This window comes from Mus caroli, unplaced genomic scaffold (genome assembly GCF_978045245.1).
Source record: "Mus caroli unplaced genomic scaffold, Mus_caroli_1 scaffold_7, whole genome shotgun sequence".
Taxonomy (NCBI): Eukaryota; Metazoa; Chordata; class Mammalia; order Rodentia; family Muridae; genus Mus; species Mus caroli.
In genome coordinates this window covers 31931932-32002778 of record NW_028227262.1, presented here as the reverse complement: position 1 = coordinate 32002778, position 70847 = coordinate 31931932, and the positions used below count along the sequence as shown (strand labels likewise).

Sequence of the window (70847 nt, the reverse complement as noted above, 5' to 3'; positions counted from 1 at the left end):
CTTTTGTGCCTGGATTACTTCTCTTAGAATGATATTTTCTAGTTCCATCCATTTGCCTGTGAATTTCATGAAGGCATTGTTTTTAATCACTGAGTAGTACCCATTGTGCACAAGTACTACATTTTCTGTATCCATCCCTCTGTTGAGGGACATCTGAGTTGTTTCCAGCTTCTGGCTATTATAAATATGGCTGCTGTAAACATAGTGGAGATGTGTCCTTCTTATATGTTGGAACATTTTTTTGCTTACATGCCCAGTATTGGTTCAGCTGGGTCTTCAGGTAGAACTATTTCCAGTTTTCTCAGGAACCACCAGATTGATTTCCAAAGTGGTTTTACCAGCCTGCAGTCCCACCAGCAATGGAGGAGTGTTCCTCTTTCTCCACATCCTCACCAACATGTGCTGTCACTGCCATTTTTTATCTTAGCCATTCTGATTGGTGTAAAGACACACCTATGGTCATTTGATCTTTGACAAAGGAGCTAAAACCATCCAGTGGGGAAATGACAGCATTTTCAAAAAAAAAAAATGGTGCTGGCTCAACTGGTGGTCGTCATATAGAAAAATGCAAATTGATCCATTCTTATCTCCTTGTATAAAACTCAAGTCCAAGTGGATCAAGGACCTCCACATAAAACCTGATATACTGAATCTAATAGAAGAGAAAGTGGGGAAGAGTCTCAAATACTTGGGCACAGGGGAAATTTTACTGATCAGAAAGCCAAAGGCTTATGCTTTAAGATCAACAATTGACAAATGGGACCTCATAAAATTGAAAAGCTTCTGTAAAGCAAAGGACACTGTCAATAGGACAAAACGGCAACTAACTGATTGGGAAAAGATCTTTACCAATCCTATATCCAAAATATACAAAGAACTTAAGAAGTTAGACTCCAAAGAACCAAATAACCCAAATAAAAAGTGAAGAACAGAGCTAAACAGAGAGTTCTCAACCGAGGAATCTCAAATGGCCGAGAAGCACTAAAAGAAATGTTCAACATTCTTAGTCATCAGGGAAATGCAAATCAAAACAACCCTGAGATTCCACCTCACACCAATCAGTGTGCAGACTATTTTATGTCTCAGCCAGTCTCAGAGCTGTTCTCTAGTAGCAAGATCAGCATGTATATTACGTGTCTTATTAATCTTTACAACCTCCCTCTTTTTGTCTGTAGCCAAGACCTTCAAGGGGACTTCCCTGATCAAATCTTATTTTCAATAATTTGGATTGAAGATATCTTCTTTCTTCCCCTTTGAAATTAGGACTTCTATCTGTTGATCTAATTCAGCAGTCCTTTCTAAAATCCTGCGTGTCTTAGCAGTTGTGCTATTTGCCTCATTGAATTTTAAAATTTTAAAGTCAGCAAGCACATTTTACGAGGGATATGGTCTTTGGGATAATTCAGAAAGCAGGCAGAAATGTTATCAGAAGCAGACATTGTAAACATCTGTAGTGAAACAATATGTACTAGACATAACAAAGCTATGTATCACACACAGAAACAAACAGCAGGTGTGATTTCATGCTCAAGACTTACACAAGGTTAAACCAGCATAGATGTGAGGGACCCTACCCGAGACACTATTAGCAATTAATGGCTTTGAGGGAAGGAAAGTCTGTTTGCTTCAGTGATGTGGACTGAGTGGTTACTTATGTTCTAGTAGATGATTCTATATCAATGCACACACTGGCAGAACTGAGTGGACTCATGGTTTTTAAAACCTAAGAGGAAAACTGATGGAGAGATAGGAAATGAACTGGCAGAGATAGACTCGGGACATACATTTAATTAGGAGGCATTATATGCATGTAAGAAATTCTCAATCAAAAAAGAAACAAAAACATCTCCAAGATAAAGCTGAGTAAAATAAGTCAGACATATAACATTGTGGACACCCGACTCACCAGCAAGGAAGACACCACAACAGGATTCTTCTGCACACGTTTATTGGGAGAGCTTGATAGCGAAGGCGAAAGACCCCGAGCCCCAGAAATGGCACTGCTTATATAGGCCTAGGAGTGGCGTGTCTATACCTGATTGGTTGTGCTTTCAGTACCTCATTTACATTCCCTGGTATGGGCTGTGACTTGGCACGAAACCCTTATGCACATGCGCACATTGGTTGTTTACCCGAACTTACGAGTGGTGGCCAGCAGTAGCCAGCACCATCTTGTAATGGCATATGTGGCTTCCCACATAACATCATCCATATCTTTGAAATTATACAAATTTCAAAAGTGCTAAAAGCATTCTATGATGCTAGAAATTAGGATAGTATTCAGCGTTGAATGTGTAGTTACTACGTTTGATGGAAAGTAGAATATTGATGTGATCCCTAGAAACAGCGACCACACACACTGACATAGACATGCATGGTCAGCATACACTATTGCAAACTACAAGGAGTGGAGTCTGAAAAAGAGGAAGACTATATGGTTTGATCTGCTTCATAGCTGCTAGCTGGCATAATTATTGCTATCATCTGCCTTCTCTCAAAAGTCTCAGTTAAATAATAAATTACCTAGTTATTCTACTACATACCAAATGATTCAGCAAAGACATGATAGTGGTTGTCAATATGATTGATAAAATAACCTGGATATTGCCAACAAATGAGGAAGTGAATTGAGGTTAGTTCAGATCTCCGTTTGGGCTCATGATCCATGAGGAATACTCTTGATCAATCGGTCCATCTAAAATTATTTTTAAGTGAAAAGTTTTTTGTTTGTTTGTTTTGATAAAGGCATTTATTGGGTGAAAGCTAATTTTAGTTGAACTAATGATTGAGGTCACAAAATAACCTTCATTATATGACCTCTGATATTATATGACCGCTTATATTATAGTGATTATGAAGTTAAATTTACACTTAAATGTTAAATTTTCTTTGGATGAATTGCTTTGTAAGTAGTATGGCAAATGAAACACAGACGCGCACACACAGATACATATGCATATACATAAACACACACATATTTCTGGAAGGATAAATAAATGGAATAAGAATAAAAAAATAAAGGAAGGGACTAGAAAGTTGGCTCAGCAGTTAAGAGCACTGTTTGTTCTTCTAGAGGACCCAGGTTCAGTTCCCAACACCCACATGGTAGCTCAAGACTCTCTGCAGTCAAATCACTAATGTACATAAAACAAAAATCAATTAAGAAAGAATAAAAAAAGAAGGGGATTCATTATGACAATTATGATAATGCTGCACCTGAAGCAAGAATTTAAATTTAAGATCCAAATAAATGAAAGACATTCCATATTCCTGGATTGACATATTGGTTTAGCATTGCTCCTCCATGGTTATTTATGAATGAATGCCATTTATTGTGATTTTACTGTGAAATGTTTCCACTGGACTCAAATGGACAGGATGAAAGCAATTCGCATAGAAAGCTCATATCACTAAGTGCCTACATCAAAAACTCAGAGAGGTTTCAAATTATCAGTTTAATGACACAGTTGAAGGCTTTAGAAAAAAAACTAGAAGAAGAAGGAAATACCCAAAAAGAGTCAATGAGAAAAAATAATCAAACGGAAGCTGTAATTAATAAACTAGGAAAAATCACAAATAAAAAACAATACAATACCGAAATGAATAGTTAGTTCTTAAAAAAAATAAGATTTACAAACTGATACCCAATTTACCCAAAAATTCTCAATAAAATACTTGTAAACTGAATATAAGAACACATCAAAATATTGGCCACTATCATCAAGTTAGCTTCATCCCAGAAATACATGGGTGGTTCAACACATGTGAATTAATAAACATAATCTGCAGCATAAACAGACCAAAACACCAAAACCATTACATACACATTAGATTATCACATTAGATACTGCAAAGGCCTTTGACAAACATCCGACATTCCCTCATCCAATATCCCTAGAGACACTGTCCTACCCAGCTAAGCTTTTTGTTTGTGCTTACAAAGGCAGGCAGATCTCTGAAATTATTTGTTATGTTAAAAAATGTACTTGCGGGCTGGTGAGATGGCTCAGTGGGTAAGAGCACCCGACTGCTCTTCCGAAGGTCCGGAGTTCAAATCCCAGCAACCACATGGTGGCTCACAACCATCCGTAACGAGATCTGACTCCCTCTTCTGGAGTGTCTGAAGACAGCTACAGTGTACTTACATATAATCAATAAATAAATCTTTAAAAAAATAAAATAAAATAAAATAAAATGTACTTGCTGTCTTTTTCTAATAATCAAGGGACTGAGGTCATAAAATACTCTTTTGTGGGATACTCAAAAAGGAACCTGGGTAAATGATTGAATTGATATGTTAATAAAAGACTGAGCTTTGGTTTGCAAGAGCTACCTAGATAGAACTGCATGGAGAGCTAACATAGCTCTTTTAGAATTGTTCTGAGGGGTTTTCAGACTTTGATCAGAAAACCCATGAGCTATCCAGAGAGCTTTTAGAACTTTTTTTAGCAAAGAGCTATCTACAGATCTATCTCAAGCAGAGAGCTATCTTGAGCAGAGAGCAGACTTGACAGCTACAAAGCTGTCAGCTTGCACCCCATTATTGACTTTAAATAATTTCTTTTGCTGTTCTCGAACATCCCTTCCTCAGGACCCCCTCTCCAAGCTCAGGCTGGTCCTTAGCAACCTTCAAAATCATGTTTCGATTACTCTAACCAAGCAAGTGAAAGACTTGTATAATAAAAGACTTATACAATAAAAATTTCAAGTCATCAAAGGAAGAAATTAAAGAGGACATCAAAAGCCGGAAAGACTTCCCATGTTCATGGATCAGGAAGATTACTATTGTGAAAATGGCCACCTTAGACACAAGCTTGTAAGGAGCCGCCCTCACATTGGCCATTACAAGATGGCGCTGATGGCACTGGCACCTGTGTAAACAAACCATCTGCACATGCGCTGGGGTAGTTTCCCACCCCATGTGCTCTGCCTTCCCCGTGACGACAACTCCGGCCGATGGGCTGCAGCCAATCAGGGAGCGACACGTCCGAGGCGGAGGACAGTCCTCCATAAAAGGGACGGGTTTTCGCCATTCAGAGGATCTCTCTATCAATCTCTCTCTCTCTCTCTGGCCATCTCTCTCTCTCTGGCTCCCTCTCTGGCTCTCTTCGCCACTGGCTCCTGATGGGGTAAGCAATAAAGCTTGTGCTGCAGAAGATTCCGGTTGCCCTGAGTGTGATCTTACCAGGGGGAACAAAAGCGCGGGCAATACAAGCTGTCTACAGATTCAGTGCAATCTCAATGAAAATCCCAACACGATTCACCGAAATTGGAATTTTTTTAACTTCATATGGAAACACAAAAATCCAAATTAGCTAAAAGCATCCCTGAATAGTAGAAGAAGGGCTGTAGAAATCACCACACCAGATGTCATACGGAGTGATAGCAATAAAAATAGCATGTTATTACAATGAAAGAATATTGATCAATGGATTAGAATGGAAGACCAGAATATAACTCAACATACCTATGGACACTTGATTCCTGACCAAAAAAAAAAAAAAAAAGACTATAATATATCCTGGAGAAAAGAAAGCATCTTTAAGAAATGGTACTGGTTAGACTGGGTAGCTATAAGTAGAAGAATGAAAATAGACCCATATCTAACATTCTACATAGAAGTCACCCTGAAATGGATCAAGAAGCTCAATGTGAGGCATGAAACCCTGAATCTGCTAGTTGAGAAAGTAGTGACTATGCTTGGCACAGGAACTCATTGGCACAGGACAGAACTTTCTGGACAATGCCTGCTACATCAGTTACTCTTCTCATTCTGTGATAAAACATCATAACTGGGGCAACTTATAAAAGGAAGGGTTTCTTTGGGACTCATGGTTCCATAGGAATAGGAGCCTGTGACCCTCACAGCAGGAAGTCATGGAGTTGGAAGAGCAGCTGAGAGCTCACATCCAGAGCCACAAACAGGAAGCAGAGAGTGCACTGGGAATGGCAGGAGTCAACTAAAGCCTCAAGCCAGTTCCCTACATCTCCTCCAACAAGGCCACACCCCCAGATCCTTCCCAATGTATAACAACTCCAACTGGGGCCAAGTACTAAAATCTATGAGTCTACTGGAGCTCTTCACACTCAAACCATCACACTGGGCAGTATTAACATTATGACCAAGAGTTAATAAGTGGTAGGTTCACCCAGCTCTAGTGGAAGGCCATGAATCTATACCATAGGGATAGCACAAATTGTACTTGGTGTGGTTTTAAAGACAAAATTGGAGTGTAGAGAAGAGAGAAGGATGAGAGAGGAAGTGGTATAGGGGATAAATATGATCAACATACATGCCTAAAATTTTCTGAGGACTAATGAGAAGGGGGGGCTGTACATAACAGGATGAAATAATATATGTTTTTACAAAAAGATGCATTTGCAAAGTGCTTTAACACTACTTAAAGAGAAAAGTGAAGTTTTAATAGGAAGATATTATTTGTGCAACAGTCAAAATGCTGTCTGCAGATAGCATATTCACGCTGCTAGAGCCAGTAGGTCGAGAGAGAAATGGAGGATTTCATCACCTTCCACCCAGCACACCCAGCACATCTGTTTTGCTTATCTACTCTATCTGCAACTTGGTGCAGTGACGAGTTGTTTTCCAAACAGAAAGGAAAATAGTAATTTAATAGGTACTAACAACACATACTTCTTGTTCATTATACCACTCCTAGACAATTAGTAACTTCCTAATTTTAGGGCCTCTAAATTTTGGGCATCAATATTACCTATAGGGTTTGTGAAGTTGCAGGTTGCTTGGCTAAAGCCCAAGAATTTATTTGTCTCTACATGGGCCCCAAGAAAGCCCATTTAAAACCATTTCCTAAGTGAGAAATAGCTACTGGCCATAGAGTGCCCAACTTTGTATTCCCTTGGCACTCATTTCAATTCTCAAGTATAAGTCAACTTTTCAAGAAAATTAGCCCCGAGGGAAATGAGGTTGAAGGGTTGATAAAACTCTTATGTTGGGGGACAAGGCATAAACAAATCAGCAGCACAAGTCATATGCATAAGTGAATGCTTATTTAAGTTGGGGTGCTTACAGGAAGTGTGGATTTGAAAGCATGGAGACAGAGGAGAGGAAGAAGCCAAGTTATTTTTGTTGTCTTGTGCCAACTGTTTCTGAAAACCATGAACAGTTAACAGTGATTGCTATAGAACCTTTTAGGGAGGCAATGTCCTTCCCTGGGGCTTCCCAAAAAATCCCATTACACAATGTTTCATCTCCGAGTCAGTATGGTATGATAACTTAGGAGATAATTAACCCCACAGGAGCAAATTACTTACTTTGCTTGACTTGAAAATGTTTTTGGTGGAACTCACACACTTTTGGGAAATCATACAATTTTGCCTTCATCACCTTGCCTATACCCTGAGTAATTAGAGAAGAGAGATAGTTATTAAGGTATTCCCTAAACTATCTTAATGAATCTGCCTTTTGACCTCAGGATAAGGCTACCCAATACAGGTGTAACACATAAGTATTTGACAGTACACTGTCAGTAACACCAAGCATAATATATACATGCTATTGTAGTTCTACATATGATGAATAGTTCATGATATAGTGCACATTGAATATTGCACCTTCACTGAGGAGGAAGAGAAAAGGAACATGAGAAGGTGTACAAAATGTAAGTTCCGATATTGGGTGCAGGCAAGGGGTTTAAATAAAGAATAAATGAGTATTTGCAGGAGCTGGTATCAGGAAATGTGAAAAAATTCATTCTCCCCTATTTCTGGATACAACTATAAAATGGTAAATATGGAGTGGCTACTAAAGCTTCGAAACAACAGTAATAGGGGTGGGGACAGAATACCAGAATCAGAGACTATCACCTCACTGGTAGATAGACTACAGCTTCATCCTGCCCAAGGACTAGATGCAAGCACAAACAGGAGCAGGAAGAAAGAAGAACTGAGCCCTGCTTCCTCTGCTGCAGGACAGTGAAGGCAGAACACCCAAAAGTTTATTTGCTGAGAACCAGTGGTTGGGTGGGACAAAGCCTCTCATCAAAGATCCTATTAAAAATTATAAATAGTGCAATCACAAATGATTGAATATAGTGGCCAAAGCCAATGAGAATACTGGAAATAAAACACAACCAGTACTGTTTCCCTCAGCTGGGTTTTCTTCTAACTGGAGAGCCACCTCTGTATCTCAGCTGTTTGAAATTGGGCCTAAAGAGTTTACTACAATTAACTTAGAGTTGCCTGACATGTACTCAGTTGACTGACCCTCTCCTCAGCTCCTCCAATGTGAGATCAAATTAGACCAAACGGGATGGATCCTATCCTGGCAGTGTGGGACAATGGACAACGAACCATGTAACATGGTTAATCATCAATGTCTTCAAAGGATATTTTTCAGAGACAAGGGAAGAAGTCATCAGAATTTAAATGAGGTCATGCTGGGCATAGATACTCTTTCCTGTACTTGGGAGGCTGAAGCATGAGGTTATAAGTTTAAGGATTGGGGAGGGACTAGGCTTCATAAGGAGAGCCTGTCTCAAACCAACAAAATGGAGTTGCTTTTGCCAGCTCTTCCAAGAGTAAGCAAAACCCAAGAGGTTATGGAAAATGTTTTTTTAAAAAACTTTTTATTGATCTTCGTGAATTTTACATCATGCATCCAGTCCTGCTCATCCCCTTGTTCCCTCATAATCGTACTTCACCTTTGTGACACCCCCTCCTCAAATAAAAAACACACAAACAGAAAATAACAGAAAAAAACAAAACATCTCATTGTGGGAGCTGTAGTATGTCACAGTGTGTCCCAGAGTATACCCCTCTGTGCACACATCTTCACTTGCAAATATTCATCGCAATGAGTCATTGGTATGGTTAGAAATCTCTGGCCAATATTGGATTCTAACAGAGACTCCTCTGGGTCATCCCACTGCTGCCCTTTGCCATGGAGGTTCTGCAGCTTTGGATCAGCAGGACTGGACTTTTCACGTGTCTCAACCATTAGCAGATGATACAGATTTTGGGGTAGGTCAGCTCAGAGCCCTGAATCTGGGCTTGGGTGACAGCCAAGGTAGTCAGCATGCCAGTTTTCCCTTATCTGCACCACCAGGGTGAGCTCTCCAGCACTACTTCAGCTAGGCCATCTAGTGCCACCCTTGGCAGGAGACAGGGGCAACATTTCTGTTCCCATGCTCTTGAGCCAGCTCACATGCATCCGTGCTTCCAGAGCCAGCTCCACTGTGCTGCCCAGTCAAAGTGCCAGGGGGTGGGGAGGACTCACCCAATTTCTGCAGTCTGCAAGGAGACTGCTCTCATACCCTCAGGACTGGCTCATCCCAGTCTTCACCATCAGGGCCAGCTCCACCTTGTTACCCAGAAGAGGTGCAGGACCCACTCTCCTGAGCGCCACAGCCAATGAGAGGGGGCAGGGCTAGCTCTTCTGCTCTCATGCATTATCCTGGCTCCAGCAGATGAGTGGTAGGGCTAGCTCTCCCAAGCTCTTGCTCTCGGGGCTAGCTCACCTGCACCCCCTCCACAGCCCTACTGTGCTGCCCAGGTGAGGTGCAGAGCCCACTTTTCCTTGTGCTGGAGCCAGTGAGGTACAGGGCCAGATCACCCACTTTCATGACCCTGGGCAGCTCTCCCAACTGCTGCAGGTGATGAGGAACCAGAGGAGGAGCGCATAACCTCCACATCAATGCCATCTCATGGCAAAGACGTGGCAGGGCCAACTCCCCCATGCCCTTACTCTTGGATGGGCTCAGCTGTATCCCTATCACCAGGGTCTGTAGCTGGTCTAGCTACTTTGTGGGTTCTTTTCCCCGCCATTTAACCCCCTGTTTCACCCCCTATTACTAAATAGGAGAGAAAGGAGAGAGAGAAAGAGAGAGAGAGAGAGAGAGAGAGAGAACTTGAATCTAATTGCTTTCTTCTTGTTTCTTCTTAGAACACAGCTACTTAATAAACTGCAATCAATTTCCCTGAAGGATTAACAACCACCCACCTCAACTATGAGGCTTTAGCATTTATATACTCTTTGGAAAGTTCCCAGAACTCTAATATCACACAATCTTGGAAACCATCTGCAGCTGGCAAAACCATGCCTCTGCTAGAGCACGAGGCAAATCATAGTCAGTTGCTGCAAAGCAGCTCCACAACCCCACACCAGGGATTAAAACAGAAACATATTCTTACAGCATTTCTGTGTTTTTTTTTTCTTTTTAAGAAGCCAAGATTCCAGAGCTCTCACTACAAGGATCAGCTCTGCTGTGCTGTTCAGGAGGGGTGCAAGGCCCACTCTTCCAAGTGCTGCAGCTGGGGAGGGGCAGAACTGTGTGTCATGGCTACAAGCAGGTGTCTACAGTCCACCTGTGCCCGTGCACCAGAGTGTTGTAGTAAATCTCCAACCCAAATAAGCCCGTGCAAAGAAAACACAACCCAATTAATATAAATACAAGCTGCGCACCTAGATTGGGCAGATCTACCACTACACTACTATATTCCCCAGCTATGAGATCCCTTAGAACTTGCCGTTTCTCCAGGCCACGTGCTTCTGCTCCATTTTCCTTCCATCTCCTCCTCTTCAGTCTTCCTCCCTCCCTCTCTTTTCCTCGTCCCCCCTCCTCCTTTCTGTCCTTCTCTCCCCAAAACGTTTTAGCTCCACCTCTCTTCCACTACCCAATTACATTTTACAAGTTAAAATGGGGAGAAGGCTCACATGAAGTCAGCTGAGTACCGATCCACTCCTCTCCTTGGCACAGGCAGCCCCTCTTGGGGAAGCAGAATTATCATCAAAATACAAACAGCACCAGGGCAACCCACACCAGAGGGCAGGTCTGTGGGCACCATGGTGGTCTGTTAGTCTCCATCTGTCTTTTCCCACGATGCACTTTGTGGTGGTAAGTAGGGCTCTGTGTTACTGTGGCCCGCCCTTGATGTGGAGTGGAGCATCTTTCCCCACATACACTATGTGGCATGACAGAAAGCAGGTCTCTGTCTCTCTTCTTCCTCCTGAGCTGTGTTGCCTGGATTTGATTTGATTTTCTTGTGTCCTAAGCATAAAACAGCTTGGGCTACCAAGCCAGGCATCAAGCTAGGATTCACAAAGGACTGCCCTCTGCTCTGCCCCTAACTGATGTACAAACATCAGCACCAACAAGGTGTCTCTCTGCCCACTGCTAGGGGTTGGGGGTGGGGGTTATAGTTCTTGTACTCAACTATCTGACACCAACTAGATATTCAAACCTTGGTCCCTCTTTGAATTCTATCTTTTTTTTTTTTTTTTTTTTTTTTTTTTTTGTATTTTCGAGACAGGGTTTCTCTGTGTAGCCCTGGCTGTCCTGGCACTCACTTTGTAGACCAGGCTGGCCTCGAACTCAGAAATCTGCCTGCCTCTGCCTCCCGAGTGCTGGAATTAAAGGCGTGCGCCACCACGCCCGGCGAATTCTATTATGTATATTTCAGACACAGACATGTTCCTTCTCAAGACAGAGGTGTTAAGACATAGAAAAGACTTGTAACTGGTCTGGCAGAAATGACAATAGTCTGAAGAGACACATGTGTTCCCCCGTGAGATTATTAAAACAATGGAGCCCAAGAAGTAGGAATGGCTTGAGAACTCTCATGCTGGGAGAAGGGAAAGGTATCCACTAGAGGTCTCCACTAGAATAGGTGTCTCAGAAAAAGCTTTCACATAGTTCTAATAACTTTTCAGGTCATGAAGCAGGGTGTAGAAAAGGCCTAGAAGATGGTGAGACAGTAGAGGGTGGGGCAGGACTTTGACCAGAACCATATAGATATATAGAGATATAGAGATGATATAGAGATATAGAGATATAGAGATACACACACACACACACACATATATATATGTGTGTGTGTGTGTATGTATATATATATCCCTGCCCTCTATATAAAGGATTTGAATTAGTGCTTCAGAATTACAGATATACATATACTTTGATCAAATGCACATCACATCTTTCCCTTCCAGTTTCTCCCTATACCTCCACCTCTATCCCCTCCTAATTTTATGATTGTGTTTTTCCCCACCGTCCACTTAGATCTGCCAGTGTGTGTATAGGTGCAGGGCCATCTACTGGAGTGTGGGTATCCTTACAGGGAGAAATCCTTTAAGAAAGTTAACTGGGTCTTCCAGCAACCATCATCTGTCAAAGCTCATCAGCAAAGAGTAAGACTTCATGACCCCTCCCTCCTCCACACTGGGGTTATCTTCTGACTTACCACGGTCAGGTCTTATGCCTGCTTTCACAGCCTCTGTGAGTTCTTATGTGCAAGTGCATTGTGGTGTATGTTAAATACTGATGTGTGTGTATGTGTGTGTGTGTGTGTGTGTTTGACCCATGTAAGGAAGGACCAAGAGGGTCCTCTTGCAAAGCAAGAAAACAAGATTCATGAGAAGCCAATGCTGCTGGAACTTTAGACTTTAGCTTCTCTCCTCTATAAGTGTGTGTGTGCGCGCACACACACACACACACACACACAAATAAATTTCTATTGTTTAATACAAAGTGTGACAATTTAGTATCACAAGCTATATGGCCCATATCTAATATATCTAATATACAACTGGGCCATAGCATTCCAAATATTAATTTCACTACTCAACATCTTCTGAACCCTGGGCACTTGGACACACACACACACACACACACACACACACACACACACCAAACATTTTAAAGTATCAGAAACCAGTAAAAATGTGAACAGAATTTCTAATAATTTAACCCTGTTGGGTCTGTCCGAGCCATACCTATATACCACTGTATTATATACGGCACAGGAATTTATGCACTAGTGATGTCTTTTTTCAGTCACTGTTGTTACTTTAACTTTTTAGAATCTATTCTTCTCTCATACGCTACATCCTGACCAAGACTTCTCCTCCCTCCCCTCCTCTCAGTTCGGCCCCACTGCCCCTCTCCCCTAGATCCACTACCCCCAGGCCTCCCCCATCTCCTGGCTTCTTCCAGGAACTATCAGCCAGGGACATCAGCCAAACACAACACAACAGGATACTCACAGGCACAAATACAGCAAGGCCGGGCAAGGCAACCCAGTAGGAGAAAAGTGTTTTCAAAGCAAGCAAAAGAATCAGAGACATCCCAACTCCCACTGCCAGGAATTCCTCCCGAACACCAAGCCAACAACCATAACTTGCATGCAGAGACCCATGCAAGGCAGCATGACTTTGAGCCCCTATGAGAATTACTTTGTTGATTCCACAGGCCATGTTCTCTCTGTCTCTTTGATTCCCTCTGGTTCCCATACATTCCCCTTCCTATGTTCTATAGGGTTCCTAAAGTTCTGAGGGGAGGGACCTGATAGAGACCTTCAACCTGGGCTCTCTCTTTGCCTAATGTTTGCCTGTGAGTCTCTACATTTGCTCCTATCAACTGCTGGAGCCAGCCTCTTTGATGGCAACTAGATTAGGCACTACTCTATGAGTACAGCAGTACATCATTAGAAATCATTTCATTCATTTTTATTCCCAGCCATGTTTGGTTCTATCCTAGGTCTCTGGGCTGTTGTGGCCTTTAGCTCCTCGTCATCCAGGCAGTGTTGAACATAGAGGGGACCTCAAATTAGACCAATCATTGGTTGGCCACTTCCACAAGTTCTGGGACACCATTGCCCCAGCACGTCTTACAGGCAGGACAGATTATATAGGTCAAAGGTTTTGTAGATGGGTTGCTGTCCCAGTCCCATAACTGGAAGCCTTGTCTGGTTACGAAAGATGGATGGTCCAGGCTCCTTGTCCTCTCTATCCTATTGCCAAGAGTCCTTGCTAGGGTCACTCTTGTAAATTCCAGGGGTTTCCCACATCACCCCCCCAAAATGCCCTCCAATCCCAGGCATCTCTGCCTGTACTCTGTCCCACCACCCTTCCCCACAACCTGATCCCTCCTATTTGCATCCCCACCAGCTCCCAGTCCAATCTATTCTACTTCTCTTCCCAGGGAGACCCATTTGTCCCCGCTTAGCTCTCCTTGTTACTTAGCCTCTCTGGGCTACTTCACAGTTAATATCTACTTATAAATGATTACATACCACGTTCATCTTTCTGGGTTGGGTCACATCAGAATGATTATTTTCCTAATTCCAGCATTTTGCCCACAAATTTCATGATGCTATCATCCTTCCTTCCTTCCTTCCTTCCTTCCTTCCTTCCTTCCTTCCTTCCTTCCTTCCTTCCTTCCTTCCTTCCTTCCTTCCTTCCTTTCTTCTTTCTTTCTTTCTTTCTTTCTTTCTTTCTTTCTTTCTTTCTTTCTTTCTTTCTCTTCCTTTCTCTCTTTCTCTCTCTCTCTTCCTTCCTTCTCTTTCTCTCTCTCTCTCTCTCTCTCTCTCTCTCTTTCTTTCGTTTGTTCATTCGTTCTTTCTTTTTTTATTCGTTCTTTTGTTCTTTCGTTCTTTCTTCACTTTACATCCCAGTTGCAGCCCCCAGTCCCCCAATCACATGGCCCCTTCCCCACCCTCTCCTCATTTTCACCTCTGAGAAATGAGAGATCTCTCCCAGGAAACCAACCCAGGCTGGTACCTCAAGTCACTGCAGGACTAGGTACATCCTCTCTCACTGACGCCAGACAAAATATCCCAGTTAGGGGAACAGGATCTACAGGCAGGTAGGCAGGCAGGCAGGCAGGCAGGCAGGCAGGCAGGCAGGCAGGCAGGCAGACAACTGACAGGGACACCTTCCACTCCAGTTGGTAGTGGACCCACATGAAGCTCAAGTTGTACATCTGCTATGTATGAGCAAGGGAGAGGGGCTAGGTCTTAAGTCCAGCCCTTGTAAACTCTTTGGTTGGTGGTTCAGTCTCTGGAAGCCCCAAGGGTTCAGGTTAATTTACTCTGTTGGCCTTCTTGTGGAATCCCTTTTCCCTCTGGGTTCCTCAGTCCTTCCCCCAACTCTTCCACAAGACTTCCTGAGCACTGTCAAATTTTTGGCTGTGGGTCTCTGCATCTGTTTCCGGTCAGCTGCTGGGTGGAGTCTCTCAGAGGACAGTTATGTGAGGCTCCTGTCTGTGTATGTGGGTTAACGGATACAAACATAGCCTGAGGCTCCAAGGCAACTGAAGGAGGAAGGCAGGCCTGCAGTGAGTCTGTATAGAGTTTCTAAGAACAGCTTAGCTCATTCCCCCTCTCCCTCCAAACTGGCGGGAGGCGGGAGGCTACCACATTCATTTATGTCTGTCTCACCCAGGACACCTGTGTACTCAGGCCAACAATGACAAATACAGCTGTCAACAGTGTCTTCACATGTTGCATCATTGTGACAGGGCTTTGACCATCAAAGAGTCATCCCAGTCTCACAGTATGTCCTTGTGAATCCACAACCCGTGCAGTCATGGTAGGAGTTGTCTCCTCCATCCATACATAGACCTCTATAGAGACATGGCTGACTGGTACATTCACCTAAATTGAGTTCACAGTGGTTTCCAAGGCATCCAGGTGCATAGTCACAGAAGTGAGCCCCTAGAGCATGCTGATGCATGGCACTATGCATGGCACTATGCAGACATGGCTGGGATCCACAGTCACCAACTCACAGTTCACACCAGAATACACTTCCTATCTCATGAGGCATGCAGACTCATCTATGCAGGGATCAGAAACACATTCATCCACTTCCAAGTCACCATGCCTGCCTTAGTATCCAGGCACACAGATGCAGGAGTAGCCATTGATTCCATCCTGGCACACAGCAACATTGTGGCAGGGCCTGGAAGCACACTCATTGTGATCGGGCTCACAGAACCTTCTAGCACATCTGTCAGGGAAGATACAGACAGGATGCTCAGGGCACATCTGTCAGGGAAGATACAGACAGGATGCTCAGGGCATTCGTGACAGGTGCGTCTGTGTGGGCAGGCGGTCCCTCCACAGGAATTAGTGGCAGTTCCAGGGGTCAGTCCCTCTACCTAGGAGGACATGGGGCACAGGAAACTCTTTTCTCCTGGGATATTCGTGCAAGGGGCAATTCCTCTGCAGGAGCTGGAGAAGCAAGGATCTCTTAGATCTCACAGTCTTTGTCCAATGATGGCATTTAAAAAAGAACTGCCTAGTAATACTCCATTGTGTGCATGTAGCACATTTCTATTCTTTGGTTAGGGGACATACTGATGTTACTTTTAAAAAATGTTTTACATTTATTTGTGCATGGGGGACATGTGTGAAGCAGAAAATGTGTGGGTGTCAGCTCTGCCCTTCCATTAAGTGGGTTGTAATGATTAAGGTTCAAGTGGTCAGGTGTGGTGGCAAATTTACCTACTGAGCCATCTTTTCAACTTTTCCCCCAACTTTTCTTTTCTTTTCTTTTTCTTTTTTTTTTTTTTTTTTGGTAAAATGTTTCAAAATGCAAATGTATTGATGTTTTTTAAAACAAACAAACAAACAACAAATAGTTCCATGCTAGGCTCCTCTCAAACTCCGTTTGCAGCCAATCATGGCCTTGACCTTCCTGCTGGAGATTCCAGACAGGCAGCACGGTTTACCATTTGTGTGGTGCAGGCAGGGGGATGACCATAGCACCAATCTGTCTCTATCTCAGCCCCGTGAAGATTTTCTAAGGTCAAAATTTAATGTACAGTGTAACTACTAGTTCTCTGTGTCTAAAGAAACCAGCCTTTCGAGTATTATTCTGCTCTTAGAAACATTTGTATAACTGAATTATCTTAGAAAAATATTATTTATTACAGTAATTGCTGATTTTTATCAGGCTTTTGACTACTTAGTAAATTTATCTTGAAAGTCTAAGTTCACCTACGTTTTCTATTTAAGTCTTCTAGATGTCCACTTTACAAACAATTGTTTTAGGTGATTTTAGTATATACAACACTGTTTAATACTCAATGTATCTGTGACTGGAAACATATAGAGCTGTGTATCTGAGCTTGGACTATGTGGGAGTCTGCAGAATTAAAGACACATAGTGAATGCAAACTGACCTCACAAACACTTCAATCTATACAACAGGCCTGTCTGGATTTTCAACATATAAAATAGACAATAAAATTCTTTTCACTTTTTTTTTTTTTTGAGACAGGAACTCACATATATTAGGCTGGCCTCAAACTTGTCATGTAGCTGACGGTGACCTTGAACTTCTGTTCTCTGGGTTTCATGAGAGGCATCCAGTACTATTTTAAGACAAATCTTGTATGTATGTATGTATGTATGTATGTATGTATGTATGTATTATTTAATTATTTATAATCCTGCCATTTCCCCCCCTCAGTCCCCCATCTCTCAGTTCCTCATCTCATCCCTCCTGCCCCCCATTACCAAGAGGATGCTCCCACATTACCAGGCCTCTACCCTCCCTAGGGCCTCAAGTCTTCTGAGTGTTAGGCGCATCTTCTTTCACTGAGGCCAGACCAGGCAATCCTCTGCTATACACGTGTTGGGGGCCTCAGACCAGATCATGTATGCTGTCTGGTTGGTGACCCAGTGTCTGGGAGTTCCTGGGGTCCAGGTTAGTTAAGACTGCTGATCTCCTCCCCCTAATTCAACCAGAGGGGTCCCCAACTTCAGTCCAATAGTTAGGTGTAAGTATCTGCATCTGTCTCAGTCAGCTGCTGGTTGGGCCTCTCAGAAAGCAGCCATTCTAGGCTCCTCTCTGTAAGTACACTATAGTATCAGGTGTCTCCCCATGAGGTGGATCTCCAATTGGACCAGTCACTGGACTGCCTCTCCCTCAGTCTTTTCTCCATTTTTGTCCCTGCAGTTCTTTTATACAGGAACACTTCTGGGTTAGAAATGTTGACTGTGGGTTGGTAACACCATCCCCCCTCTTGGAGCTCTGTCTATCTACTAAATGTGGATGTTTTAAGTTCCCTCTCACCAATGTTGGGCATTTTATCTAAGGTCACCTCCATTGAGTCCTGAGAGTCTCTCACCTCCCAGGTCTCTGGTACTTTCTAGAGGGTCTCCCCACCTCCCACCTTCAGCTATTAAGAATGAGGGTATCATGAGTTTTGCAGGCAAATCCATGGAGTTAGAAAATATCATCCTGAGTGAGGTAACCCAGACCCAAAAAGACATGCATGGTATATACTCGCTAAGTGGATATTAGTCCAAAAGTACAGAATACCTAGGATAGAACCCACAGAATTTAAGAACTTTAACAAGTGAGGATGCTTCAACCCTACTTAGTAGGAGGAAGAAAATAATCACAAGAGGCACAGGGAGTGTGTGTGTGTGGGGGGGGGGGGCAGAATCAAGTATGGGAGTCAGAGAGCTCAGAGGGCCAGCAGAATGAATGGAAATATGCAGCCTCAGAAGGTGGGAGGTAGGGGACCCTCTACACACTTCCCTTTTTAATTAGTATCATTTGGATAAACAAACAAACAAACAAGAACCTGCCAAGTGGACAGCACTGCTAATTGAGAACCTGGCCCACATCTGTTTCCTTAGTGTTTGTATATAAGGCTACCTGTACATAAGAAATAAATGTTTGTGGTCAACAGCACTGTAGTGCAGTTTCCCAATATGCAAGAGTTCTAAGGTTTTGATTTTTGTCAGTGCTATAGATTTATTATCCTAAGTTAAGGATGTAAGTTTTTCTTCAAAAGTAGAAAGTAAATATATAAAAGACTTCTGTATAGTTGTAATGATGCTAATTGCTGCTGGCTTCTTTATTGTCCCTCTTGTATTCCACAAGCCTTCCATGATATATATCTATGTATGTATCTATCTATCTACCTACCTATCAATCATCTATCTATCTATCCATCCACCCACCCACCCACCTACCTACCTACCTATCATTAGTTGTAGGATACCACAAACAGGACAGAACTGGATTTCACAATGGGCTCCAGGTACTTGGCCTAGCAGTCATATCTGCACCCCTCTAATATTTGCATACCTCTAACTGCTTGAATTTGGCATTAATACCTTAACATCTGTTACCCTCCCACATGCAACCAGACAGACTAACCAAGGCAGATCTCATCCCTGTAACAAGGGAATCAAGCGATTAATCATTGATGTCTTCTGTCTTCAGTCAAGTGTTTGGGGTGGATGGGATGATGTTACCATCGAAACAGAAGTCATGCTGGGCCTGGTAGCTTCTTATGTGTAATGCTGGGCCTGGTAGCTCTTATGTGTAATGCTGGACCTGGTAGCTCTTATGTGTAATGCTGGACCTGGTAGCTCTTATGTATAATGCTGGGCCTGGTAGCTCTTATGTGTAATTCTAGCCCATGGGAAAAAAAAGCTCAAGCAAGGGAATGAATTTAAGGTCTGGGTTTCACACCAAGACCCTATCAGGGTGCCAACAGAAATGGAACCAGTGGTGCCATTTCTTCCAGTTGTGCACAGTTGCCCCAGGCTTCTAAACCTTTGTCTATTTCTATCCCACTTCTGTCATTTGTTTCAGACCAAGCCACTCTTAACCCCATACCTTACTCACAGGGCAGAAAACATTTTGACTTAAAAAAAAAAAAAAAACATGAGAAATACAAACCAAAAACTTGTGGAACTTTTCTTTTCCCAATGAACCATGAAGAGGAGTCTGGTGGAGTTGGGTAATAAAGCACTTCCCTAATAAGCCCTAGAACACTGTGCTTAGATGTGGGAGGAGTCTGCAACATAACCAGAATCGTGTTGGTAAACGCCTGACACTAGAAACTCAGCAGAACTCAGGGGGTGAGGAGCAGTCTTCTTATACAATGAGATATCAGAGGTGGTATCTACTAAACTCGCATTGGCATTCAATTTCTATCAGTATATTTATTAATTTTATATACTTGTGATCTCTGAGTTTTATTGACGTTTCTAAAAAGGAACACAAAGTACACTGGTCACCATAGAAGCTTCCCACGGATCAGTAGTCTTTGATGCCTGTCAGCCTCCAGGTTTTCAGAACACATACAAAACAAACATTAAAACCTGAAGAATGGGGCTGGTGAGATGGCTCAGTGGGTAAGAGCACCCGACTGCTCCTCCAAAGGTCCAGAGTTCAAATCCCAGCAACCACATGGTGGCTCACAACCATCCGCAACGAGACCTGGCGCCCTCTTCTGGAGTGTCTGAAGACAGCTACAGTGTACTTACATATAATAAATAAATCTTAAAAAAAAAAATTCAGGCAAAACACCAACAGACATAAAAAAATTAAAAAAAAAAAAAAAAAAACAACCTGAAGAATGGCCAGGCGGTGGTGGCACACGCCTTTAATCCCAGCACTTGGGAGGCAGAGACAGGTGGATTTCTGAGTTCTAGGCCAGCTTGGTCTACAAAGTGAGTTCTAGGACAGTTAGGGCTATACAGAGAAACCCTGTCTCAAAAAACCAAAAACCTAAACAAACAAACAAACAAACAACCTGAAGAATGTGTTCTTTTTTTAAATAAGAAACACAGGTGGATCTATTAGATAAGAGTGCAAGCTATCAAAACTACTAGAGAGACCTTACTGTGGTTGTCACCAGAATGGGCAATTCACAGGACTTAAGAAAATGGTATTAGTCCTGTGTCCCCTCCTCCTCTCCAAGAAGCTATCTCACACAAATCAAAGACTGACGCATGCTCACTAGGGCCTCATGGATGCATCCCTGCTATAGAGATTTGGCTACAACAGGATGTCAAGGATCAAGTCTTTCACAACAGATGTCTGCAATAGCCTTATAAGACACTTTGGATACTGTTGGATGTAACTATTGTCAATAGGCCACACGCTGTGGCTCTCCATTAAAACGTGGGTGGTAGGGTGGTGGTGGTTGTAGGAAGGAGGTAAAGTTCAGATCTGAGAAAAATTACAAAGAGCAGAACAAGTCTCCTGAAAGCTCTGACCAGTTTTTTAACTCACTGAAAACAATTTCCCAGAAGAAAAATAGATAGTAGTATGCGAAAATATCTCAATCTTTATTTTTAAGGATAATTGTCATTAATACAGGAAGAACTGATATTATAAAAATCAGAAAACATTAGCATTCAATAAACAAAAATGAACTGAGGGCTGATCAGGAACGTATGCTTGGCATTGGAAGAAGGATGTATGCTAGTCTTCTTAAACAATTGCTAGAAAGTAAAAACAAAACAAAACAAAGTTAAGTTCTAACAGGGCTACAGTGTGCTGGCCAGTAACTTGTAGATAAACATCTGTTTTAGACAGTCGGTGGTATTCAAAGCTCAGTCTATGACATTGTAGTTCTTCAGAGTAAGTCGAGGTTTCTTGGTAACAGAGTTTATTCATGCAGACGCTGTGAGGCCACTGGCATGATTCAACACAAACCATTCCCATTTCAAGAAAGCAAGTGACAGAGCAGTGACAGCATCCGCATCTCAAGGAGTGCTGTCAGGAGGAGGAGGTCTGCAGTTTCTCACTTTGGATTCTTTTACATCTCTAAGAATATGGTAAAAAACAAAAAAGTACAAAAGCAAAAGAAAAGCCACATGGAGACCTTCTCACCCTTTACTAACATAGCAGAAGGAAAGAAACAAACAAAAGCGGGTTGTCAGCCTTCAAACACTACAATAAACTGTGAGTCGAAAAAGAAAAGCCACAGTCCTGTTGCTTGGAGAAGAATGGATGAACTAGAGAACATTACAGTAGGCACAGGAAAGTGGATGCGGAAAAAATAAGCAAACACACTGTCTGTCATTCACAGAAGCTAGGGGCAACATTTTAAGTGGAGGGGAACTCTCTGGGATAAAAGAACCAGAAGGAGGTGGGCGAGGGTACGAGTGGGTGTGATCAAAGCACATCATACAGATACCTCATACACATTAGAGAAAAGGAAACTCATTACTTCATACAATATACACTAATAAAAAAACAAAATCTATGAATTTGAATGCATTTTACTATGTCAAATACTGAGTCAATGCTGATACTAATGGTTAATAAACTACAAAACATTAAAAACATAAAATATAGTCGATCCTAGAATCTGAAAACTCATTCCTTCTTTAATGATTTCGTATACAGAAATTCCTAAAAATAAGAGTAATCATTGGCACGCCAGTGGATCATGAAAACATGATGCTTTTTATCAAAATGGAGGGAAGCGATTTCAACTGAGGCTAAGAATATTAAATTCTTACCAAACTATTGTTTCAGTTCTTTCTGCTCCATGTCACATAAATGTATTTATTTTTAAAGGAAATGAGGGCAGCTAGACTCAGCGTTTCAGCACGCTGTCCTGAAACTCCTGAAGTCTCCATGCTAGGGAGGAGCGGTATCTAAGTGCTCTACTGTAAAGCATCCTCTCTTCGGAGCGGCTTTCACCTCTACCTTTCACTTCTTCTTTTTAAAAAGGCCGGAAGTGGCTCCCTTTACCTGGCGGATCCCAGCCACCGCCTTCCTCCCTTTGCCCCTTTTCCAGGACACCGGGTGAGTTTTCACCCTGGCATTTTTGCCCCTTTTATGTGGCTTCTTTTCTTTGTGCACCTTCATGTGCTGCCTCAGATGGGAGCTCTGGCTGAAGCACTTGTCACACTCCTCGCACTGGTAGGGCTTCTCTCCGGTGTGCGTTCTCTGGTGCTGAATGAGGTGGGAACTCTGGCTAAAGCACCGGCCACACTCATCACAGCAGTAGGGCTTCTCACCGGTGTGAATCCTCTGGTGCTGGATGAGATTGGAGCTCTGCTTGAATCTCTCTCCACACTCGTCACACTTATAGGGCTTTTCCCCCGTGTGGATCCGCCGGTGCTGGATGAGGTTAGAACTCTGAAAGAAACTTTTCCCACAGTCGGCACATTTATGGGATTTCTTCCCAGTATGGATCTTCTTATGCTGAAAAAGCGTGGAGCTCTGACTGAAACTCTTGGAACATTTAGTACACTTGTAAGGCTTCTCGTCCACGTTTCTTCTCCGTCGACTCAAGCCCGAGTCGAAGCGAATGGCCACCCCCCATTTCTGTCGCTGGCGGGCTGTCTTGCGCTTGCTCTCGTAGGCTTTTCCTTGGCTGGCGCTTCGAGAAATACCCCCTTTGGGCTTTGCTAACCTCATGGTGAGTAGGCAAATGTGTCGGCAAGAGATCCTACTGTCTTCTGAACTAAGGTCTCATATCCTAGAGTGAGGCAACTCCGAGTTCCCTTCTGTAGAAGAGAAAAATACAGCTCATTTATTAATGCAGCACTAACACCTCTCCAATCTATCATGTGTAACCAAAGCACACCTAGTACAAGTGCAATGACGCACTTTTAAGAGACAAGTGCTCGTGAGGTGATTCTAACGCCAGAAGTTAAGCTTCATCAATATCATCATCATTTTGCAATGTTTCTGATTTTGGACAGGCAAAAGAGAAGACGAAGAAAAACATAAACCTGTTAGGGAGGAGCCACAGAGAGTATTTTGAAGGACTAAAGAGTAAAAGCAAGATAAAGTCTCATAGAAGATACAAAAATAACTGCAAAAGATGATCAATCTCTCTGCCAAACAGCATCTCAGGTCAATACTGACTGTGCTAAATTTCTCATTTAATAGCTTCTACGTAAGATATTCAATTCAAAAGAAATGACAGATTATACTACACCACCATAGGTTCCTATCTATTCTTATTTGTTTGGTTATTTCTATAGATGATAACCTAGCAAGCAGAGTTGAAAATAGAAGCTAATTGGTAAAGAGAATTACAAGTTTCCCAAGAGTCTTATTCAGAAAATACTGGGTGAGAAAAATCTGAAAAAACACTTTATTCTTCCTTCCCTAGACTATAGCACGCCAAGAAGGAGAGCACAACCAAACGCTCTAAACTGAGTTTATTGCATTACATTTAAGGTGGTCTGGAGGCTGTCAAAACAACCCCTTCCACACACACACACATTCCAAATAGGTGAGCGTGTGGGAGGTGTTCAGGCCTGCAAAGCCAGTCATTGCACTTCCAGTGTCTTAGGTTAGTTGGAAAGCCTACTTGCAACTCAGTTATTTTTCTGAGTTTCCTTGCACACAAGCATTTAAAGTAAGTAAATAAAAACACAAATGACATCTTTTCCTGCCTTTGTTTTCTTCGTCTTGATTTTGCTGTATAATAATCCTCCAAACATAAGAGTGCCCAGGGGCTTTTCCTGGGTGTTTAATAATTTTATCTGCTACAATTGCAGCAACAGAAGGAGCAAACTGCACATAACACAGATCTACAGCGATCACTGCCCATAACCGTCTCCGTTATGTACAGACCACCTCCTCAACAGGAGACACTGTGTGGGGTACCTGGTACTCAATAGATAGCTATAATGGTAAGCATACACTTTTAAACACATCTCTTTAAATACCGAGGAACTCACAACTGGTTTCAAACTGATCGATTATGGAATCTACCTATGGATGAAGTAATCATACTTACTGGTAGCCTATGTGTGCTCCTATTTTTAAAATAAAGCTAATTTAAAACCTCCTTTCGTGGGTTTGTAAACACAGGCCCGATGCTCCTTTAGCACACCCATCCCAACCCCGGAGCCGCCTCCGGGCCTGATTTCTCACTGTCCAACCTGGGGAGTCCATCGCCCCCTCTACCGCCCGCCAAGTCCGAGGTCCCCAATAGGGGAGAGGCTGGGTAAAACTGGGTGATGGAGCTCCAGTACTGGGGACCCGTCTAACCGGCGTGCACCTACCTGCTCCCTCACCCATTTAGGGCAGCAACAAAGAGTCCGCCGCTTCCCTCCAAGTCCCTCACAATGGCCCGGTGCAGCCTACCCACCCGTACAATGGAGTCTTTCTCCTCTGCGGCGGGCGGAGGCGCCCAGGCCGAAGCCGACCCCAGCCCGAGGCCACCCGCCGGGCTCCGTGCAGCGCCGCAGCCCGACCCGACCCGACACCGGCTCAGGCCGACCCGCAGGCCCCGCGTACTCACCGCGCAGGCCGCCACGGTGCCCGCCTCGCGCCTCGCCCGCCGGAAGTGCGGGCTGCTAGCCGCGGAGCTGCCGGCCGCTCTAGGAAGAGGCGGAGAGACCCTCTATGGTCCCCGGCCCACCCAACCAAATCCTGCGGATTCTTCCGGTGGTCCTTTTGTGTTCCTCTCTTACCACTCAGAAGGCAGAGCCAAGGACCACAAGGCCTGTTACCCGCTCTCTTTCTATTCCGGTCGACCTACACAGAAACTGGCCTTTGTTAGATTCTGCTCACCACCCCCAAACCAACCCGTTCCAACTTGTAAATTGCATTCTTAGTACTGAGTCTAGAGAAATAACTTCAGCCTAAGGTGTTACTTATGTTTTTCACGTGTCGCCTTATATCACCAAAAGACCCGTGAATGAATTTCTGGAGGACACTGTCCGCACAGGCTGACTGATTGATTAAAACGGCGGTGGTGAAGAGAGGTTGGGATGTTGCAGGTCCAGAGCATAATTACTATTCATCTTGGGTTGCATCCATTCCTTGTCCACTTCTATGGAAGGACGTGCAACATCCTGACAGATAAAACACAAAATCCCATTCTCCAATCAAAAGGCCAAGAATACTATGTTAGATGACAGCTACAGCTGCGATGTTTAAACAGGGCTCTAACCCACCTCTCTGATGTTTCCACAAATGAATTTAAAAGTATCTTGATTTATGGCTTTCTTTGTTCTGTTACTGTCAAACCTTCATGAATTTGGTTGCAGGTTGAAAGGCGGAGTTTGGGTAATCTAAATCTGTGTTCCCTGGGCCATCAACACTTGTGTTTGGCTCTAGAATAAAAACTCTTATGACTTTAAGGTGAGAGCTGTGACTTTGCATCAGCCACTCCTATCAGAGGAAAATGAATGTGTTCAGTGTACTGGGCAGGAACCCCAGCTTGGAGAGGAATTCTGCTCTCGATCACACTGTGAGTGAACAGCTCGATTTGGAAAGGCACACATTTGCCTCCTTCCCAGGGGCGTTCTAATGGCTTCAGATTCATCGCATTAAGGCAGACTCCCCTCACAGGCGACCTCAGGCTGATCCTGGTGTCCATAAATGCAACTTCCTGCAGAGAAGCGGCGCTCTTCTGCGGGGCTGGCCAGATAAGTGAGCTTCTGCGGTTATGGAGGGCTTGGAGTGTCGTAGGTCCGGAGCCCAGTCATAACATATTTTGAGGTATCTCTAGCCATGGAAATAACCACTACTTTGCCCACTTCTGTCAGACAGACCTGACATCCTGTGACTGACAGGTAAAAAATATTTTTGGGATGTGCTAATTTAACAAAACTGAATTTTCTACAACCAGAAGTCCAAGAGACATCTGATAGCGGAGGCCTGAAGCTGAGGTTCCTCCGTGCTGCTATAACCTCCCACTCCATGCTTCCACTAGTGTGTTCCAAAGTGTCTTGTTTTGTAACTTTCTTTATTCTATTACTATGAAACTTCATGAAACCGCTTCCATGTTGGGGCCTGGGATTTGAGGTAACCTAAATCTGTTTCTGGGCCACGGTCATTTATATTTGGTCCCAGCATAAACTCTCTTGTCCCATTGACGTGTGCAACTCTTCAGAGCTCCAGGCTCCTGGATCTGTCCAATTGCTTGGGTTCCTGTTTGAATGCACAGTCAGCATGGCACATCAAACGTTCTGTCCCTCGATAGTCTCTGCCCAGCAATTGACAACCGTGCCTTCACTCCAGCTTCTCAAGCCAAAATCCTCAATGTCACTCTTGTCATGGTCTCCCCTACTCGAAACTTACAAACAACCCTTCTGGTGCCATCTGGGGGTCTTGGTTGGGTGTTTTCTCACCAGTTAAAGAAATAAAAGAGAAAAAAAAATCCAAGACACAAAAAGGTAAAAAAAAAAAACAAAAACAGAACAACAACCACAACACACACACACACACACACACACACACACACACACACACACACGAGCATTGGAAAAGGAAGTGGTGGACCCACCCATCCCCCAGTTAAAGCCAATGAGAAAGCAGGCCCCGGAGACAGCTACTGAAAAGCACACAGAAAGAAAGACTCTCCACAAGGTGGAAAGGGGATTCAGACACCAAAATCCATTTTCCTCATGTGGGGCTATCAGCGCCCTGATCTCTATCATTTTCCTCATGGGGGGGGGGGGCTCTTGGTTTCCCCAGGCTGAGTTCTCACTCTCCTCCTTTCATACTGGTTAGTGTCCTGTTTGGTGTTATACTACCTTGACCCAGCTAGTGTCATTTGGGAAGAGGGACTCTCAGTTGAGAAACAACTCCTCTCATCCCCTTATATTCTTCCTGTAGGCATATCTGTAGGGCATTTTTTTTTTCGATTAATAGTTGGTGTCGGTGGGCCCAGCTCAGTGTAGGTGGTGCCAGCCTAGGCAGGTGATTCTGGGGTGTTTAAGAGCACAAGCTGAGTGAGCCCTGGGGAGGAAGGCAGTGAGCAGCTCTTCTCCTTGGCTTCTCCACCAGTTCCTACTTCTAAGTTTCTGCCTGGCTTGAGTTCCTACCATGGCTTTCTTCAGGAATGGACTCTCACCTGGAAGTGTAAGATGAAATAAACCCTTCCCTCCCCAAGTTGCTTTGGGTGATGGTGTTTCATTCCAGCAATAGAAACTCTGAGACAGTTTAGACAGAGAACAGGGAGCGGACAAACCCACAGCTCTAGGTAAACATGCTCAGGATTGGCCTTGAACATATCTAAGCAGCCTGGACGGGTCAGCCAGAGGGAGGTTCCTGCTGCCAGAAGAAAGTTCCACCTGGCCTCTGTCTCAGGTCAGAAAGGTGAGAAAGAGGCTGAGAGTCTGCCAACTTTATTATTTATCTGTGACCCCTTTCCCTAACTGCCTGCCTGGCAGGGGTCTCTCCAGCTCCCCATCCCTCACTTTCACAGATTGTTCTGGGCCTGTCTTCACAGTGTGTGTTCAGAACCAAGCCCCTTTCCTGCAATCTCCACAGAGCCTCAAGTGTCAGTGTCATCATCCCCGCCCCTGCGACTGCATTTGCTTCCTGACAAACGTCCTTTCGGAGTTCAGTGTCACCCCTCTGAAAACCAAATTAGATCATGCCTTTCATGGGTCCAAAGCCTCCCAAAGTCTTCCCATCTCAAAACAAAAGCCAATGACCTGACTGTGGCACATGAGGTCTGTCACGGTTTGTCAAGTTCTTGGTTGTATCTGCAGGGCTAAGAACCATGCTCAGCAGGCAGCAGGCTCTCGGTACACATTTGTTGCATCAACAAACTGGTAGGATGCTTCTCTGCTTACTTCAATATTTCCCTCATTCTCTTCTAGCCACAGTCCTACAAAGCAAGGCTCACTGTATCTGCCTTGGCAGATAGGTAAATGAAGGCCAGACAGTTGCTTCAGGAGTTCCTGTCTCTGGCTAAAGAGTTCTGGCCAGCAGAGGGAGCTGTTTCTGCAGATGACAGAGCCCCGAGCTTAATGACGTTTGATCTGCACAATGGACATCAACTCAATAAGCCAGACACTATATGAACTTTATCAAAGCTGGAATAAAATAATGCACAGCGTTTTTCTCATTAGGCTTTAAAAAAAAAGATGTATTTATTTTATTTATATGAGGACTCTGTAGCTGTCTTCAGACGTACCAGAACATGGTATCAGAGCCCATTACAGATGGTTGTGAGCCACCATATGGTTGCTGGGAATTGAACTCAGGACCTCTGGAAGAGCAGTCACTGTTCTTAACCCCTGACCCACCTCTCCAGCCCACCTCATTAGCTTTAATTGTCAAGTTGACACAGCTTAAAGTCATCTGAGATGGGCATGTCTGTGGGGAATTTTCTTGATTATTAGGTGATATAGAAGGACCCAGACTACTTTAAGTAGCACCATTCCTTGTGTAATAGTCTTGAACTACATAAGAAAGCTAGCTAAGAGGCCTGTGAGAAAGCCAGCAAACAGCACTCCTCCATGATTTCTGCTTCAAGTTCCTGCCTTGTCTTTCCCTCAGTGATGGACCTGATGGCTGAAATAAATCATTGTTCCCCTAAATTGCTTGTGGTTTGTGTTTTATCACAACAATAGAGACTAAACAGTAACACACAATAAACATGATTTATTGCTAATTTTATTACTAAACTGTTGTCATTCGTGGTTGGTGCCAGCGGGGAGCAATGGTGGTGGGCACTGGTGGTGGGCACTGGTGAACTAGGAAAAAAATGCAAGAGCCAAAATGCACTGGGGCTACTAGTCATGAGTCGTAAGTCTTTGTTGCCTCACTTAAAGGTAGAGAGAGCATCCTTCTTTCCTGTATAGAAAAACGGCTACACCGGCTACAAAAGGCCCAAAGGGATTGAGAATAGGCAGGCAGTCAAAGAGTGGTGGTGTTTTGGAAGGAGACAAATGTGAGGAAAGAAAGGAGCAAAGCCACTGTGAGTGGAAAGACTGGGAGGGAAGTCTGGGGAGAAGCCTGGGCCAGGAAAGGACATGGGCATCAAAGTGGCAAGGAAAAGTGGTGTGAGCAGTCAAAGCCCCATGCCCTGAGTCATGTGTTAGCCTAACACATCCTATTGTTACACTTCAGCCAGGTACTGTCTGAGGAACCTTTAAGGTCTTTAACTCTACCATAACACGACCATAATGGCTGTGTGGGACATACATCTTCTTTGATTTTTGTTCTCTTCCGTATTGGGGGGGAGGGGACAATTCTCAGAATCCCCAGTGCAGCAGTTCTCAACCTGTGGGTTGTCACAACCCCTTTGGGGTCCAATGTTCCCTTTCAGGGGTCAACGAAGACCACTGGAAATATCAGATATTTACATTGCGATTCACACATAACAGTAGCAGAATTACAGTTGCGAAGCAGCAACAAAAGTAATTATTATGGTTGGGAGGTCTTCACACCATGAGGAAGTGTATTAAAGGATTGGAGCATTAGGAAGGCTAAGCCCCACACAACCTAGAGTGTTTAGCTCCAGATGAGGACTTTACTAGGGGACTCACACTGGCCAAGAGTGGATGGAGGCAACACAGTGGCCCAGAAGCAGCCCCAATACACACGCTCCTACCGTCACTCTGCTTCAATAGTATGTCCCAAGGAGTCTGGGGATCCAGGATCACCATGGGTACTATATAGTCCCACAGTTTCTGAGAGATTGATAATCTCCTGTGATGCTGAGATTTCTGGCCTTGTTAAGGCAATAAAGCTATGACTCTCAGTAACCTTGAGAGCTAGGAACCATGTTTACCCCTATCTGACTGATAGGGAAATTGAGGCAAGTAACTTCCCCAGTGTAGAATCCAGTCTGACGTGATGAAAAGAATGCTCACTATAACTGCCATATTGCCTACCAGCTGACCTTGGCCCACATCACCAACCCTGTGAGACAAAGCTGTTAGGATACCCAAGCACTCTGTGCTGGTCACTGACACACAGTATTCTTCTTAACTCATACTGGATATGACAACAGCTTTGGAGAGAGATGTGGTATATACTGGTTAACTGCAGCCCACACTTGTCTGGAGTGATGTATAAACGTCTTACTCCTACTTGAGATATGAGGATCTTCTGCCTTGTTGCTTCTCAGGCCACGGAAGGAAGCCTGTGAGTCCATAAGTTATACTCTGCACTCTGGGGTCAATCTGTGCCTCCTGTTCGATTCACAGCACCTTCTGCCTTTGGCAGCTGGTTCTCACACACGAGGACCAGATGTGGTGAAACACCCACATGTACACACTTAACAGAGTCAAGTTTTGGAACCACGTCATCTTTAAGTAAATTAAATTATGAAGAACAGTAGCATGTAGTCCTCAGACAAAGGGAGAAGAAGACAAAGGGTAAGAGGAGAGGCCACGGCCTGGGCACCTAGCAGATTTTCTTTCTGGGGAGTCTTAGTTCGGTGGCCATAGCTTCTCTGGAGATCTGCACCACAGGGGCCACTTACCCGGAGTGGGTTGAATATTTAAAGAACATTATAGAACAAGAAATCTAGAACAACAACAACAGCTGAGAAACAGCCTAGCAAAGTAATTTCCCTTTTCTGTGGTTTTGTTCCTTAGACCCTGGTCTTCACATAAGTGTTTTGCTACACATGCAGGTGTACATACATGTACATGAATAAGCCCTGTATCAGTGAGGAGTGCTGCTGTCATTGGCAGAACTGACCCACAGTCCAGGGACAGCAGGACGGGTCATTTGAATGGCCTGAGTATGGGATCAAACATGCTCTGTTTCTCTCAATGTGGGTCCTTCAGCCCAGGAGCCTGGACAATGAGTCAGTTAGACAAGCCCGAGGCACTGTCTTATGCCCCTTGGGCTGGATGAAAAAGGAAACCCTGGGAATTCCCATGTTCTTAGACTAGCAGCAAACCATTGTCCCAACCCTGCTGGAGGGCACAGAGCCCCACCTCAGGCTCTGTGAGGCTCCCAGCACGTCAACAGCTGGCTAATACCCAAGTGTAGTTCTTGGGGCCTAAATATAGTCCGTGTGTCTGGTTGTTTTGAAACGTGCTACTGCCTGGCTGGGACCGACCAGACTTCCTGCTTGCCACTGATGAGGGTCAGAGGGCCTGAGGACCTGGTAGTCAGAGTACCCCTGATAAGGACATTCCATGGCATGTCTCTCTGCAGCTGTGTTCACACAGCGCAGCTGGCATAATTCCAGTTCCTACCAAATCACCTGAGTAGAGTACATAAGACCTCTCTCCTCGCCCTGTGACCAAGAAGCCAGATGGATTCTGGGTGAAAGGCTTTGTTTTGTCACTGAGAAAGTCTAAAGGTTATTGCTTTAGAAAAACAAGTCTTGCCCCTACTCTTGTTTCCGATCCGTTCTGGTCATTTGATCTGGACAAACAACCCTGTTTATCCTGAGCTCGGGACTTTTGCAATCTTGTAATCACACTGATTTCAACCTGTGCTGTTTACTATGTGAGGCTCTGAGGACAGATCTATTTCGGAAGACAGTCCTTTCTAACCAGGATCTTCACTTTATCTATAGATACCTTTATCATCTGAGAAGTGGAGAACACACCAGAAGGCTGTGACCTCCATTGCAGGTGATAGCCCAAGCACACTGTGAAGCCACAGCCTCCATAGTCTCCAGTTCCGGGGTTGTTATGCCCTGCAAAGGTTGGTTCTCCAGTTGTCCTCAGAGAGCAGATGTGGCAGGTCAGTCTAACATTTGTGAACACTTCAGAGGAACACAGCAGAGAGCACTGCTCTGTGCAACTTGCTAGAGTTTTTCCAAACTCTAGTCATTCAGAAATTAGTTTTGATAATATTTTGAAAGTAAAACTTATTTTAAAAAGCCTTAAGTAATATTTGGACAGCTGTGAAACACCACCAAGTTGGTGGCCACTTCCAGGGTTTCCTGTGTCAGTGGTTCCCCCAGCACTGAGTTCCTGTGTCAGGGACGGAAGCTGTCTCGTGGCTTACAGTACTAGTCAGTACCATTCACTCTTAGCTGTCTGCTCAATATCAGGCACATAACTGTCTCCAAGTCTGCTTCTCCAGAAGAGGAATTACCAGGGCTCTGTCTTTGTTCCTCCAGGGTCTAGCACAGGCCTGGCAAGTCAGTTAATTACCTCTGAGCAGCGGACAGGCAGATGTCTTGAGGCTAAAAATCCAGTTCAGGTTTTCAATTCCAGAGTCTCTGGCTAGAAGATTCCTTTGCACTTCTGATGCTAAAATTCTGCAATTTAGGGTGACTTTATTGCTCAGGCCACCCACAGGCGACCACCAGTGAGTCCTTTCTGGTGTTCTAAAGCAGGGCAGCCTTGCCTCAGGCGTCACACCAATTCTCAGACCGTGCATGAGGTGAAGAAGTCCTGTCAATGTGGACAGGTTCCAACAGGTGGGTGGTTCCTCTGCCAACTGCAGCTCTTAATAGCGTGGTACAACAGCTTCGGGGATTAGAAAAATGGATCAAGGCAATAAGCACAACAAGAAGAAGCACAAGAAAGGTTGGTCCTGCAGTTTCTGCTCAACACAACAGGCGTTTATTAAGCACCGAAGAAAGTACAGTGCCAAAGAGGGGAGGAGGCAAGAGACCTCTCTTGGCAGCTGAGTATCTCTGTGAAACAGAGCTGGGTCTGGAAAATCTAGAGGCGACATCTACCCTGCCTCGTGGCTTCCCCCTGCACAGCTGTTCTCACACTCTGCTCTTCTGGGCTCCATGAGTGGCTTCCACATGCACTGCCTTGAAGATGGAACTCTGTCTTCGAAGGCCTTCATCATACTTCTCTTTAAATCCACTGTCCACAGATCTCAGGGGAAGAAGCTGGCCTTTAGTTTGCTCTGTTAGACAATCATTCCCAAAACTGATGTAAACCACTGCATAGTTTTCTCATTCATTCCAGAGGTTTCAATCAGTCAGCAAACAAGTGGTTCTGTATCTGGATTAGAAGCCTTTTGTCCTCAAATAGACATTTTTCCATGTTTTGCTGAGCTTTGGTAGGAAGTATTGAGAGCTATCCCTATCCACTAGAGAGAAAGAAACTCTGTCTCAAGGAAAGCAAGAGACATATAGACATCCACAAGATGGAGTGAAGGGGACACTTCTGGATCCACTGTCAGCTGTTCCAATGCTATACGAATCAACTTCCAAAACATAATTCAATGGGCATATTTCTTGAAGACAACTCCTTTCAAGGATTTCTTTGAATCACACTCACAAGTTAAGGGTGATTTGTGCCAAGAGCTGATGAGATCTTGGTAGTCCTAGTCCCGATCTAACCTCTAGGCCAGGAATGTTGGCTAGGAAAGGAGGCTCGGAAGCCAGGATATCATGGTGAAGCAATAGTTAGAAGCAGGCCATATCTCACGACTGTTGTCAGCTCCTGCTCCAGTATGGTTCCTGAGAGGCAATTAGAAGCAAGGGAAGACAGGGAGTTTCTGTTCACATGGGTGATAAGGGCAGGGACTTGTGGCCATGCAGAGGCTCAGGGACAGGCACTGGGCAAGCAGATGAAACCCATTCTCCAGGGACTGGGTGCTATTCAGCTCTCTCAAGCTGGAAATACACAGGAACAAGGCTGGCCATACTATTCAACCGTACAATGTGGCTGGTACCACAGTTCCAAGGCTCTTTATTACCACATAGGCCAGCTTTGCACATAGATCCTAGCCAGCAAGTTCCTGGGTGTGCCTGTGCATGCTCACCATGGTACCAAGACTAGAGATGCAGGATGCTATGTCATCCGTGGAGAGGTGGAATGAGCATAGGTACTGGGCAGCAGCCATTGGTCAGCGATCAGTTAGAGCTGGGTCCCTGGGATTCCATGCACACTTGCTACCGCAGGCATCACAAAAGGCAAGCTCTGGCTAGTTACTTGGCCTCCACCAGCTGTTCCAGACGCTGCAGCATTGTTAGACGCAAGGCTTGGAACCTGGAGAGAGACAAAGCCAAAGGGTTTTCCTAAGGCTAGAGGGCCAGGAAGGTGAGAGCAGAGAGTGGGGGTGAGGGGAGCAGGGAGACCACTGCTCCTAGCTGGTCGATTAGCAGTCACTTCTGTCCTTCAGCAAGGAGGCTCCAGGGCAGCTGACTGTGCAGAATTTCAAAGAAAAGTGCTGGCAATTCTATTCCAGACTCTCTAGTAGGGACAGGGATGTGCTGGGATGCAGATTAGGGCTATAGATCAGTTTGTAAGAAGACAATGCCTGAGCCAGGGCCGTGCAATTAACCTGAGCTGCATCCTTAGCCTGGGTTTTGGATTGTTCTTCCCAAACTGAATCCACTGGCCAGGTGATTCCCAGGCCTCTGCTGTCTTTAAAATCCTATAGTGACATCACTGATGGGCAGGACACTCCAGAGTCTCCACTGCATCTGAGGCCTAGTTGCACAGAAGGAAGCCTGTGGGTGGATATGGCTTTCTAGGGATCATTAGTGTGAAGCCAAAATCCAAACCAGCCCTGGATCCCCGGCTCTCATAGTGGAGAGAGCATCTTGACTTCCCCGCCCAGCCCTCCCGAATGTTCCTCACACATCCTGCCCCATGCCACATATCTCTGAAGCACAAACATATCACTGGGACCCAGAGCATCATTAATGTCACATAGCCTGTCCTGATGCTGGTGACCTTTGCTCCCCCAAACAGCAGCCAGAGCTTGAATGTTAACAATCACTGCTTCCCACCGGGCTCAAACTTCCTGCCTGTAGGAAAGCCTTGGACTAGGCTGAGGTTCTATCCTGCAGACTCTGTGATTGCTTTATCGGAGCTTGGTCATTAGCAGAACTAGAAAGCCAACCCAGGGCTCACCAGGCTCCTGCCCTTTGTCTTATGCTCCAAATTTCTCGGAGAAGAGGCCTGGCCTGGATGGGTGTATGCTTTAATTCAGGAGGCTAACACCCCAGCTTGCTATCGGTACTAATCAGTGGGGTAGGAGAGTACTACTGGGGACCAAGGTCAGCAGGCCTCTCACTGCACTTGGTGTCTCCAGAAGGGAGAAGCCTGCCTGCTTGGACAGAGGTACGCCCTGCAGATGTCCTCTAGTGGCCAAAACCGTGTCCGGCCAACGGGTAATGCTTACTTCATGGTCAGTTTGATTATTTCTCTTTCTTCCTCTTCTTTTAATTTTTCAACAAAACTGTCCAGCACCGGCATTTCGAACTTAATGTACTGGGCAACCTAGAAAATCCAAGACCATTAACATATGCATTAGATGAGGGCTTGAGATGTGCTTTCCCTAGTGGCCAAAGCCAAAGTCCTGGACCCACAGGACACAGGAGCTGCCTCTCTTCCCAGCCCTGCTGCTGGCATTGCTCAGTTCTGTGTGCTGGGAGAGGAGGGACTACTCTTATCTCAAAGGCAACCTTCATCCACTGGAGGAAACGCCACTGAGATAAATATTGGGAAAAGCATTCAAGTCTGTGTCATTGTCACACCCGAGTGCTCTTGGCATGGGTGGGGAGTGGGAATACCATTGTGCTCAACAATGAAAAGAAGCTGACCCAGCCCTGGGAAGCTGAGGGAGTCAGCCACAAGCTTAGAGACCCATATTCCAAGGAGGCCCTTTTGTTTAGGGGCTGCACATATGTGTATAGTTTTATCATTGAGATTTAGTGCCTGTTGCCCTTGAGTTGGCCCTAGTTAAGGGCCTCTCTGTGAGTCTTTAGCATGATAACAAAAGCATCAGAAATGGTTTTACTTATGAGGAAACTGGCAGGACTGAGCTCTCTGAGTACCCCAGTTCTTCTGTCCCCTAAGCTAACAGGACCTAGGATACACTGCCTGGGAAGACTGGGGTCAAGATCCCCTTCCTTCAAGTCTTGCCTCCCAGGCTCTCCCTGTGGAGCAGGCTTTCAGCTCCACCCCCACTCACATCATGGGGCACCTCCTCGCTCAAGTCGGCTTCCATCAAGAAGATCTTGACAATTTTCTCACAGGGCCCATGCAGGATTCTGGATATCAGTGGGTACTCACAATCTTTTAATTTTGTCTGCTCTGAAATAGAATTTTACAAAATTCATGGGGATGTGAGGATTGCCCACCTACCCCTCCCTGTATGTATGTATGTATGTATGTATGTATGTAATTAGGACAGGGGCATGATAAAAGGGAGGTAGTCAGAGAATCTTTCTCAGACTTCTGAGGGTCTGCATCTTGCAAGATACATGATTCCATGGAAGGGCAGCAGAACTGGCCACCCTAGGTCAGCTCTCTGGACTCAGGATTGAGGCTAGAAACAGCTGCTTTTCTCACTTTCCCAGCAGCAAGACATCAATCTGTTGAGACCTCTCATTTACTGTCAGAAGTCAGATATTGTCCGGACAGAAGCTAATCACCAGCCCCAACTCTAGACCCTTGTTAGCCCAGGGGCAGCAACAGAGGAATCCACACAATGAACACCACTAAAAACCATCCTCATCTTCCATTAGCTACTGATACTTGGTCACCATCTTGCCTCAAAGTTCCCTCCACCCTCCATCCACCTCCATCTTCTCACCTCTCTAAAAGTTGACTTCCTTGCTATGACAAAAGGAGTCTGGCTTCCTTTGGGTGATTCATCTCTGGGGCCTTCCATGGTTATGTGTGATGACCCATTAGCAAACCAGCTTGTTTTCCTCTTGTAGACCTGCATTTGGTTCATGTACTTTGTAGGCCCATCCAGTGAGTGGGAGTAGAGGGAAAATAATTGTCCTTCCTATATATCATTTAATAAAGGCTCGGCACAGAGAAAATCGGGGCAGAGCAGACAGAGGGGGACCACAGACTTGGGGACACAGGAAATGCTTAGCAACAAGAAGCTGCCCACGAGCTACAGAGGGGCCCAGAGGGTTTACAAGAGCAGATCAGGTTGCAGCCCTGGCATACAAGTCCTACTCTCTTAACTGAGCTACATAATGGTTCACTAATGAAAAGGGCCTGGAGAGGGTTCTTCCTACACTGTTTTAGAGGGGTTCTCAGAACGGAACCAAGTTTGACGGTGGAGGGGAAGGTGTGGGGAAGAAGAGCAGGTAGCACACTTGCTGTGTGATCACCAGAAGCTAGCACTTACCCCCAGACTCATGGACGGTGTAGAGTGCAAACTCACTGGGACCATCTTCTACCTGCACAGGCAGCCACAAGAAATCCGACCACAGCATTTTTTAGCAAAAGGGAACAGACCAACCCCACACCCTTCCTTGCCTAGAATCTCAGGGACACCGGCACATCGGCTTTCCCCCAAAAGCCAATCCCAGCAACCCCCAGTCCTTCTACCACTCAGCAAAGCAGCCTCTTGGCAAGGCTGTTGTTCCCTGGGGCCACACTTACCCGGAACTTGTTTAGTAGCAAGGTGAGCACCTGCTGGGTGGTCATAGTGCTGTTAACCCGGACGTTGGTCACAGACCCATAGGCAGGAGTGAACACGGAGGTCTGTGTAGAGCAGATGGATAGCTTAGGGTAGGTCCAGAGGAAACATAGCTAAAGTTCTGAGCAGACCAAAACAGTGGGAGACTACTTCTTAGAGCACCTGCCCCATGACCATGATGTTTGTGCCTAGACCTGGGGACACTCAAGGTGCTATGTGTCCTCAGAGCACTCTGAAGAAGGCGCTTAACACTGTACACACCCATCAACAACAGCTCTCTGGATCTTGGAAACCAGGACCCTGGAAGGAATTCACTGGGGTAGGTAGGACACAGGGCTCTCCATCACTCTACCTACCGACAGCATCAGCATCAACAAACATCCATGAACTTAGGCTCAACGCTTCCAGATCTACTCTCTTCCCCAAGTGCTGTCCAAGCAGAGGCCTCCAGTCTCACTGTGGCATTTGCCAACAAGCCCCTCCCTCTCACCTTCTAGCATATCCTTCATACCACTCCCCTTGGTGCTACCTTTTAAAATACCCCAGATAACAAAATGTGATCTAGCCCAGGTTCATACAGTCGTACCTGGGTCTTCCTACATCTCTCACTCCCAAAGAGACCTGATGGCTCAGAAACAACCCTTGGAGAAGACTGCTTATGTCAGAACCCCCTTTTAGAAAATATGTAAGGCTTCCTGTGGCCTGTATGAGGCCATGGGCATCTCCTCTCACTCTTCAGCACACAGGATGCCAAGTCCTCCAACAAACATCTGGTGCTCCAGCTAATTTTAAAAATTGCTTATTTAAACATTCCTGTATAGTTTTTTGAGTCAAATTCTAACCACACAGGCCAGGATGGTTTGAAACTCAAGACCTTCTTGCCTGGCCTCCCGAAAGCCAGGGTTGCAGTTTAGTATCACCATGCCAAGCAGATAATGTTTACTCTTTGTGGTCCTGGAAATTGAACCTGGGTCTTATACATAGTAAGTACCGACAAGTACTCACTACCATGAAGAACACCCCCAGCTCTCTTCTTTGATTTTTAGATAAGGTCTCACTACGTGGCCTTGAACCGCTTGCACAGCTTAAGCTGTCTCAAAACAGGATCACCATACTTTGTCACCATGCCTAGTTTATTTATAATTCACCATGCCTGGTTTATTTATAATTTTTTTTTTGCATGAGAGGCATGTTACATTTTTTTTTGTAATTATCTTGATTTTTCTTCCAACACAGCACAGATAGCTCCTAACTTATGATGGTGTGACTCATCATTTTTTACTTTAAGACAGTGCAAAAAATATACACATTCATCAAACCACCTCTTAAACTTTAAATCTGGATCCTCCCACCCGCCACCATCGTATGGAATCCAGTGCTACTCTCCGTGCTGGGCAGCAATAGTGTGAACAGCTCCCAGTTAGCCACATAATCTTCTGGAGAAGCAACCAGAACTCTCCAGGGGGCTGTGCTGCTGAGCCGCGGAGCACTGTGACTTGGGTGCTACAGGTATTTCCACCTTATGTTTTCAATTAGGATGAGCTCATCGGGACACAGCTAGGCTGTCAGTCAGAGAGCTTTCTTATAGAAAAATTAACCAGGACACTGTCTGAGGCTTGGGAAGCCTGCTACAAGCACTATAACCAGGCGTTGAATGTGTGAAGCATCTTACAAGTCCCTCTCGATCCTTACAGTGGCCCTCTGGATTACCTACAGGGTGTTCCTATTTTCTGAGAAAGGAAACCTCAGTTGGGAGGTTAAATACCTGATTAGGGTCAGCCCGTTGGAAAGGACTGTGCCGTGATGGAGGAGTCTACAATGCTTGGAACTTCATGTGCTTCCTCCCCGCTTAAAGCTGGTGCCTCCCAGCATACCTGACTGTGCTGCCGTGAGCCTACCAACTCTAGCTGAGACCCACAAGCACTCCAGGCTACAGGCTGTACAGGAAATGAGCCTTCAGGGCAGAGGTTTTCAACCTTCCTAACGCTGAGACCCTTCAATATAGTTCCTCATATTGTGATGATCCCCAACCATAAACTTATTTTGTTGCTACTTCACAGCACCAATTTTGCTACTGTTATGAATTATAATGCAAATATATGTGCTTTCTGATGGTCGCAGAACCATCCTATGAAAGAGCCATGTGACCTCCCACCAAGGGGTTGTGACCCATAGGTTGAGAACCACTGTTGTCGAGCCAAAGACGCATGGAAGGTTCATTCAACTACTTCAAGGAGAGGAACATTCTTGTCAACAAGGCTGTGTTTGTTCTGCACAAAGCCTACCTTGGACATATACCAACCAAGGAGAGACAAAGGTCGTTGGATTGCTTTCTTACCCCAGTGGATCACATCTGGATCCGAATAACCAGGACAAAGCAGTGGGGATACCTACGATTGGATGGGTCTGGGGATAAAATCCACGCTGTTAGTCCTAACAGTTTAGGGAAATGATAACGTGAAATACTAGTGCGCAGTTGTCAGGAATAAAACCTAGGACAAGTATCCCCACCAAAAACGTCAGTGCTGTGAATTAGTAATTTTCATTGTTGTTTGTGTCTTAAGGAATCTGTACCCCAACTTCTAAGAACATTGTGTATAGAGGAGGTGAAAAATGGCTTTTTTTGTTTTGGTTAAAGAGTCTCTGTAGTCCATGTTTCCTTCCTATGAATCACCCTTTTAGAATGGCAACTGCTTCAGCTGGAAGGTTCCCTCTCCATTCCCCAGCATGGCAGGATGTGGCCTGTCCCAGTACACTCCAGCTCCACAGGCAGGGCCACACCCAGACTGCCACTCACTCCATTTATAGTAACAATCAACTTATCCCTTTATAGCTCACTTGTTAATGGAGTGATGTAATGAGGGGAAGGTGATCTTTCCCTAAGGTCAGTACAATGCAATACTTGTACAAAAGGAGAAGGGCTGGGAACTCTGAGATCCCCAGGTTCTCTGGGAAAAGATACCCATGGCTCTGGGCACACCTAGCAAGCCAGCTTAATTACCCAGTGAGAGCGACCGCTGTGTACATGATGTTCCCATGACCCTGAAAGGGAGCCTCACAAGAGTGGGTTAACTAAAGATACTCTTGGCTTTACCGTCTGCTTAGCGCTTTCATGCACCCAATCCATACAACTTAGAGAATGGAGGTGGGGTGGGGGTAGTGTTGTCTGTGTGGAAGCTCGAATGGGATGTCATGCTGCTGTGGCATTGAGGAAGAGCCAGTCACTCTCCTGAGCTTTCCGCTTAGGGCAACAGCAGTTATCTCAAAGTTATCTAATGGAGGAATGGGACGAATGCTGAATGTTAGGGCCCCGCTCTTCTGTGCTGGGGAATAATTCCTGTACTCTCAGCTTCAGGGCCCAGGAAAGGGCAGATGGGGACTTCACCTTGTGGTTATAAAAATGTCCATTGATGGAGAACCGGTGCCGTCGTATCTTCTGGGCTTCGCTTGGTGCCCGGGATTTGGACCTCCTCTGGATTATGCAGCTGGCATCGCTCTTTGTCCGCATAAGCTGTGGGACCTCCTCCTCTTCCCCCTCCAGGGCTCCTGCAGAAATAAATAGACGAGAAGCTAGGGGCGGGGGGAAGATGGTCATGGCTCAAGCAGTGGCACTGCCTGGTGGACGTTGTGGCTCCCTGGAGCCCTGTAGTCGTGGCACTCTGTAGTAATGCTGGTCCTGGTTTGGATGCTGGGCAGCGGCTGTGTTGGTGCCACAGTGCCTCTCACAGTCCCCACTGAGGTATGTGGTCCCTCCATCCCTGTCCTCTGAGCACTCACTCACTCAGGGACAGGTCCTTCACCAGGTGCTAAGGGAAGGGTACAAAGAACACAGGTGAATGACACCTGATCTTGGAGTTGAGTGTGAGGATGAGGTCTTAGAGGCTTGGGACAAAAGGGAACAGCGGCCTCCACTGAGCCCACTTCCTTTTCATATCACAGCCCAATTCAGAAGACTCAGGTGAAGGACCTAAGGCGACACTTCTATAAGCCTCTGCCTTCTTTTCCGTAGAGGAATAAAGAAGAATGTGTGTGGAATCTGTTTCCTCCTGTGCAGGTGCTAGTGCGGCTCTCTCATGAGACAGATGCAGCTGTTTCTGTGATTCCCTATGGCTGTTCTTTGGAGACTGTGTGCATCACCCAAAACAGGCTGGGGTCTTCTGGGTTTTGCTTACCTGAGCTATCTCCGGAAACCTCTGCCTTGTTTGCAGGTTGAGTGCCAGGCTCTTCAGTAGGGACCTTGCTGTCCTGGGGTAAAGCTTCCTTTCTGAAAACAGAGAAGCACAGTACTCAAGTAGCTGCAACAGAGAAAAATGCCTCTCTGCTTTCACAGGCAGGACATAAGTGAGGAGCCCAAGGGCTGAGTGTGATGAATTTTATCAGTATAGTAGAAAGCTCCTCACAGCATCGGTTGGAAGGAGTGGAAGCTATCCCTTAGAACGGGTAACTGTTCTGAGATGCATCACAGACCATGTGCAAAGTCAGTGCCCATGGGATGCAGGCTCAGCCAGCTTAGTGCCTGCACAGCTGTGTGCTGAAAGAGCTTGAGGGTGTTGTGGGTCTAAGGAGTCAGGTTAACTTTGGGGATCAATGCTCCAGCCTTTTTGGCAGGACTGACCCCAACCACAAGCCAGAGAAGACAGTATCAGGATAGAGAAGGAGCGGGAGTGATGAGGGGAGATAGCATTCAGTAGAGAGACTGTGAACATGGGCTGGGGGAGGGATGGCTAGTAGGACTGCCCCTACCTTGACAGGGGTTGGGGTGGGGAGCATGAGTCATACTTGCAACCTTTCCAAGGAGTCTTTATGTTCTAAGTCATGTTGCTCAAAGTTGTGTACCAGTGACCAGGGACACCTGGGGTAAGAGCTACTGTGTCACCCGCATGTACTATCTATCTATCTATCTATCTATCTATCTATCTATCTATCTATCTATCTATCTATCATCTATCATCTATTGAGTGTGCATGTGTACTCGGGTATGTAAGTTTATACGCACCGCATTTTGCAGGAGCCCATGGAGGACAGAAAAGGGCACTGGAATCCCTGGAAATAGAGTTGTAGGCAGCTCTGAGCCGCTGTATGCACGCTGGAAACTGAACTAAGGTCAGAGCAGCAAGTGATCTGCAACTTCTGATCCAACTCTCCAGCTCCTTCATATATACGCTTTTAAAACAGCGTTTCTGTATGTGAGCCCAGCCTGGGTTCAAACTCGGAATTCCTCTGCCCTACAGTTTACTGAGGGTGTTAATCTCAGGCAAACTTACATCACCATGCCCATCTTCTCTGCATATTTGGCAAGGACAAAATTCTGAATGTTTGCCTCTGAAGAATCATTACACGAAGAAGCAAAACTCAGACTAACTGCCTTTGTCCTGATGGTAAAATAAATCGGATTTTAAATTCTGGTAAACTGATGCAAACAGAATCTGTCACTGATGTGAAGCAGCAGCGAAAATAAATTTGGGTGAATCCCTAAAATTCCCTTTCAAGGAGATCCCAGTGGGCTGAGGACTTAGCTCATTAGTATAGCACTTAGGCGTGGGTTCTGTCCCCAGCACCATAAAGCAGGTGTTTGGAACATGAAACTATTCCCCTGGAGGAGGGACAAAGGTCACATCATCACAGGGAGGGCACCCTAAGTAAGGTTGTGTGTTGCAGTGGGTAGGCCAGAAAGGACGGAGGTAACCACTGAACAGGAGAGGGGTTTGGTCTGCGCTCCATTCCTAAGCCCCATACAGCAGTGAAGCGTCTACCCCAAGGCTGAGGATGCTCCACATACAATGTGGTGCACCATGATAATCGACATCACAGAGGTCCCTGGCTCCACTCTACCTGCCAGACACTCACTGGAGGTAGCTGAGCCTCTCAGGCACCCATGTGGCAGACGGCAGGTGCACTCGCTCCCGATCATCCTGCATCTGCAGCCGGATGGGTCGTCTGAGTCCCCAGGCAATGTTGAGGAGTCCTTCGATGATCAGAGTCCCTTCTTCCTGTGGGAGAAACACGGGTCAGTCATTTCAAAAATCCAGCAGCTTCCCTAAAGATGTCTATCCTTCCTCTTTGTGACCTGCTCGGGAATACGATGCTCAGCCCCCCAACCCTCCAAGGGAAGAGCGAGCTGTGTGTGCATGCTTCAGTGCACGAGGGCAGGGACCAGCAGGAGGACGCATGAGGTGTTCCTTCCGCTGCTAAGTCCAGGCCCGGCCAAAGGCAGAGCGGAGCTGCTGAGTCAGGTGTCCCCCAGGACACCGCAAGTGTCTGGCAGGCACGTCTACACTGCCGGGAGGAAGCATGAGCTGGGAGAGGCATGCCTGGACACTTGTACTGGGCTAAGCTCCTTGTCTCAAAGGGCACTGGGACAGAGAATCCCACAGCCACCAGGCTCTACTGGACATCCTACCTTCTGTGTTCCCTGCCTTGTTTTTCTCTCCACACATCCAGACAGTGGCAGTGCCAACTGCCTTTTTTTCCCCTAATGGTGGGTGCTGGTTTGCCTAACACTTCTGGGACATGTCCATGGTCTATCATGAGTATTTCATGTTATTTTCATACTGAGCCCTCAACCTTCTCCGACTTCCTTAGGTCTCCAAATGAAAGGACTGCTACCCAACCCACAGTATTCCACCCCACAGGCACCCTCCTGACTCTGGCTCAAACTTCTTCGATCCTTGGTTCTTTGTCTCTGACGTATTTCCAGCCTCTCTCTCCATGGGACTCTCTAGGCTCCCTGTACCCTCATGATTACTCCATGAGCAACTGTACTGTCCGAGACCTACCTGAAACCTCTGGCACCTCTGAGAGACTCCAGCCTCACTCTCTCATGGCTCTCACCCAATATTTTATTTATTTATGTATACATCTTGGGCTAAGAACATTTAATATAAGAGTCCCACATGCACCCCTATTCTCCCCATACCTCTTTTCTCTTCTCTTCTCTTTGGGTGTTTATTCAGTGATGTTCTGCATCCAGTTACAGCTTAAACCGTAACTAACCTCTTTTCATATCTATTTGCCACACAGTTCCCATCGTGGATGGTGGCATGGACAGGCCTACTAACCATGATTCATGATGGCTAACATGCACACTGAAGATGTTTGAGAACACAACGGATGATGGTGAGACGTGGGTTCTAATTAAGAGTTCAGTCAAGCTTCCTAATCCATGGAACAGGAAGCTAAGCCAAGCCTGCGATCAGTTCTCTGCTATGGAGTGATGCTAAGGCATGGTGGTGAAGGGTATGCTAAGTGAGGTCTGGAGACTCACATACTTAATGGCTACTTAAACGTACAGCACAGGGGATTGCAGTGGGCCCGGTGCTGCCCCATGGATCTCTAAGATTCATTCATCTGGAGAAGAACTGGGGTCCCTACTTCTCTTTCTTCCCTACCACTCTTGATAGCCATCATCCTTCTTTCTGCCTCTATGCATTTGAGTTATTTTGGATTCCACACTACACTTAAGTGAAATCATGCAGAACCCACTGCCCCATGGAGTCTACTCTCTCTTCATTGTCCTGGAAAGCCCCCGTGAATACAGAGATGTCATGAGAACTTCTTCACGTGAGGATGGCCTCACCCCCACTCGCAGTGTGGATCTATGGTCGGCTAACAGTCATGTCTAGTTTCAAACACCTCACTGACCACAGAGAGAAGAGTCTAAGGCTATCAAAACCACACACAGCTTCCTGATAGGGCCTCACAGTGTTTGCCTAAACAGTCAGGCAAAAGGCTGGAGTCCTATGTTATCATTCAGGTGTAAGTTGGGAATTGTCACCTGACTTAAGCATTGTTCAGTATTTCCCATGTCCCCATGCCTTTACCCATGACTCTAACGCTACACTTGGAATGCACAGACACAAGACCAGCCGTGCTCCATGCTGCAGGAGGCTAGTGTCTGTCCAGCCCTCATGTATCAGACCTGAACATACTGTTTCCTCTGTAACTCCTCTTCCTCCCGCTTCTGAGTGTAGGTGAGCAGAGGCGCTGAGGCCTGAGAAACGCACTGCTGGTTCCTTCCCAGGGCTGTCCATCTTGCCTTCAGCTGCCACTGTGTTGGTATCACCCTTGGAGTCCCCTGGTTTCTCACAGCTGCTGTCATTTGCCCGAGCATGGCATCTGGCAGAAGCCACACTACAGCTCCTTACTCAAACCTACAGTGCCCTTCCCTTGCTTTGGTATCTTCTGGCCCACCTGACCTGGACCATGCCCTCTTCTGCTGCTCCACAGCCCTTCTGCGCTCTTCCTTGCAGCCATCCTGAGTGCTGAGTCACTGCGCCTGTCCACTGATGACGCCATAATCCTTCTCACTGGGAAACAGGCTTCATACGTGGTGATTTGTCCACAGTATTTGCTATGCCATTAGCAGTCACTGGCACATGTCTGGCCAACCAATGGGCAAACAAATTTCTCCTTGAAAGCATCAGATGCAGCACCCACTGCCCCATGGAGTCTACTCTCTCTTCATTGTCCTGGAAAGCCCCCGTGAATACAGAGATGTCATGAGAACTTCTTCACGTGAGGATGGCCTCACCCCCACTCGCAGTGTGGATCTATGGTCGGCTAAAACTAATCGCAGGCTTTGCTTAGCTTCCTGTTCCATGGATTAGGAAGCTTGACTGAACTCTTAATTAGAACCCACGTCCACGTCACCATCATCCATTGTGTTCTCAAACATCTTCAGTGTGCATGTTAGCCATCATGAATCATGGTTAGTAGGCCTGTCCATGCCACCATCTGAGATGTTATGAGAGAAGTCAGACAGACCGTCAGGCTGCCTTGGCACCTGTGTAAGGGGATGTCCCTCACCCTGCAAGCCTCATGTGTTATCATGGTCATAAGGGTAGGCCTGGAACTCAGCAAAACTTAGCACAAGGCTGGTGTGTCACAGGATCACAGGTCCTGGGGTAATCCATAGTAGAAAATACTGTGCTATACTAGAGAGGGGTGGAAGCCCGTGGGGGTCCTATGGAGGTCCCAGGTTCCAGCAGTCCCCAGGTCCCAGGAACCCCCAGGCTGGCTTTGGTCTCTACCCATAGTAAAGCTGTTTAAGTCAGGTGAGGTGGCTGCCCCACACCTCACCCTACAGTGTAAATATTTCCCAACCTCCTGCAGGCACATACACAAATTCCAGGCTGGCAGCTGGGCCAAGCCCCACCCTCTGTGTTTTCCTCTGAGAACCTTCCAAAGTGCTGCTATTTTGAGCTTTTCCTGACAATGATTGATGACCGGAGGAACCGTTTAAAAGCAGCAGTGTGTGTTGGGTTTGCCAGACCGCACAGGGGAAGAAACCACAGCACATCGTCCTGATTGTCCTCTTCCCAGGGACCAAGAGCTAGAGACCCGGCTGTGACTGCCTGCCTCTGGGGCTTCCTTTAGAGGAGACAGTCTTTACCCATCTAGACTCCTGCTGCCCTGACTGCTGACTTACAGGTAAGAAGAGCAGCCACCCTTTGGCTTGACACTTTTAAAACATGGGGCTAGTTTATCTCTGAGAGCATCTCTCATTCCCGAGCTTTCACTGGCCTGGCTACTGGATAGGGGGGGGGTACCACCGACCACTATGATAATAAGGTGTTTATACAAGGCCTTTGTGTTTACAGGAGAGCTGTGATGTCAAAGCTATGTCTCCTGGAATTTCCCATAATATCCCTGCCAGTGGGATGTTTATAACCCTGTTTTTCAGACAAGTAATTAGAGGTTTAGAGAGGTGACATTGCCAGTCTCTAAGTCATTAAGTGGCAGAGACGAGTTTAAAACCTAGGTGTTCTCTGACCCCACATTAATACCCCCACCCCGGTTTTCTTATCTGTTCGTTCTTCACTTTAAAATTTTTAATTAATTTATTTTACTTTATATGCATGGATATTTTGCCTACACTAATGTATGTGTACTACACACATAGCAGTCAGATCCCCTGGAACTTGATTTATAGACGGTTAGAGCCACTATGTGTGTGCTAAGAATTGAACTCTGGCTCTCTGCAGGAATAAGTACTCTTACCACGGAGCCCCAATTATCTGGGTATTCTTAAACAACACTAGTGATGAAGTCTTAGTGAGCTGGGTGCTTTGGTGGTAGCTGGAAGGATGAGTGCGGGTGGGGGCAGGGGGGTGAGCCTTGGTCTCAGATCTGCAGGTTTCTTATTGTTTTCTGGGTACCCGAGCCCTGTGTAGCATCTCCGATGAGGGAGAGGAAGCAGGAGGGTGTCAGGGTGGCATGGCAGGCTCGTCACTGGTTTTCTCTTGGCTAACAGGTTGCTTTTGCTTTATTAGCAGCTATGAGGTCCCGGCTTCTGCTTCCCGTGCCCCATTTGCCAACGATTCGGGAAATGTCAGAAGAGCTGTCACATGGGGCAGCTGGGCAGGAACCCCCAGCTTCTCCCAGCCTGGATGACTATGTCAGGTATATCTGTCAGCTGGCACAGCCCACCTCAGTGCTGGACAAGGTCACAGCCCAAAGCCGTCCCAACAGACCCTGCCGGCCAGCCTGGACTCGAGAGAAGAGGCGCCAGGCCGAGTCTCCAGGAGACAGCTCTCTTTGCTTCAGCAGCCTGCAGCCCACACTGCCCTCTCCCGGCACTGACAACCCTCTGGACTGGCTCTTTGGGAAGTCACAGGGAGAGCAGACAGATGGGAGAGGTCGACCCAACAGGACTGGTTCTTCAGATCCCTGGGATGTGCCCAGACAGATGGGCAAGGACACAGGGAGACTCTGTGAGGCCAGGGTACCTGAGCACTCTGTAGGAAGAAAACCAGGGCCCAGGCACCAGATCTCCAACCTGAAAAGCTGGACTTCTAGAAAGTCCTGCCGGGCCTTAGTGTCCGTCTCCAGCTCTCGCCCCAGCAGTATCCTAGGCACTCTCTATTTGCACCTCCCAGTGATCCATGAACTCTAACCCCTACCCCAGGAAAAACCCATAAAGGATATGGTGGGCCCCTGTGGTCTCCCTAGCTTTCCTCTCCTGTGGTGGACACTTCCTGGCAGGTCTGCAGGGACTGGGCAATTCCTAGTGAGACCCATCCTCTAAAGAGCTATGACAGTCTAGCTCCCACAATGTGACTTTGACTGGTACCATTTGTGTCTGGCTGGCCTGTGACCTTGAAGCGACTCAGTGTCCTCTATTTCTTGGTTTTATCATGGCTAGAGTGAGTGTAGGTAGAGTGACCACCTCCCAGATTGCTCTAATGAGGAGATTCGGGCTGTACTCTGGGTGGCTGCCACAGTCTCATGAGAAACCAAAGGCGACCAAGGGAAAGGGTCTCAGCCCCCTAAAGCAGTGGCTTTCAACCATCCTAATGTTGTGACCTTTTAATACAGTTCCTCATGTTGTGTGATCCCCCAACCATAAAATGATTTTTGTTTCTACTTCATAACTGCAATTTTGTTACTGTTACAAATCATGGTGTAAATCTTTGAGCTTTCCAGTGCTCTTAGGTGGCTCCTGTGACAGGGTCGTTCAACCCCGAAAGGGGCTGTGACTCAGGTTGAAAAACACTGTCTTAAAAGCATCCAAGGAAGGGCCTGGCCTCTATGCTCTACCTTCAGGCATATATTTCCAGAGGCCCAACAAAAGATATGAGGTCTCAGCAGATGTATTACTGAGTTTCATAGGGATTGTCACCTAGGTACCCAGGGGACCTGCTATCTTGACTCCAGTGTCCAAATCTCATTGTGGTACCAGAGAATTAGAGAATTCCCATGCTCAGGGCCAAAACAGAATGCGTCACACAGCCTGCAGGCTGTCACATACTGGGTCTAGTGGTCTCATCTCTGATTTTCTTGCATGTGCCCACCAGCTTCACCTAGGCCCTTGTTACAGAAGGGGGCACATCACAAAGCTGTCCAACCCCATTATTCTGGCTAGGTTGGGATGTCCTAAGGCTTTGGAAATCCAGACCAGCACTGAGTTCCCCTAGTCCAGAGAATGTCAGCTCCTGGAGGCATCTACCAAGCAGGAGGGTGAAGGAGGGAAGTTTGGGATGGGAGGGTTTCCTTTCTCAGAGAGGTGGGTGTGGTCTTGGAGCTCGGAAAAGAATCAGGGCTCAAGGCCCAGCATCTGCTCCCTTGTATGGGCTGGAGCCAGCTGACCACACTCAGGATGGAAGGGTCTAGGAAAAGAGAGACGTTAACCACTTTCATGTCCTCGTTTGCATGTATATTCTCAGAATCAGAATACAAAACACACAGCAAAAAGAAAATACTTGGGACAAGCGGTCTATTCAGGTTTTTTGTTTGTAAAATGCAGGACACCAACACCATCCTTTGTCCTTGACAGGAGTTGCGAAGCTGTATACATGGACATAGATAGAGGTGCAGTTTGCATCTATCACAGCCTCAAACTGATCTTCTACAAGAAAGCCCTTAGGCAAAATGTCCCCAGGTGTGATAGGAAGACAGATCTACTGCAGAGGGGGTAGCTGGCTGGAGACTAGATGGGCACTAGATGAGACACCAAGCCTCTTTACGCCGTCCCCATCTGTGAAGCAGTGTGAAAACTGGGTCAGAGGGAGACTCCTGGCACGTGGCAATGCATTAGTGAATGTTCCACCGGGAACTCGCTCAAATATTCTCTGACATGAACGATGCTAATCGGCAATTGCGAAGGTGCTCTCCCCACAGCACCCTGCCATACCTGGTCCCACCCAGGGGAGTCCACTAAAGATCTGGCCAGACAGTCTAGTACACAGTTTGTGCTCCTAGGGAACAGCTGCATAGAGCTCAGGCTGGAAGGGCCCAGGGTTATTTCAGGGTTAAGTGGATCTCCCAGGCCTAAGAGAGGGGGCAGGCCCACCTTTCTAAGGAAGGATAAGAATGTAGGAGAGTACACTCTGAGTATCTCACACACTGGAGATCCAGAAGAGAATAAAACTGGATGCAGTGTGACGCATGGCCACCAGGGGGAGACTATGAACCACTAAACGGTTCGTATAGAGGCTGGTTGGGAAATCTTGATCAGATAGTCTGGGTGGGGTTGTAAGTCTCTGATCACCCTGAAGAGGTTTATATATTAGCATGTCCAGAGGACAGTCAACTTCAAAAGGTATTGGCTATTATACACTTTTCAGTGACAGAAGCAAAATTATCCCAAAGGCAAGTTTTACAGTCGAGGGGCCTGCACACCATCCTCCAGAGAGAGAGATTGCTTCCCCTAGCTCTTAGTAATTAGGAGAAAGGTCATTGGGAAACAGTTGTCCCACAGTGTGGCCACACCCACAGATGTACCTCATTTCTCTACAGGCATCCCACATGGCAGTGAGGGAGTTTGCCCCCAAACTATACAGTCAGGCTGTAGTTGCTACTAGCAAGCAAGGCTTCTGACAGCCAGGAGGGTCACACCCAAGTGGCGAGTGCCTCAGCACTTGAAGGTACCTTAGAGCCTAGGATCAAGAGTAACAATCTGCCCCATGTCTGAGATCTAGTCACTGATATCCAATTCATCCCTCCAGTGAGTTCTTAATCATGATGCCGGAAAGGTCCTGGCTGTCCCTAACACTCCATCTTTGGAGCTGCTGCAGCCTGCTTCATTTACTCCAAAGAATTGAACCTTCCCTTCCAGGAGCGAGAAGGGGAGATTCAAGAGATTCCAGAAGCAAACAAACTGTGCCTATCTGGGAAGCTCAAGATTCACCAGCATCCTCCCCAGGGATGTGGACACACACACACACACTCGTAGGCAGCTGCTGGAGGAGATTCTGACCAGCCAGCTGAGGAGAGGTGCATTTTCCTACCTATAAGTTGTACAGAGTTCCTACCGGTGCAGCTTTCACGAGTCACCACCCATGCTGGGGTGGGCTTCTTAATGATACAGCTGCTTCTGATTCACCTCTGCTCCTCTAAGTCACCCCTCCCTCACAAAAGCTCCTGTTAGAATCCCCCAGGCTCACTAAGCTGGACTTTGGTCTGTAGCGGGTTCCTGGTCTAGGGTTAGCAGCACATGTATGTGCTCTATCTCCCCAGGAAAAGTTGCTCAGATAATACAATTAGAGGCTTAACTTCTGAGAGCCTCCATTCTTTGCAAGAAAAAAGGGCCATGGTAATAGAAGAGAGGCAAAGCGGTTGATGTACCAGAATTCCCTTGGGAACTCTGACTTCCTCCATCCGCCTGTCCTTGTGAGACCCAACGATAGGGCATTCTGGGATTGTCCTATAGTGAGTGGGTGTGTGATCCTGGATGGGCAACTGCAGGTCTGAGACTTTTGCACTGGTTAAGTAGATAAATGTCAGGGGCTCATTCCTCTCTGCCAGAACTCAGATTCCAGGCTTGCAGGCTTGCCTCTGTGGTGGGTGTTACCCTGAAAAAAGCACATGCCGTCTCAGACTGCCTGCTTGCTGAGTCTGCTAACACTGCAGAAGGTCCCTGAAAGGTATTTCCTGGTTTCGTGGATATCAAGTCAGTTTGCCCCTTGGGTTTAGAGTTAGAAACACAAGTTCTCTTCTGGGACAGGGTCACAGGCATGAGTTTTGCCAGCCACGAGGCTCACTTATTTTCCATCTGGACTGTTATAGAAACTCAGGGCTATCCACCTTCACCACACACAGCTACCTCCACAGAAGAGATTCCCAAGCGCCAAGATCAGGGTCTTTCTATGTAGCTCAGGCTGACTTGAAACTTATTAGGTGGCACAGACTGGCTATGAACTCATGGTAATCCTCCTGCATCCAAGTCAGAAGGCCAGGATTAGGGGAGTCTGTTAATTGTTCTCAAACTTGAGCTTCTATTAGAATGCCCTGAAAAGTTTGCTAAGACATTGGTGAGAAAAGGAAATATTGTGTTCAGTGTACTCATCCAGTGTGTGTTTGTGTGTGTGTGTGTGTGTGTGTAAGTATGAGTGTGTGAGTGTGTGTGTATGAGTGTGTGTGTATGTCTGTGAGTATGAGTGTGTGTGTGTGTGTGTGTGTAGGAGTGTGTGTGTATGTGTGTGTGTGAGTGTGTGTGTATGTCTGTGAGTATGAGTGTGTGTGTGTGTATATATGAGTGTGTGTGTATGTGTGTGTGGGCATGCACCTGTAAGATTTCCATTTCCAGCCAGTTCCTTAGTGACAGTGAGGATGTTGACATAAAGGAGAGAACCACCCCAGCTTAGAAACATCAGTCCCAGAAACACCCAAGGTTGAGGAAGGGAAACCCAGCCAAGACCCACTCATTACACCCTGTGCCTGTGCCAGGAGTCTGAGATGGGCAGCACCCCCCCACACACACTTACTAGCACAGGTCACAGACCAAAGCCTCTCTAACCACATTTACATGCTTCCTCCCTTGCTGTCCATCACACTGAGCTCAGACCTCAGGTTTCTTTTCTCAATCTGAATGGCCCACGTCTATACCTGCCAGCTGTGTACAGAGCCTGGCCTGGCATAGTCAGCACCAAACGGGGCCCAGTCCCAGCACCCAGAAGTTCACCAGTCAGGTGGGCTAAGATGGAAGGTAGGGCTGTAGGAGCAGAGCCAGGTCAGAGCCCTAAGAGGCCGGGCAGAGCTGGGAGGGCTGGGGGTGGGCACGGTGGGTGAGCCCTTAAGACACAGCTGCTCTGGAGACATCAGCACTGGTGCCAAAGCCCAAAGCGGAGGGGTCGGGAGAACAAGAAGAAAAGGCAGAGCTCAGAGCATTTGTTAGAGATGGCACAGGTGGCACAGCCCTGCCTGGACCAGGAACCTGCGACCTCTCCCACTCTACATGGGTGGAGGTACCAAACCCTGCTGTCCTGGCCCATGGCCTGCCATGATGCCTGCCCGATGCTGTTTGGCTGGATCTAGTCTAGTCCCACAGAAGGTTGTGGGCTGATGACTAAGCAATACGAGAGGAGGTTCAGGGACCCAGCAACTGCTACCTGGCAGAGGCCTCTGTGAGTTTCTACTGGCCTTTTTCAGACATTGAGAGATGAGGCATCTCCAGCAGCCAGTGGGATCTCAACCATGAAAATATCCCAAATAAATCCTTACACTATGAGCCTTCTCATTAGACTGTAAATTGTACAGGACTAGACACAACTCAGAGTGCAAAGTCACAACTAAAGAACCCTTGTGAGGTTACAGAGGGTGGAAGCCCAGGGCTGGCTTGATCTGCCCTCAAGTAGATCCCAGCCTGGACCCTGCTAGACACTCCCCAGAGTGTTTCAAGGTTTAAGAAATCCCTTATGAAATTCCAGATACCTAGCCTCTTCTGGAAATTCCTTCTGTACCAGGGCACATTCTCGAATGGCAACCTTGGGTTACTTCTGATAAGGTGGCTCTCCGCTTTAATTAGGACCCACTCCCCGTATGTCCCTTGTCATATGAGCTTGATACCGATCTACACAAGACACCACTTCTGAGGTGAGGGTACCACCGTGGGGCACAGGTGAGGCGGTCCAGGACACCTGGCTGGGTGCCTGGGGTGAAAACAGGCTGGTAAAACTGTTGAAGTGAGATCTGTTCTTCCCCAATCCCATGCTCCCAGAAATAAGATGCAGACTCAAAGTATATTTACAAAAAAAAACTTGGCCATATAGCTAGGCTCTTCTCTAACTAGATCATAACTTATAATCCATTTATCCTGATCTACATTCTGCCGCATGGCTGGTTACCTGTGCTCAGGTACAACATGTCATTTTGTTACAACTTCCTGCACTTCACTCTATCCCAGAATTCTTTCTGCCTCCTGGATGTCCCACTTTCTCTTCTACCCTTTCCTATAGGCCATAGGGTGTTTGCTTTGCTTTGCTTTGCTTTGCTTTGCTTTGCTTTGCTTTGCTTTGCTTTGCTTTGCTTTGTTTAATTGACAGGTGAAGCATCCATACAATGCACAAAACTAGTGTGGTGCACTCATTGAGCTTTGTGTCAAGAATGCTTCCTTCTCCGTGTGGGATCAGTGCCAGCCGGCACACTGTTGTGTGTGACATGTGCGAGGGACCAAATTCCCTTCCCACTCCCACCAAGTAGCAATATAGGCAGAGGCAAGAAGGGGCTAGACAGGCTCCAAGAATTCACACCCACAAGTGCTGCGATACAAGTAGGTACAGGTGATTGCCTTGCTAGGAAACCTCACAGGGACACCCCAGCCCAACTCTGTCTGCTGGTAATCTGGTTCCTTGGTCAGAAAGTTTGACAGGAGCCCAACTGGCACTGAAGCGTCTAGGCTGTATAACCACTCTGAGAAGAACAGATGCAAACCTCAGCAGTTTACACAAGGCAGGACAGAAAGAGTTACAGGTCTCACCTCTCGGTGTCTTAGCTGGAAGCTCCTGCCTTCATGGTAGCAGTTGTAGGTTTTGAGCAGGCTTAAGAGTTCTGACCTAAAACGACACAGAAGCTGCCCTCAGGCAAGGTATCGTTGATACCACGGACCTCACTTTCTTCATCCGTAAAATAAATGTAGTAGCATACATCTTTGCCAACCATATCTACTCAACGCAGAGACCCAATTGTCCTACCACGACACTTGACCTCTCCTCCCCCAGTCGCTTCTGTATCTCAGCCCTTGTGGGAATTGGGGGAGGAGGGTAATGAAGGCAAAGGTGCTGAGAAGCAAGCAAAATTCTCATGCAGGTTCTCACCTCACAGGAAGCACTAGGGCATATGTGCACGTTCACTATAGGATGTGTGTTCATGTTCACTACAGGATATGTGTGCATGTTCACTATAGGATGTGTGTGCATGATCACTATAAGATGTGTGTGTATGATCACTATAGGGTGTGTGTGTGTGTTCACTATAGGGCCTGTGTACATGTTCACTATAGGGCCTGTATGCATATTCACTACAGGGTGTGTGTGCAAGTTCACTATTGCCTATAAGCAGTCCTAACAGCCTTCCTGTGCTCTCCTGTGACCCTCTGCCTCTTGGAGGCCTTGGTGGTTTGGATTACCAGCTGGCTCCCTGTCTGGACTGTCCAGAGGTAAGTCCTGGGGTGAGGGTGACAGGGCCCAAGCAGGCCACTCTGCTCAAACACTTTCTCCCAATACTCTGGGATGGTCAGGAGACCATCAGCAGAACCATGGATCTAGGCTATGGGGTATGACACATGCAGGTGAGTTTTCAGCCTCCTAGCAGGTTGAAAAGGGGAAGAGGGCAGGTAAAGCTAACAGGTTATACTGGCCAAACTGAGCATCCAGGATGCTTGTCCATAAACATAGAATCAGCGGGAGCTAGTACATTGGTGTGTGTAAAGCGTGTGCTAACTAACTAGAGTGTGCTCAAGTTTCCTGACTGTGGTCCCTGGCTGGACCCCGATGCTCCATCACTTTCCCAGCAGCCTCCCCAACCCCACTCACTGCACAGGAGAACAATGACATCCGGGGTTTGGATAGGTGTGTCCTGTGCATGATGAGGAGACGGGGAACCAACAGGGGTAACCGTGTGTGACTGAGCAGCAGCGGTAAGTGACGATTCCCTGCTGCGTTTGTCCTGTGCCACAAATGTGCAAAGGCTGGGTACAAGCATATTGGGAAATTCACAGCTATGTGAAGTCAATCAAGTCCAATTTTAGAAAGCATTCATACTTAGGACTCAAAATGCAAGATGAAATGAAAAAAAGAACTTAAATGAAAAATGCTTCTCAGACTGGCAAGATGGCTGAGCAGGTAAAGGCACTTACTGCCAAGTCTGGCAATCTGTGTGTGACCCGTGTGACCCCTGAGACCAACATGGTGGACGAAGGGAGTGATTCCCAAAGGTTGCTGTGGCAGGCACCCCCTACCCAGACACACACACACACATGCTCTCTCTCTCTCTCTCTCTCTCTCTCTCTCTCTCACACACACACACACACACACACACACACACACACACACTCTCTCTCTCTCTCTCTCTCTCTCACACACACACACACACACACACACTTTCACACACAAACACAAACACACTCTCACACACACTCTCACACAAACACACACACTCTTTGACACACACACTCACACACACACTCTCAAATACACACAGAGATAAATATGATAAAAATATGCTTTTCTTTGGTTCAGAGGAAATATTCCAAGTAGTTTTTATGAGACAGAGTAAATAAAAATAAGCAAAGTTAAAATATATCAGTAAAGTATACTTTTTTTTCTTTCATTAAAACCCATAACCGGAATTTTAAACCGTTTTAAACTGCAAGAGTTTCCAGATAATTCTAGTTTGTCAACAATGATGTACTGTCACTGTAGCACACCATGGCTACCTCCCTTGGTGCTGAAGCCCATTTTTCAAAGAATATCTTGATCTCCAAAGAGAGGCAGCCTCCCAACAAAAGGACTAACCACTGTCCCCAGGACACAGTGTCACCTCTGAAGAGTTCTGGCACCAACACCCAGGCCTCCATGCAGGGAAGGCCATGGGTGGCTGCAGAGCTCCCCCCACCCCCACCCTGCATGCTCAAACGTACTTCAGAATGGACTTGTTGTCGCTGACAGGCACATGAGAGCTGGAAGAGCAAGCTTCCTTCATCTTCAACTCTCGTCCTCAGACCCAGAGGTCACCTGTTGGAAAGATGACAAAGGATGTTGTCTTAGAGTTATTATTGATTAACGCAAGTTGGGGAGGAAAACGTTTATTTGGTTCACACTTCCATATCACTGTTCATCATCAAGGGAAGTCAGGACAGAAACTCAGGGCAGAAAGCTGGAGGCAGAAGCTGATGCAGAGGCCATGCAATGCTGCTACTTATTGGCTTGTTCATTAGTCATGGCTTGCTCAGTTTTCTTTCTTATAGCACACAGGGCCACCAGCCCCCCAAAAAAGGCACCACCCACAATGGACTGGGACCTTCTCCATCAATCACTAATTAAGGAAATACCTTACAACTGAATCTTATGGAGGTATTTTCTCAATTAAAGTTCCCTCCTTTTAGATAACTCTAGCTTGTGTCAGGTTGACTAGCTAGGACAGGTGTGTGCTGATGGGGAGCGGGGGGGGGGGAGCCACATTCAGTGTTGTCCAGCCCCGATATCCCGGGCATGAGAACACTTATCCACCCTCTCACATCAGACCCATCCAAATGCAGGCTAAACTCTGAAGCATCAGGTTAAGGAGCTAGCCTGCCTGTCCCTCCAGAAAGCTCTACAGGATCTCCAAGACTCTAGATCAGCTCCTAAACATTTTGAGCCACGTATTCTTTTTATCTTAGGTGAACATTCTAGGTGTTGGCTTCCTCTAGGCTTTTCTAGAGTCTTTCAAAGCCACTCTGGTCCTCTTTCTTCCTTTCCCACTGAGATGGGGTGGTGATCCCATCAATTGCTTTGGAGTCCATCCCTTGGGCCAGCTCTCCTGGGAGATTCATCTGTGTCTCACTTACTCCTTCTGGACTGCAAAGCTGTTCTGTGAATTGTCTAGTCCTTACAACACTGTGGCGCGTTAATTTATTCCCACATTATGAGTGGGAAAACAAGGTGAAGCCAAAAACCAACCAATGAACAGCAGTAGGGTCCTCTTTAGACACAAGAGTCTGGATGGTTGATTCTGGTCTCTTTTCTATTCTATATGGCTCTTGGCAAATTCTTAACCTATGTTAAGGCTGGGTCCAGCCTTCAGATTCTGTGGCAGACTCAAAATTCATGCTCTCTCTGTCTCCTTTCCACAGAAGCACGAGGGCCTTCCTGCCTGCCCATACTGTTTTCATGGAATATGAAGTGCGAGATTGTTTCTCTATCCTTCTGGTTTCCTTTGAACCACAGTTATTATCCTGTATGGCATGTAGATATGTTATGGACTCCCCAGTGGTTTCCAAAGACTGTGAAAGTTCCCACACTCTGTGACTGAATGCCTGCCCGGGTTAGTGATAAACCTGACTGGATTGTGGCCACAGCTTGTAAAGTTTTAGGTAAAAAAACAAATAAACAAAACACCTCACATGGATTCTTTTTCTGTCAGAATATTCATGGACAGAAGACTCATTTTTACCAGATCCTAGCGACACAACACCTCACTATTTCTCAATGCGTGAAGAATTTGATCAGTTCATTTCTCCCTGGTGTGTCTGGCTAGAGAGCACAACTGTCTTTGGGGCATTTAATAACTACATTATTAAATCAAACAAGTAAAACAAGAGTGTTAAGTTCCTTAAGCCCAAGCACTGATAGCCTGTCAGCCGGTCTGATGACAGAGGTCGCTTTTAAGTGACTCTAACAGGTGCATGGAGTGTGCATGTGAGGGACATGGAGACTTTGTGCCTAGGCAGGAAGAAGCCGGATGGTTAGATTTCATCAGTTCCTCAGAATGGCATTCAGCTTAAAACTCTTCAGATATTTATTTCCACATTTTTTCACTTAATAATTTGAGACCATGGTTGCCCCAGTTATAGAAAGTAGAGACAGGTAGAAGTTACTGTTTCCTGGCTGAGGACCCTCACGGGGGGCGAGGGGGGGGGCTTTCTATTTGCCCGGCAGTAAGATGACCCCCAGCACACCCTTAGTACCAATGCAGTCTCTACTCTTCAACCCCCTGACTCCTTGCCTATTACCCTCAAGATGGACATCATCCCTAAATGGCCGTTTGATGGCGGAAGCAGGAGAATTACTGTTGGCTGTGAGAAATGGGAGGACCTGGGGGAGACAGGTTTAGAGGCAACCTTAGAACTATCCCATCAACACAGCTTTGCCCACTGAGAAGCAAGCTCAGCCATGGCCTTCGGAGAAGCCAGGCCCTTTGCAGAGCAGGCTTTGACCTACATAGTAAGGCAGCACTACCCCAATGAGATCAGAGCTGGGGACTCCCTGTGTATTCTCGTTGGCCCAGCAACAGGGGTTTCAAAATAGAGCCTGGTTCCCTCTGCTTGGCTTGTTGAAAGGGTGGGTGAATTCCTTTTCTGGGTAGTTCCTTAAATGCTGCTGAGCAGAACTGTTTGGCCCTGGGGAGTGCCCCGAGTTGGGGGTTTCTGAGTTTGCACTGGTTCCATAGACACGGCATAGCACTGTTAAGTTTTAAGCAAGCTCATTACAGGAAGGACAAAGTTTACGCAGAAATCATGAGATGTGGAGTTTCCTTTGCTTTCCTCTGCATCTTCATCCAGTGTCTGCCATGTCCTTCATGATGCCCCAGCTTTGCCCATCACACACAGCCCTGCAGAGCAGTGGAGCATGCCACCAGACTGAAGAACTGGCAAGGTAGTAGCAAGTTCAGAACCCCCGTAAATTTTATAACTGAGAACAGCATGAGTTTGAACTAGCTCCTGAACACGTTCCTGTCCTGCAGCACATGAACCGTGACACCTCACTAAGAGGACCAAGACAACTGGCCACATTAGGTAGCACAGAACCTAGAGTTCTCCATGCTAATGAGGTATCTAGATAGGCCCCTGAGTGTTTAGCCAATGAGCTTCCATTCCTGGGCATTCCTTCCTACAAAGGTATTTAATCTCTGGTTCACCCTGAGTAATGGATTTTGAACATATAAATTTTCATCCTCCATGAATAAAGCAGTTTGGATAAGCAAAAACTGTCTCCTTCATTAAGGACCACTGAGTGATGGTGGTGGTGGTGTTTCATCATACATAGCCTTGCCTAAGTCTCCCGAAGAAGGTCCTTTTGTACTCCTAGCCCTCACTCAGAGCCAGATTCCTCCCATCCCAGGTTCATCACCTGCTCATGGACCCTGATTCCCAACTCCTCATGGGTCTCAGCGGCGGCATCTGGATACACAGGAGTTTGAGAATCACAGTCTTTGTCCCAGCCCCCACTGTTTTCACCCGGAGAAACACTGGCTGGGACCCCCTATCCTAGACTGTATTTCACCTTCCCTGAGTGGCCTCGCTCCCCAGCAGTGAGGAAGAAATGCAGCCCTAACACCCCTGCATTTTGTCTCCCCAAGCAGCACATAGAAAGCATTCTGCCACCCTGGCAGTGAGGTGGAAATGCAGACCTAAATAGCCTCAGAGTGCTTGACACTCTTTCTTCTCACATGGCTTGTGAGGCACTAGGCACCAAAAGAGACTCTGCTCCGCCAGCACACAGGAGTGGAGCAAGCCCGGGCCAGGGTGGGGCAGAATTTCTGACCTGCAGCTTCTTCACTATTTATAATCCCATTTAATAAGTGATCCCTCTGGGGGCACCAGTGCAGTGTGTGTGTGTGTGTGTGTGTGTGTGTGTGTGTGTAAGGGGTGATGCTCTTCTGCCTCACACTTGTTATGGCCCGTTGTGGTGTGACAAAGTGAGTACAAGATTCATTGACTCCCCCATGAGTCAGTCTTTCCAGAGCTGTACATACAGCAGTAATACAAAATGTAAGCCAGGCTCATTCCTGTAATCCCAAACTGAGACAGGAGGATCGCTGCAAATTGAAGTTCAACTTTGGCTCCAGAATGACATTATATCTAAGAAAGAAAAACAAAAAAGGTAGCCGTGTCTAGGGATTAAAGGGCTGGATTACTTTTGGGGCATTTGTTACAGAGATCACAGGGAACTGGGGACACATTCCTCTTTTTAAAATGTAGATCTTCTGACTTGCTCATAGGAAACCAGAAACCTGGTTTGTTTTGTTTGGTTTGGATTGCTTTGTTTTTTTTTTTTTTTCAAGACAGGGTTTCTTTACGAAGTTCTGGCTATCCCTGACTCTGTTTTTTGTAGACCAGGCTAGAATTGAACTCACAGAGATCCGTCTGCCTTTGCTCACAAGTGATGGGCTTAAAGGTGTGAGCCACGACGCCCAGCTGAAATCTGGGTTTTTATGGGTTGGTGTACCACCACTTAAAATTTGGTGCATTGGGCAGAAGCACTTGATGCCTAAGAATAACTATGTAAAATGATTAGCAATCTTTCCCAGCTCCTTGACGGAGTCATATTACCTTTCTGCTATAAAAAGGACATGTGTGGATCACGTTCTGGATGGCGCATTAACAACTGGTCTCTTGACCGCTACCCAGTCACTCCAGCACGAGTACACACACATAATTAGATCATTAAAAGTGAGGCTCTGTGTATGAGAGCAAATGAGCAGTATTTGTCTCTCCAAACCCGGGCTACCTCATTTAATGTAGCATTTTCCAGGTCTACCCATTTTCATGAGAATGCCTACACAATTTGGTTTTTTTTGAGGCTATCATGTGTGGCACTCTTCTGACCTCTTCCTTTGTAAGTCTGCTATGGTTATATAGAAAATCTACTCCCCCCCCCAACTTTCTATCCCATTACTTTGCTAAGAGTATGTAAGTTCTGAGAGATTTCTGGAGACTCTTCAGGGTCTTTTAAAGACAGGGCCATGTTGCCTGCAAATGGGAATGATTGATCTTTCTAATCTTTATCACTTTTCTTTCTCTTTCATCTCTTACTGTTCTGTGACTTCAAATACTATATTTTGAACAAAAGAGGAGAAAGACAGCACCCTTGTCTTGCTTTAGATTTTACTGGAAATGCTTCCAATTCCCCCCTATTTAGTATAACGTTGGCTATTGGTTGACCATCAAGGATTAAGCAACCTATTATTCACAATTATTTCACAACAATTAATGTTGTGAAAGTGGCTACATTACCGAAAACAATGCACACATTCAACACAAGCCTCATTCAGACCTCAATGGCATCCTTCACAAGACATCGAGAAAACAACTCTAACGCTGATACAGACCCAAAGAGTCTAAGTGATCCTTAGCAGGATGTGCAGTGGGTAAGGCATAAACACATCGAATCGTGCCACAGCCCATGGTCACCATACAGCAACAGCCCAGCAGATCTCAGAGGCCCGAACAGAACCAATGACCCAGAAATAAAACACAGAGCTACAGCCAACAAAATTTTGATGATGGTGTCTATCAAACCACCCACTGCAGAAAGACAGCCTAGCTAGCAAATGTTCCAGGAAAGCCAAATCTCATGTGTAGGAGAATGAAACGAGACCTGAATGTGGGCCTGACACTTTAAAACTGCTGGAGGAAAACAGGTAAAACATCTCAAGTCCCATGAGCAAGGGTGTCCTGAAAAGAATCCCAACAGCTTATGAAATAATTCCAAGAATGGACAGATGATGCTACATGAAAAAGGAACAGACAATAGGGTGAAGGAACCCTAGAGAGTGTGGGGAAAATCTCTATCAACTACACAACGGATATCTAGAATACATAAAGAACCAAAAAAACACCTTAAACACTGAAATCTGAACCATCTAATCCACAAACAGAATCAGACTTGAAATAAGAAATACAAATGGCCAATAAATACTTGAAAAGGCATTCAAGATCCTTGGCCATTGGGGAAAAATGCAAATTAAAGCAGTTGGAATGTCTGTCATCATGAAAACAAATACTGGCAAGAATGCGGGGCAAGGGGCCTCTTATTTCCCGCTGGTGGGAAAGGCAATCTGTGCACTCACAATGGAAATCAATATGGAGATTCAAGAAAGATAAAAAAGAACTAGCATACGGACCAGCTATGCACTCAGCTGTATGTGCCCAAGGGGTTCTAAGCCAACACACCTGTGAACTTTGTTGTTGTTAAGAAAAAGAACCAGATCTGTCTATTGCCATAAACACACAGAGGCAAGAGAAAGATACAAAATGGATGGAGCTGGAGATCATGATGTAAAGCAAACTAAGGCAGACTCAGAAAGACAGTTATCTCAGATTCTCTCAAGTAGGAAATCAAGATTTCCAATTGTGAACTCCAGTCCTCTGGAAGAGCAGCAGTATACATACTTAACCACTGGAACATCTCTCCAGGCCACATAAATTTCTATTTTTAAAGAAAAAGAAGCAGTGACTATCTATTGCCATAGCCAGCTGGAAAGCCACATGTTCTAATGATGCAGTCACTACGTGGTCAGCCTGGGTCCCTGAGGGATTCTGTGGACCAGAATCCTTGACCCACCCACAGTGGATTTGCATTTGGAAAGAGAAGCCATCTCTGCTGGATTAGCTAAGACTCTGGTGTTTCAGGCATTTCTTACTGCAGCATAACCTATTCCAGACTGACTAACAAGGAAAAGTGTTCCATTAAATTTGTATATATTTAAATACATTTAGAAGATAGTACCAAGTACTTAGGAGGCAAAGTTGACAACAGCCAGCCCAGTCACATTTAAGTCCAGGCAGTAAAGGCTGCATAGTGAATATGTGAGAGGGGGGAAGGGGGGAAGAGGGCAAATGGGAGAGAGGAGAAAGGGGGGAAGAGAGAAGAGAGGGGGAGAGGAGAGAGAGAGAGGAGAGAGGGGAGAGAGAGGAGAGAGGAGAAAGAGAGGGGAGAGGAGAGGGGGAGGGGGTGGAGGGAGAGGAGAGAGGGGAGAAGAGAGAGGGGGAGGGAAAGAGAGAGAGAGGAAGAAGAAGAGAAAAGAGAAGGGAAGAGAGGAGAGGAGAGGAGAGGAGAGGAGAGGAGAGGGGAGGGGAGGGGAGGGGAGGGGAGGGGAGGGGAGGGGAGGGGAGGGGAGGGGAGAGGGAGAGACAATAATCAGAGAGAAAGGGGGGAGACCAAATGGAGCACACACTTGCAAGACAGGTATGGGACTAGTTTGTGGCGTCTGACTCATGGCCTGCCTTAGTTTACAGTATCTTTACTCTCCCTCAGAAGGAGAATCCGTCCTCTCTTTTACTTTACAGTAGAATTTCCTTTAAGTTAAGCAGTGTAACAGAAAGGCCTTCTTCCTCAGGGCTGGGAGCTACTAAGACCTGGGTGACTGCAGATGCATGCCTTGTCTCCGAGCCTCGGCTTTTCCATCTCTGCAATAAGAATATTGCTCTCCATTGGCTTTGGCATTTCCTTAGGTGCAGTGCTCGTATTCAAATGGAAAATAAGCAGGGACTGCTGTGATTGACAGTAAGGCAGTTGGCAGTGCTCGTCCACTAGAGCAGGGAGCACTAGAGCACGGAGCACTAGAGCACAGAGCGAAGGCTTAGTGCTTGTTCTCCCCGTTTTCCCTCAGCAGGTTCCTGAGGACATAGCATCAGCTACTCAGAGGAGACAGGATGGAAGCCAGGAAGCCAGCCTGGGAAGACCCTGGTTTCTTACAAGGTAAACAGAGAAGCTTGGCAGGGGAGGAGTATGGCACAGCATCCTGGGAGGACACGGAGGCATAATCTCAGGATGCAAGGGGGGGTGGGGTGGGGGGAGGAGTCGGGGGAGGAGTTGAGGGAGGAGTGGAGGCTAAGGAGGACCATTCAGCAAAACAGGCTCTTGCAATTACAGGTTGCAACTACAGGCAATAGGTCTCATGGGGGAGGGGCGTAGGGCCCTTAGAAAACAGCCTCTGTACGGGAACAACACGTGATTTAGTTGTTGTCATCAGCTCCACGGCCTTCAATGAGTCACCTGGCTTCCCTGGATGTCAAACACATCCTCCATGAGTGGTACCTCATACTGCATCCCCACTGAGCTCCAGAATGTCCCACAGATTCCGCCTCTGCCCACATTTGTTTAGCTCGCCTTGCAGAGAAGTGAAGATATTCTAGAGATACGTCTTTCAATCTGCCTATGAGACTATTTAAACAATGGACCTCAAACAAATGGGAATTTCCCCAGAAAGCACATGCTGGGAGAAGGAAAAGGGGAAGCAGAGGGGAATGCATCTCTCAGAAAGATTTCACAACCTTACAGGACCAAACTGAAGCCCAGACAAGGCTGGGTCAAAGGAGGGCAGGGCCACACCTTAAGAAGGGCATAGCCCAGACTCTCTGTTTTCACTGTACTTCAGGACCCTTGGGTAAAATGGACTTGTGGGGTTCTCTGGCTTTTGTTGTTCCTCCTCCCAATGTGGTCACATTGAATAAATCTCCTTTTTCCTGTTTTTTTTTTTTTTCTTTCTCTTTTTTTTTTTAAAAGACAGGGTTTCTCTGTGTAGCTCTGGCTGTCCTAGAACTCCCTCTGCAGAGCAGGCTGGCATCAGACTCAAGAGATCTGCCTGCCTCTGCCTTCCGAGTGTCAGGATTAAAGGCGTGCGCCAGCTCAGTTTTCCACTTTCAGTTTGGGTCTTTGAATCTGTGTACTGAGGTGGGCGGCCACAGCTGAGTAGGGGCCCAGGTTCTGACTAAGGGTTTGGTAACCAGTGAGCACGGGTTTGCCTTTAAGATTCCTCACTGGGCTGATTGGAGTGTGCTGTCACTCTCAAGCTCACAGTGTCTCAGTGAGTTGCAGTATACCTAAGGGGTGACTTAGAGACTATTGCTGTCAGGGAGAGCTTGAAGAGGGAGAACATCCACTCCTGCAGGAAGCAGAGCTGAACACTCTCTTGAACCGTCTTCCTTAGTGCTGAACCGCCCTATTCCCTGGGCAGGGTGTCCAAACACAAGCATCTCCAATGGCCTGCTTTCATCCTTTTGCAATAAAAATCCATAATCATAATCTTATCTGGAACCCAGTGCTCAGATAGATGATCCTTGGTAGAAATAGATGAAGAGAGGCCTGGCCTGCCACCCAGGCAAGTCTGAGAAGCAGCCCCTGATAGAACCAGACAGACTGCTAACTCAGCAGGGCCGCCCCCTCCCCCAGCAGCTTTGTCCAGGTCCTGCTCGCCCCCTACAGCCCAGCAGGCACAGCTCAGGCCTTTGAGCTCACGTCTCTGGCAGATAGATGCTCTCTCTGCCCCTCAGAGGAGCCTCGGGCAGTGTGGCATACCTGGCTACCTTCCCTCTATGAACAGACAATGGGTGAGTTGTCCAGACTTTCTGCTTCAGTGACTGCTCTGTTCTGCCAGCATGGGGAGGCAGCGACAGCTGGCACACAGCCTGCTGTGGAGTGACAAAGGCCACAGAAGCTTTCACAACTCCTAGGTCCGGGGCCCTTTTCCTTTTCTTCCCACAGAAGGCCGGTTCTGGTTCTTTACATCACTATGGGATCTAGTCCCTCTGGATCGGCTGCAGAAGGAGCAAGGGGTTGGCTACCACGGGGGCGGAATACTCAGGAAATGAACTTGAGTGCATCTAACAGCCTTCTATGATGAGCCTATGGGCAGCCTGCTTTGCAGTCTGTAGAGGGCCCTTCCCAAACTGTGGTGACAGTACTGTCCTCACTTGGCAATATGGGCAATGGGTCAACATCTAAAGTAAAATGTAAGTTGGTCAGTGAGACCAGACAGCTTGGCTATCTCTGCTCTCACCTGTCCTGGTACGCACGATTTGTTGATGCGAACCAATTAAGACATAAAGCAGCTTGAGCGGCAAGAAAAAGGGGACAGGGACAGGCACAGCCAAAGGCCTCCAGCAGGCCAGAAGGGAGGCAGATGCAGGCTACACTGCCCTGTACAACTGGGAAGCCTGTGCCCCCTGCTCCTAATGCTGGGGACAGGAGTCCAGACGCTGAAAACAGTGAGCCTCCAAAAGACTGTTTCAGCACCTGTCAGCCCTCACAGAGCCGGGGCTTCCCCAGAGAGCAGCCAGCTGTCTGCTGAGGGGATCCGGCTGGACACAGGCTGTCTGTCCTTAGTTGTACAGCCACCTAGATAGCCTGCTGCTTAGGCATAAACAGCAGGCAGCCACTTAGCAGCTGCCGCCCTCTCCCGCTGTTCAGTTGTAATGGCCTCTCTTCTCCCCTCCCCTGACATTACCCACCTCTGGCTCAGCCACACCCCTCCTGCTCCTGTCCATGGCTGCTCAGTCCCACCAGCTGGGAAAGCCCTGAGAGGTTGTGTACCCTGCCAGCTGGAGGTGATGGAGATCCAGGGAAGTCTGACAAAGCACAGCCATCACAATCTCCCCTCCTACCAGGGCGATTCCCCTAGCCAGGCCACCTCTGCCATGTGACCCCTATGGTCCTGGTGACCTTATATGAACCCTCTCTGCCATGTAGGCTTCCTTGGCAATGTTTCCCTTTCTCTGAAGATACAGGTCCTTGTCCTTGTCCCCTCTGCAGCCATCTCTTCTCCCTTGTGACTCGCTGGGTTAAATTGCAGCCCAGAGGCAGGGTCCCACCCACACACCTGCAGGACAGATTGCTGGTTTCTGCTGTTGCCCTCCAGTGTTCTTTCCCGTAAGCTGAGGTAATAAAGTAATTTCCAACCCTCCCTCTCCCCCTCATACAATATACTCATATTTCCTGTCCCTGCATCCCCTCCACTCCAATCCAGGCTCACTCCCTACCTATGGAAGAGACATTCATGGAGACAGGAATCCTCCCAGCTATGGTATGGGGGCCAAATGTATACTCAGTTTGCCTGGGTCCAGGAGTGCAGCCCAGCTGAGCAGCCCCCCCTGACTACTTGGTACTGGCTGCCAGGTTGTTCTCAACACTGTAATATCTGCCACACGCATGCGACCTTTGGCCTAGTCTGTGCACCATGTGCAGATGCTGGGAGAGGTTTCTCTGGAGACCAGTTGCTATGTCTTAGAATCCCTTGGGACATGGATTCCTTTGAAAACATAACACCATCATCCCCGAACAAGAAAAATGGGTGAGTGTGACTGTGCATGCATAAATACAGACACATACACCCACACACACACATACACACACGAGAGAGAGAGAGAGAGAGAGAGAGAGAGAGAGAGAGAGAGAGAATGGTGAGTGAATGAGGATGATCAGGATGCCTGAGTCCAGTTGCCCTGGATCCCAGGCTGAGAATGTCTGCTGCAGTGACTCTGAGAACCATGCTGGCTAAGATTTTCTTTGTCACTGACTTGGTGTGTGACCTCAACTGTTGTGCCACCTCTAGGTCTTGAGTTAGCTAGTTGTAGTGGCAGCTGGTATAGAGTGTCCCTGGGGCACCTAGGGGACTAACTATATCACAGCCCATCTTCGCTACTGAAGGTCAAGCAAGGGGGTGGCAGGGCTCCAATCCTATCTCAGGGTTTGTCCCAGGGGAAATCCCATAGGCAGGAAGGAGATTCGGGGAACTACAAGTTTGGGGAAACAGCAAAAGCTTTAGGCCTGTGGCTACTTCCTAGTGCTGATAGCTTACTTTTAAACAGTTTCAAGGGCTGGTGAGGAGGCGCTATGTGTAAAGTGCTTCCTGCCAAAGCCTCAGGACCTAAGTTTAATCCTCAGAAGTCATGGGAAAGCGGACAGGGAGAAACGACGCCACACAGCCACTATGACCCACAGCAAACACAGGTACATATATACATGTGCTCTCTCTCTCTCTCTCTGGTGTGTGAGTGAGTGTGCGTCTGTCTGTTTCTCAATAATAAGTAAGTAAGTAAGTAAATAAATAAATAAATAAATAAAGACAATTTCAAGCATTTTCTTCGACATACTTTTAGGTTAAACAACTCAGCCTTCCCAAAGGTCTGGGCTCAAAGCTTACCCTGACTGCATTGTATGACCCTGTCAAATCCTTTCTATTTTCAAACTGGAGTTCATCACCAGTTTAAACAACTATGACCCTAGGACTTCATCCACAATAAACACTGTCGACATTGGGCTTCAGGCTCCAGAGAGATAGTGAGGTGCCGGAGATCTCAAAGAAGAGAACGGGCCCCAAAGAATCAGGAGACAGGTGGAGTTTAGCCCTGAAACTATACGTGAGTGGCATATTGTGTAGCCCTTTGGTTATGGCCCACCGCACCAACAGCGACGGAGAAACAAGTGTCTGGATGAGTAATCATCCTAGCATTGGCTTTCCAGCTGTAAAATCTTAAGGTCTCGCTGAAACCCTCTTCCCGCCTCTAAGATCGTGTTTCTAGGAAGCTGCCTGAGAGGAGGATGAGGTGAGCACAAGTGTAGCCGGCCGTTGGATTCACGTGCCCTGCTAAGATTTAGCCCGGAAAGTACCTTATCTGGGAGATGTTAGGCGCCTTGCCACCCTCAGCCCTTGGCTGGAAGCCCGCAGTGCGCCAGGCTGGCAGGGGGAGGAGACTCGCGCACTGCGGCTGGGGGTGCAAGTGCTCAGGCTCTAGCGCCCTGCCTGATCGCGGCCCCAGGGTCGAAGGTAGGGTGCTCCAAGGATGCCCACTACCTTTGCAGTCTGAGCATCACTCACCGTTCAGTCATCGCGCGGTCCAGAGGCCACCAGCAAGAGAGTTCGCGTGCACCAGAATTGTGCCGGCACGGACTCAAGAGCCCTGCATCTGCTGCAGGGATCAAGTCCGCCCCAGCCCACCCTAGACACACCTCCTCCCGCCCCCGAACACGCCCCTCTCCGCCCTGGACACGCCCCTTCTCTCTGGTCATCTGCTTTGCCTATCAGCCCATCTCTTCTTTCCAGGGTTCTTGGTACTGATGCCCCTCAAGAAGACCCCGAGCATTTGCTCACTTGTTCGATCTTTACGGACACCACTAAGCGCTTCGCACGCCACTTAAGTCCCCAATCCTCGAGGGCGCCCTAGGACGCAAAGAGAAAGCAGTAGGAGTGGGTCCCCAGGGGCCCTCGGTCTACAGGCGGAGGCCAGGGAGCTTGGGTAACGCAGATACTTGGGTTTCAACAAAGACCTCTGCGCAGGCGCTACAGCTACTACTGTGCGCTTCCTAGGGAGGGTGGAGTGTGTGTGTTCGCGCGCCTGAAGCCCGGGACATTTATTTATTGTCCAGGTGGCACCTGCAAGCAAAGTTGTGGCTTCTCTACATTAAAAAATAGGAGCTGGTGAATTAAAAAGGTTAACTTCCTCTCTCTCGGTCGCTGTCTTCTGAGGAGATTGGCCAGTGCTGAGGCAGAGCCCCAGGCTATAGGCTGAGAGCTTAGGGAAGCTGGGCGGCTGTGAGGCAAGGGAGCTTTGTTGACTCTGTTTTATTTCATGGTTCCCAGTCCTGACCTCAGGACCTCTTGCCCTCCCTCGCAAAGTAAGTCATCTCAGCTCGGCTCACTCCCTGGTTTCTAACCCTCTTAGAGTCACAGGGCCATTTTAGAGTATGAAGTGGGACTTCTAAAAGTGTAGGTACTCACGTATTTGAAAACAGACGGCATTAGAGTCTCTGGACCCCAATGCAGCGCACCGTGCCAATTATAGCCGGCGAAGAGATGGAAAAGAGATTGTGCTCCGCCCTTTACTTCCTGTGTCACAGACTCTATTTCCCTACCTGCAGCGGGCTAAAAATGACCAGCCTGCAGTCCCTCTTCAACTTAGCTTTCACTCGTGTTCTTAGAGAGTGATCCATTCTCTGCCAACTAGGGTTTCCTGTGGTTGGTGACCTGTTGTTGGAACCCATGTTTCTTCCCACAGCCCGAAAGCATCAGAACTGAGCTCATTATTTGGGTGCTTCGAAAAGTTTTGACAAACCAAAAGCACGGAATTCCACTGTAACTCCCAACTTCTCCAATTCACCCATGTGCAACTGAAGAAGTCAACAGCCGTGGGGAGGGCGAGTCTCCCTGTGGCTCTCCAGCATGAGTCGTGCTCTCTGCCCCAGCTCACCTTGTTGTCTCTCTCACCTGGCTTGGGACATAGGCCTCAGGTGTCCTGAGCCCTCCTTGTATGTTTGACATGTGCTGCTGATCTGGTCTGCTGTTGTTCCACAGCCCTAGCCTGCCT

General features: G+C 46.7%; 3 protein-coding genes across 9 annotated transcripts; 1 reads left to right on the top strand and 2 right to left on the bottom strand.

Annotated features, from left to right (window-relative positions):
• Positions 1-20840: 20840 nt before the first annotated feature.
• Positions 20841-31891, bottom strand: Znf22 (zinc finger protein 22). 5 transcript variants are annotated; one of them, XM_085840134.1, is made up of 3 exons: positions 24553-24600; positions 23141-23265; positions 20841-23037 (listed from the first exon to the last, which is right to left on the bottom strand). In XM_085840134.1, exon 3 carries the CDS (start codon positions 22946-22948, stop codon positions 22235-22237), a length of 714 nt encoding a protein of 237 aa, XP_085696260.1. In that variant the 5' UTR covers positions 22949-23037; positions 23141-23265; positions 24553-24600; the 3' UTR covers positions 20841-22234. The 5 variants fall into 5 exon arrangements, with proteins under 5 accessions (XP_085696260.1, XP_085696259.1, XP_021020706.1 ...); XM_085840133.1 differs by lacking the exons at positions 23141-23265; positions 24553-24600 and adding an exon at positions 31780-31891; XM_021165047.3 differs by lacking the exons at positions 23141-23265; positions 24553-24600 and adding an exon at positions 24792-24999.
• Rassf4 (Ras association domain family member 4) lies at positions 28874-69494 on the bottom strand. Of its 2 annotated transcripts, XM_085840132.1 has the most exons (12): positions 69362-69494; positions 56922-57015; positions 54762-54837; positions 43415-43557; positions 41740-41831; positions 40953-41113; positions 37531-37632; positions 37274-37325; positions 36098-36219; positions 35306-35403; positions 34108-34164; positions 28874-33632 (listed from the first exon to the last, which is right to left on the bottom strand). In XM_085840132.1, exons 2-12 carry the CDS (start codon positions 56981-56983, stop codon positions 33533-33535), a joined length of 1065 nt encoding a protein of 354 aa, XP_085696258.1. In that variant the 5' UTR covers positions 56984-57015; positions 69362-69494; the 3' UTR covers positions 28874-33532. The 2 variants fall into 2 exon arrangements, with proteins under 2 accessions (XP_085696258.1, XP_021020436.1); XM_021164777.2 differs by having other exon boundaries at positions 28874-34164.
• On the top strand, positions 46732-48939 carry Depp1 (DEPP autophagy regulator 1). 2 transcript variants are annotated; one of them, XM_021164778.3, is made up of 2 exons: positions 46732-46996; positions 47839-48939. In XM_021164778.3, exon 2 carries the CDS (start codon positions 47844-47846, stop codon positions 48459-48461), a length of 618 nt encoding a protein of 205 aa, XP_021020437.1. In that variant the 5' UTR covers positions 46732-46996; positions 47839-47843; the 3' UTR covers positions 48462-48939. The 2 variants fall into 2 exon arrangements, with proteins under 2 accessions (XP_021020437.1, XP_021020438.1); XM_021164779.3 differs by having other exon boundaries at positions 46765-46996; positions 47842-48939.
• Positions 69495-70847: the final 1353 nt, after the last annotated feature.

Excerpts from the sequence above, each read along its gene's own strand:
- Rassf4 (XM_085840132.1), bottom strand. The coding sequence starts at position 56,983 with ATGAAGGAAGCTTGCTCTTCCAGCTCTCATGTGCCTGTCAGCGACAAC. Across the intron at positions 41,832-43,414 it reads GAGAGGCTCAGCTACCTCCA|AAAGGAAGCTTTACCCCAGG; the intron begins GTGAGTGTCTGG and ends CTCTGTTTTCAG. Across the intron at positions 33,633-34,107 it reads GAACAGCTGGTGGAGGCCAA|GAACCATACTGGAGCAGGAG; the intron begins GTAACTAGCCAG and ends ATTGCCTCTCAG.
- Znf22 (XM_085840133.1), bottom strand. The coding sequence starts at position 22,948 with ATGAGGTTAGCAAAGCCCAAAGGGGGTATTTCTCGAAGCGCCAGCCAA.
- Depp1 (XM_021164778.3), top strand. The coding sequence starts at position 47,844 with ATGAGGTCCCGGCTTCTGCTTCCCGTGCCCCATTTGCCAACGATTCGG.